Source organism: Marmota flaviventris, chromosome 5, assembly GCF_047511675.1.
Source record: "Marmota flaviventris isolate mMarFla1 chromosome 5, mMarFla1.hap1, whole genome shotgun sequence".
Taxonomy (NCBI): domain Eukaryota; kingdom Metazoa; phylum Chordata; class Mammalia; order Rodentia; family Sciuridae; genus Marmota; species Marmota flaviventris.
Genome location: NC_092502.1, coordinates 124,059,336 through 124,131,424, shown reverse-complemented (window position 1 = coordinate 124,131,424; position 72,089 = coordinate 124,059,336). Strand labels below are relative to the sequence as shown.

The 72,089-nt window shown below is 40.0% G+C and overlaps 1 protein-coding gene and 1 non-coding gene across 2 annotated transcripts; both read left to right on the top strand.

The window, feature by feature from the left end:
• The first annotated feature begins 39,562 nt into the window (after positions 1-39,562).
• Positions 39,563-68,549, top strand: Snx18 (sorting nexin 18). Its single transcript, XM_027938135.2, has 2 exons — positions 39,563-41,373; positions 65,529-68,549. The coding sequence occupies exons 1-2, from the start codon at positions 39,753-39,755 to the stop codon at positions 65,780-65,782; spliced, it is 1,875 nt and encodes a 624-aa protein (XP_027793936.1). The 5' UTR covers positions 39,563-39,752; the 3' UTR covers positions 65,783-68,549.
• Trnav-uac (transfer RNA valine (anticodon UAC)) lies at positions 60,254-60,326 on the top strand. Its single transcript has one exon. It is a non-coding gene; the product is annotated as a tRNA-Val (tRNA).
• Positions 68,550-72,089: the final 3,540 nt, after the last annotated feature.

The following is a 72,089-nucleotide window of genomic DNA, read 5'->3' as shown; positions in this document are numbered from 1 at the left end:
AATGAAAAACAAAACTAAACAGAGCCATAAATATCCAGTGTTCTGGTAATACCCGATTCTCCCATCCCTGATCTGTGCCCTCCTCCGCCCTGTTCTGTAACCCCCCCTTCCCCGGGGGGGGGGGGGGGGACTGCCCTCTGGTTTCATGAAGATTGAAAGTATCCACTGAAGACACCAGAAGAAGAGCAGAGGGTAGAGAGAAAGGGAGGTTGGGTGTTTCTTTTTTCAGCTCTCACTGTTTCAGGCCCAAGTGGCCGCAGGGGCTGCCTGCAGCCCTGACAAGGCTGTCCTCTCCCCAGGTTCCAGGCACACTGCACCCAAAGTTCCATTTCCTTTCTCTTGTTCCTTCAGGCTTTAGGGCAATGGCTTCCTACTATTACTAGTCTCTGGGTGCCTTGTCATTTCTTTTTTTTTTTTAAATATTTTATTTAGTTGTTGATGAACATTTATTTTATTTATATGTGGTATTGAGAATCAAACCCAGGGCCTATTTATATTTCTTCTTTCCCACTTTTTAAATTGGTGCATTATAGTAGTCCATATTGGTGAGATTTGTTGAAACATATTGGTACATGCACACAATGTAACAAGATAATTTGTCCAAGATCCCAGCACTTCCCTCGCTCCTCAACTTCCACCCCCTCGCCCCTTTCCTCTCCTCTATTCTACTGATCTCCCTTTGCTTTTCATGAGATCCCCATACCCTTGCTTTTCCTTTTTCCTCTCTAGATTCCACATATGAGAAAACATATGACCCTTGGCCTTCTGAGCTAGACTTACTTTGTTTAACATTATGCTCTCAAATTCCATCCATTTTCCTGCAAATGACATAATTTCATTTTTCTTTATGGCTGAATAAAACTTCATTGTGTATATATACCACATTTTCTTTGAATTCAAAGCTAAATATGCCTTTTGTTTTTCTCTGGAACTTAGAGTGATTTATCTAGCTATATATTCTGCTTTGGGCATGGGAAAGCCAACAAACCAACAAAAAGAACAACAAAAAAAGTGAATATAGCAAAGCAAATGTAAATTTTTATAAATTAAGGACTATTTTCAATTTTTGTCTACTCTGTATTTGAAATTCAAAAACATGATATTCAGTGTTACTAAGTATAGTGAAATAATGACAATATTACAATAAAAATCACACCAAAATTTGGAGGCATTCCTTTAGAGTATTCAAAATAGAAGAAATATTATAAATTCATTAAAGTGAAGCCTAAAGCCCTATACTGCCAATAAAAACCATCTTCTAGAAAAATGTTGGAGTGGAAAAATTCTCACTAAAATTAAGGAGGGAAAGCAAGTTATAAAATGTGCAAAATTCCACACTTAATTTCAGTAGGCTTATTTCCACATTGTAGCTGCAATCTGGAACATTCCCTACAGGCTCGTATGTTGAAGGCTTGCTTCCCAGTGCAGCAGTGTTTGGAAGTGGGACTTTGGGGAAATGATTAGATCATGAGGACTCTGAATCTCATCAATGGATTACTCCATTGATGAGTTCATAATTGAGTGGAGGTGGTAGAAAGGAGGTAAAGTCGAGTTAGATTAAGTAGATCACTGGGGCATGCCCTGGAAGGTTGTATCTTGTCCTGGGCCCCTTCCTTCCTCTCCTCCCTTGGCTTCCTGCCCACCTGCAAGTAAGCAGTTCTATTCCACCTCATTCTCCCTACTATGATGTTCTGCCTCGCGGAAATCCCAAAGAGATGGGGTCAAGTGAAATCTCTGAACCCATGAGCCAAAATAAATTTTTCCTCCTTTAAGTTGATTTTTCTCAAGTATTTTGTCATCGCACCAGAAAGCTGACTAACACACATACAATAAATTTTTGTTTATGACATGATTTTAATAGCAGTGTAGTGCTCCATAATTATGGAATGCCATAAATTACTATATTCAGAGAAGAAAGAATCAAAGAATATTTTTAAAAATATTTGTTTTTTAGTTTTAGGTGGACACAATATCTTTATTTTTTAAATTTTTATGTGGTGCTAAGAATCGAACCCAGTGCCTCACGCATGCTAGGCGAGCATGCTACCACTTGAGCCACATTCCCAGTCCCTCAAAGAATACTTTTTAAAATGTGAAAAGTGATTATATGATTAGGACATTAGGATCTTTCCCTTTATGTTTCATTGTATAAATACAAAAAGCAAATTATTTTGTATCAGGAAAGAAACTAAATACAAATTTAAGGTATTCTATAGAAGTAGCATTTAATAAATGATAATCATAGTGCCTTGAGTCAAAGTTCTGGTTGTATCTATAGAGGAAGACACAATTTCACTGGAAAGGAAATGGCTTTTTTGATGGACATATCCCATCTCTATTAAGTTACTCCGAAGTAACTTGGAATTTTCAGGACTAATAGTCCCAAGAGTCTGTAATTCTATAAGATGCACTAAGCACAATTTTTATTTTCCCTCTGAAAATCTAGCTAGTTTTCAGTGCATTGCAAATGATTTTCTAATTTGAACTCTAGAAGTTGCTCAGGATTCAACTTAAGCTCAGAGTTTATTTCTGAAGAAACTTAAAGAAGCTCTGTGGCTAAATGGCAGGTCAGAAAAACATATCTCTTTTCCTCCCCTCCACCGTGGGTTCCAGTAGAGAGGGCAGCCACCACCTCTATGTTCTGTGAAGGGCTTCATCCGTTCACTGTGATCTTCAAAGCAGCTGTAGGCATAAACCAGACCCCTGAAACGCTCTACCCTTAAACAGGGTGGAACTTGTCTATGCTCTTGTTTTATCTCTCCAAGCTCCATATCTTCCTTGTCTTCAAGTAATATTTCAAAGCCCTGGAAAACTCATTGTGGCTTTAATTTTTTGTTGTTATTGAATAAGACATAATTAATTTTTTTGTGTGAAATTGATTTGTAAAGTTTCCATCAAATTCTAAATTATTTTGGTGTCAAGTTTATAAATAAGCTTTATCCCTAGGATAAAGGAAAAATAGTAAACCTCCAAAGACATAGCTTCATGGCAAAGAACAGAATAATTGAGAATGTAGACCTCAGAAGTAAACAAATGTAGACAACAGGGCTTCGAGTTCCCACACTGACAATTTCTAATCTGGAAATTGTGATCAGTTTGGTTAAGCCCTCTGGGCCTCAGTTTCCTCATCTGTAGAATGGCAATAATCATAGTACCTATTACATATACCTGTCATACTTATCACATACAATTTTCCTCTATCTTTTCATTATCATTGTTCAAATCTGTGGGGTGGAGTGTGATAATTTAATACATGGACACAGTGTGTAATGATCATATCAGGGTAGCTAATATTTCATCCAAAACATTTTAAGTGTTTTGATTAATGTAATAACTACATATTTATGAGATACAGGTCAATATTTTAATGTATGTATACAATATTCATACATTTGTTTTGAATGCTAAATGAGAGGAACAGGGAGAGTAACCAAGAATCTTGGTGTGTGTGGGCCTGAGAGATTTTTCAGGACACAAGGCTTTTAGTGCTAAAATTGGGACATCCCAGGCAAAGTAGGATGTTGGTCACCCAATAAGATATCAAGGACTTAGCCTTGTACATAGTATGAGTTCAATAAATATTAGCCATCATTTCGTGTATTTCAAATATCTTTGAGAATATTTTCATAGCTGTTTCCTACATGGATAAATAAGACACATCTGTACTTTATTCAAAGACCAAAATACAATTAAAAAGAAAATGCTTCCTTTGTGGATCAGTATTGTTATTCTTTTTTAAGGTCTAAAATTCTTTGATTCTGTTGTTTTTTTTTTAAAGCAAAGTCTTAAATATCTACATAGTGTTCAGTATTTTGCAGTATATTTTTCTTCAAAAGTACTCCTGTGGCAAGATGAAAAGCTTTCTCATGACAAGTAACGAATTATAAAATATTCTTTTTAGTACAAAGGCTAAAAAGTCATGTAAGACCTGTTAAGTTTTGGAGATAATATTCCCATCTAAGAACATTTTCTAGTTCCAAATCACAGACTGCGCAAATTTGTTCGTCTCCCCTACTTGTCAATCCCATTGAGTGACATGAATTTCTCTTTTGTGCTTTTTGACTGGCACTGCAGAGCCTAAGAGGGGCTTATCATGTGACCTCAGACTATGGCACACTTTAGGCTAACAATAAGCAATTGACAAATTGGGGAAGAGGAAGAGAGGGCCTAGTTATTGCTTTCCAAATTTGTCTGGTTGAAACAATCATCTTGGGCTCTTATGAAATACAGGACGAGCACCCCAATTCTGAAAATCCAAAATCGGAAAATGCTTTAATATCTGAAGCTTTTTGAGGGCTGACATGATGCCACGTAAGGGAAATTCTACACCTGACCTGATGTGATGGGTCGTAGTCAAAAGGTAGGCAGATTGAAGATCCTGTACCAAATTACAGTAGGGGTGCAGGGTGTATAGGAAACGTAAGTGATTTTCATGTTTGGACTTGGGGCCCATTCCCAACATGTCTCATTATGTATATACAAGATCTAAGAACTGCCCCAAATCTGAAACACTTCTGGTCCCTAGCAGTTTGGGTAAGGAATACACACTGTATAAAGATTTTCAGGTTTCTTCAGTGGAGATTCTGGTTCAGGTTGGGGTGGGAGGCCTTTGGGTCTATATGTGACTAGCATCCTCTGTGATATTTGTGATAGGGAAAGTTTGGGACTAGATCTCACTCAGGGACTGTGATTTTCCTGGCACCTCCCAGCACTTAGCACCTGGTGACCAGTGATGCTAACATCCCACAGGGCTTGAACCAATGCGATAAAAAAATGTCCTTTCAAACATGCTACTGTCCCATTGAGAAAGGGAACTGTAGGGTGAAGAGGAGGCTGCAGTGAATGGAAAGGAGTGGTGGAAAGGAGAGCAACATCCTGGGGACAGTCAGTGAAGGGAGGTCCCGGGTCAGGAGCAGAGGCTTGTTCACTCCCCATCCTGAGTGGAGTGCCCAGGGCTCCTGCTGAGGGTTTTGGTCCCAGATACATAACCCTTGTCAGTTGTCATTTGAGGGAAACCCCTGTACCCAAGGCTATGTTTGCCACGCCTCACCCCTGCAGTCAGTGTACCCCATCAGGGAAGAAGCCAGGGGTGGGCGGGGAGGGGTGCTGCCCTGTGCTTCTATGGAAACTAGGCCTTCATAAACCTAAACAGAAAACCCTAGAATCAAGGAGAAGAAGAAAGTGCACCAAAGAATTAGGAGAAACAATAAAAGAAGTAGGAGGAAACAATAAAAACCATCATTCAAGCAATAATGAGGAATTCATGTGAGAATTTTAAAAAAGTCCTACCTTCTGTTTTAGAGAGAACCAAGAACATATATTAACTTATAAAATAAAAACAGTTTGCTTTAAAAGAGGGCAGACTAGAAACATAAAAGAGTTACTGGAAATTAAATGATTGCTAAGATACAATTTTTGTTGTTCTGTGGAAGGAAGCTATTTCACAAAGATGGATGAGAAACCTCCTAGATTGAGTCTCTTTGTCGCTTTATTTTCCCCAAATATTGTCCATTTTATAGGAATTACAGAACCACAGAGCTTAATAAAGAGTGGAGTGGGTGGTAACTCAAGATATATTAGAATTTTCCTCAGTATCCAGGTGACACATAACTGGCTTCAGAGAGCAAAGAGATCCCAGATGTTGGCTGCAGCATGTCAAAAAGAACATCGGTTCAAATTAAAACAGAAAGAGAAGGACTTGAGACAAATTCGCATTTTATCTTAAAGTCCTCCTTTATAACAAAGCATTTGGTGAGGAAACTGGATAAATTTTTGTAAACAAAAGGAGATGAAAGGTAAACAGAAGTTTCAGTAAATTCGATAAGGACCTATAAGTCATAGATTAAACTCAACTATGGTGCAATTAGGAACTCTTAGTGGAATTTGATTTGACCTTGCTGTCCTTCAAGAGGTACCGTTAGTCAGGCAGCCTTGGGTTCATGCAAGAGAGGGACTATTTTCTGTTGATTCTCTTCCATGGATGCTCAATCGAGGTGGCTTATCTGATGGGTTATCAGCACCATGCCCTGGTGACTGCAATACAGTTCAACAGACTGGAATTGGAAATTCATTTTTTTCTGGACTTTCTGTTTCTGTCCCTTCTCCTATTTGTCTCCTAGGGCTGCTGTAAAGTGATACAAACAGGGTGACTTCAAACAACAAAATGTATTCTCTCACAGGTCTGGAGGGGCTGGACCTGCAGAATTGAAGAGTTGGCAGCACAGATTCCTCCTGAGGCTTCAAGGGTGGGCCTGTCCTTGCCTATCGCAGTCCTTGGCACTCCTTGACTTGTAGATGCCATTGCTCTCTCGTTGCCTGTTTATTCCCACGGTGGTCTTCTCCCTCTGTGTCTTCTCTTTTTACAAAGACACAGAGTAGATTAGTGTCCAACTTAATTGGACACAACCTTGTTGATCACATCTGCAAAGATTCTATTTCCACATAGGTTCACATCCACAAAAGAACATAATTCAATCCATAATGCATAGTGAGAGACCAGTTCAGTTTCTTACTACTGGATTTGGGTTAGAATTCTTTACTTCTAAGGTCCCACTGAAGCCTAATCTTCTCTTTTTTTTTTTTTATTTTTTTTATTTTTTATTGTTGGCTGTTCAAAATATTACATAGTTCTTGATATATCATATTTCACAATTTGATTCAAGTGGGTTATGAGCTCCCATTTTTACCCCATATACAGATTGCAGAATCACATCAGTTACACATCCATTGATTTACATATTGCCATACTAGTGTCTGTTGTATTCTGCTGTCTTTCCTATCCTCTACTATCCCCCCTCCCCTCCCTCCCCTCTTCTCTCTCTGCCCCCTTTACTGACATTCGTTTGTCCCCCTTGTATTATTTTTCCCCTTCCCCTCACTTCCTCTTGTATGTACTTTTGTATACCTCTGAGGGTCTCCTTCCATTTCCATGCATTTTCCCTTCTCTCTCCCTTTCCCTCCCACCTCTCATCCCTGTTTAATGTTAATCTTCTTCTCATGCTCTTCGACCCTACTCTGTTCTTAGCTACTCTCCTTATATCAAAGAAGACATTTGACATTTGTTTTTTAGGGATTGGCTAGCTTCACTTAGCATAATCTGCTCTAATGCCATCCATTTCCCTGTAAATTCTATGATTTTGTCATTTTTTAATGCAGAGTAATACTCCATTGTGTATAAATGCCACATTTTTTTTATCCATTCATCCATTGAAGGGCATCTAGGTTGGTTCCACAGTCTAGCTATTGTGAATTGTGCTGCTATGAACATCGATGTAGCAGTGTCCCTGTAGCATGCTCTTTTTAGGTCTTTAGGGAATAGACCGAGAAGGGGAATAGCTGGGTCAAATGGTGGCTCCATTCCCAGCTTTCCAAGAAATCTCCATACTGCTTTCCAAATTGGCTGCACCAATTTGCAGTCCCACCAGCAATGTACAAGTGTACCCTTTTCCCCACATCCTCGCCAGCACTTGTTGTTGTTTGACTTCATAATGGCTGCCAATCTAACTGGAGTGAGATGGTATCTTAGGGTGGTTTTGATTTGCATTTCTCTGACTGCTAGAGATGTTGAGCATTTTTTCATGTACTTGTTGATTGACTGTATGTCCTCCTCTGAGAAGTGTCTGTTCAGGTCCTTGGCCCATTTGTTGATTGGGTTGTTTGTTCTCTTATTGTCTAATTTTTTGAGCTCTTTGTATACTCTGGATATTAGGGCTCTATCTGAAGTGTGAGGAGTAAAGATTTGTTCCCAGGATGTAGGCTCTCTATTTACCTCTCTTATTGTATCTTTTGCTGAGAAAAAACTTTTTAGTTTGAGTAAGTCCCATTTGTTGATTCTAGTTATTAACTTTTGTGCTATGGGTGTCCTATTGAGGAATTTGGAGCCCGACCCCACCGACTGTAGATCGTAGCCAACTTTTTCTTCTATCAGACGGCGCGTCTCTGATTTGATATCAAGCTCCTTGATCCATTTTGAATTAACTTTTGTGCATGGCGAGAGAAAGGGATTCAGTTTCATTTTGTTGCATATGGATTTCCAGTTTTCCCAGCACCATTTGTTGAAGATGCTATCCTTCCTCCATTGCATGCTTTTAGACCCTTTATCAAATATAAGATAGTTGTAGTTTTGTGGATTGGTTTCTGTGTCCTCTATTCTGTACCATTGGTCCACCCACCTGTTTTGGTACCAGTACCATGCTGTTTTTGTTACTATTGCTCTGTAATATAGTTTGAAGTCTGGTATCGCTATACCGCCTGATTCACACTTCCTGCTTAGCATTGTTTTTGCTATTCTGGGTCTTTTATTTTTCCATATGAATTTCATGATTGCTTTTTCTATTTCTACAAGAAATGCCGTTGGGATTTTGATTGGCATTGCATTAAACCTATAGAGAACTTTTGGTAATATCGCCATTTTGATGATGTTAGTTCTGCCTATCCATGAACAGGGTATATTTTTCCATCTTCTAAGATCTTCTTCTATTTCTCTCTTTAGGGTCCTAATCTTCTCTAGTAGCCTGATCGTATGCTTACATATTTCTAAGGATTTCTTCCTGAAGGACAGGAAGGCGGTGGGCTTCCAGGTCAGGTTCTTATTTGTTTTCAATAAGAGTTTTATTGAATTGAGATATTTACATATTGTAATTTACCCATTTAAAGTATATGCTTTTTAGTATATCTACAGGGTTGTTGGGTATCACCACAATTTTAGGACATTTTCTTTACCTCAAAAAGAAACCCTGTATCCATTGTCTATCACTCTCTATATCTCTTCAATTCCACCTCCCCATCCCACCCTCGGCAAAGTAGGTTGAGTCTACAAAGTTCATTGAGTCTACTTTCTATCGCAATGAATTTACTTATTCTGGTCATTTTACATAAGTAGATGCATATCATATGTGGCCTTTTGAGGTTCATCTTAGGTCAAGTTATTCTTAAATTTTCACTGAGTGAAAGTCTGTTTTGCCATTCAAATTATCAATTCACCAAATGAGGATGACTACAGTTCTCATAATCATTTCACCTCTGTACATTCCTGCACTGCCAAACACAAGCTTTGGTAGGACATGAAGTTCCAAACCATAACAACATCAAAAGGACTCATCATAAGGTTCCTGCATCGTATGGATTTTTGCTATGTTTTAAACATGGTTTCACACCTCCAAAACTCATGGTGAAATTTGGTTGCCATTGTGGTGTGTTGGAAGGTGAGACCTTTAAGAAGTCATTGAGAGGGCTGGGGCTGTAGCTCAGTGGTAAAGTACTTGCCTTGCATGTGTGAGGCACTGGGTTTGATCTTTAGCACCACATAAAAATAAATAAGAATACTATGTGTACATCTACAACTAAGAAAATATTTTTTTAAAAAGAAGTCATTAAGAGAGATTGATGCCTTTCTTGTGTGATTGGATTTATTCTTAAAAGACTGGATTAGTTACAAGACTGGGTTTTTATAAGGAAAATGGGTCCTCATATTTTGCCTCTTCTGTATGTACTCACTGCCCTCTGCTTTTCAGCATAAGTTGAAGCAGAAGCTCAAGGCCTTCATGAGCACTATGCTCTTGGACTTACCAGGCTCCAGAAAGATGAGACAAAATAAACTTCTTCCTTTATAAATTTCCTAGTGTCAGCTATTCTATTATAGCAACAGAAAACGGACTAAGACATCTTTTGTAAGTGATAATGATTGTGTTTCTCATTTGTATACCAGTTGCTATAATTACACCCAGTGTTGTTCTAGAACATTGATGCTTCATACTTCAGGAACTGGCTGGTCCATTCCAGTATTTTATCATGGTCCCTGCCTGACCACCCCAGATGTTTAAGGGATGATATGTCCATTTCCTGAGTCCCAGCTTGGCCAAGGGTGCTCTGAGATGTAGATTCCCATTCTCAGTTCTTTCCAATGCCACCCAAGGGTTACATTACTTCTGCAAATAGGCTCACCTTTTCCCACCAATGAAGTAGTACCTTCTCTCATTTTAGTTTTTCTTCTTTCAAAAATTCTCACTTTTCTGATATGTGGATGCTGATCCATAATGTGTGTGGGTGGGAAGAATGGAGGGACTTTGGGTTGGGCAGAGGGGAGTGAGGGGAGGGGAGTGGTGTGGGGGTGGGAAGGATGGTGGAATGAGACAGACATTCCCCCGTGTACATGTATGATTGCACAAACTGTGTGACTCTGCATCGTGCACAGCCAGAGAAATGAGAGGTTGTGCTCCATTTGTGTACAATGAGTTGAAAATGCATTCTACTATCATGTAGAACTAATTAGAACAAATTTAAAAAATGCCCACTTACTTCACAGCTTCACTAACTAAAAAAAAGGCACTAAAGCAATCTTTTATAAGACAAAGATGATCAAATTTAGCCCTCCTTATGAAAAAAGAGATAAAGAGAGAAAACAAAACACTGGAAATAGGACAACTACTATGCAATAATTCAATGGAACTGTATATATTATTTATATACTTCATTAACCACAAGTTAAATCTAGGACTTAACAAAATTACAGCTATTCCAAGGAGTCAGAGTAAATATAGGCTTACTTGGTAATTTTCCAAAAATGATAACATCACTCTCTGAGAGAAAAGGGAAAACTACTTCCATACAAGTAATTGGTTTAAACTGACTTATTCCTTCTTTTATTCAAACATTCTACAGTGTTATCTTTATATGTATATAAAGATACATATGAAGATATATATATGTAGACATAAATAAATAAATAAATAAATATTTATTTATTTATGTATATATATCTACATATCTATCTATATATATATAGTGGGAGAGAGAGAGAGAGAGACATTACCAGGAAAGAGATGTGCTATTTCTTTCAGAAGTGACATTCTGAAAGAAAGAAAGCAAAAAAACAACTATGCGTAGAAGGATATGTTTGAACAGGTCTTTTTCTTCATTTCCTTCCCACTCAGTGTTCATCAGTACAACATGTATAGTTCTTTTCTGTCTATTTATATTTTTAGTCTCTCTAGGATCTATTATCAGATATTTTTAACTAAATCTCTAAGGTATCATTTGCTCAGGATTCTGTCTTCTCTTATTTTAATTTTCCTTTTTGCATTTTCCTCTTCTATAAATATTTTCCTTTCCTCCTATCTCACTTTTTGTCAATCTGTTTTGCTTTCATTAATTTTCTCTCTAGAATTTTCTCCTTTGTTTTGTTGTTGCTGCTGTTGTTATTCTGGAGTGTCAGTACCTTCACATTCTAGACACTGGGTATGGGGTGACCAGCCATCCTGGGTAGACTGTACTAAAGCCCCTCAGTCACAGGCCAGCTAGGACTAGAACAGCTGTCACTCTATTTAGCAAGTAATCAGGAGAAGTGATGTGTTGACACTGGAGTGGAGGAGTTGCTGGAATCGGTTGTGCCCTACTGTGTTGCTGATGCTTTTTTTTTTAAATTTATATATAACAGCGGAATGCATTACAATTCTTAATACATATATAGAGCACAATTTTTCATATCTCTGGTTGTATACATAGTATATTCACACTAATTCATGTCTTCATACCTGCTTTTTAATTAGTAATTGCTGGAAGAGAATGAAAACACAAACAACAACGACAACCAAAAAACAGGGCTTATAATCAATTAGTAGCAAGATTCCCATTACTGGAGGGAACAGAGAAACCAAATACGTGAGTGACTCTGAAGATCCCTGTGAGCCTTGGGCTGTGAGGCTGGCAGGCAGCTGCACCACTGTGAGCCCCACCTCGGGAGGAAGAAGGAAACCTTTTGCACCCAAGACTTTGAGTTGAGAAAAACGATTGTACAGATGATGCAGAGTACTGATGAAACTAGAGAACCTAAGGAGGTAGCAAGCTCACCCTGCTGCTGGGAAACAATGACAAAGCCGAGTAATCACACCAGCTTGAGTTGCAGGGTTGGCGAATTGCCATGGGGAGCTGAGCAGGAGATCCACCAGGGGCTCAGGCAAGCCACACAGGTGTTTCTGTGGCTCTCATTAGTGTTTTGCCCAGATCTAACTTGAGAAGTAAGGGACTGTTGATTACCCGTGCCCAAAAACACAAATTGCACTGCCCCTTTCAATCTACCATTAAAAGGGCCACTCTATTATCTCCAGATTGTCTTTGGACAGGCCAATGTCCATGGTAAAAGGTGATGCTATAAAACCATGTAACTAATCTCTGCTAAAATATTAACTGATGACTTAATATATTATTCCCAGACATCACACAGAGAATGCATCAGTTGACACTTCCCTTCCCCTATGAAAGGGTTGCTGCTTCCAGATAGACCCAATGACTATTTGACAGATTAGTTAGGACAACTCTGAATACCTGACAGATTCTTCCATAATTCATTCATTTTAGTGGTAATCACAGAACTGCAAAATTATGAGAAGATGAAGGGAGTAGAATTCATGACCCTCACAAGTAGTTCTTTCTAAAGTCAGACTAAGTCATTTTTTCTGGCTTTCATTTGGCAAACTTTTTAATGAGTATCTACTATGTACTAAGCAGTCTGCTTTATGTTGTAGATAAAGTAAAAAAAAAAAAAAAAAAACACTGCATTTTCTTTATTTTAAGGCACTTGTGCTATGGTTTTTAGCACAAGTGTTTATATACCTAAGAAGGTATAATAAGGGTTACAGGTGCGACTGCAAACTCATATTCAGGTAATAATATAGGTAAAAAGAAGAGTGTGGTCAGTTCTCCCTGGGCTTAGGAAGTATGGCTGTGGTCTCTTTGACATTCTAGTCTACTATCTCTGCAGTATGAGGTCTGGGACCATGATTGCTTTATTCATCATAGAATCCCTACTGCTTTGCACACAGTAGGTGCTCAGTCATTTTTCTGTAAGCAAAGCTGGTGTGTGAATGTGAAAGAATGCAATGGGAGTGGTTTAGCCTGAGTCAGGGTCATGCATGATCAGGCCCTGGTTCCCTCGCTAGACTCATCTCCCAAGTACTGCTCCCCTCTTTCAGAGTCTGGGTTTCATCCTGAAGGCATTGGGGACCCATGGAGAGTTGTAAGTAGAGCAGTGTGAAGGGTGGGCTAGAAGAGGGAGCCTCTGGAGTTGGAAAGACCACTTAGATCAATCGTGGGTCAGGTGGAAGAATGCAGATGAGAATCATCTGGTGAACGTCCAGGACTTACACCAGACCATTTAAATCAGCATATCTGAAAATGAATCCAGACACGAGCAGTTTCTAAACTTTTCCTGATGACTCCAATGTGAACCCAAAGTTGAGAATCACTGGTTGCAGAGTGGAAAAGAGGAAAGGATACATGGGCTGTAAGAGGCAGAGGAATAAGCCTCACTCAGAACAGGGGCAATGATGAAAGGGAAGGGATTGAATTACAGGTACTGGCTAGTCACTGGAATTAGGAAGAAGGGTGACTAACCTTCCTGATGAGGCAGGAAAGGTCCTTCATCCTAGGCTAGATGGTCAACCTGCAGGGAGGACAATGGTCCCCTTCATCAAGACAGCCAATACAGAATGAGAATGTGGTTGGGGGAATGGTGATTAATTTTAAACGTGCTAACAGCTGCTAATTCTTGGGGACTAATGCCATCCTAAAGTTCACAGTTGAGGATCAAATGATTTAAGTCCCCCACATTCTAAATCCTGAGAACCAGCAGCTGTGGGGGCCAGCTCCCTAGGATAGAACTTAAAAAATAAGCCAGGAAAAAGAAGCAGCCTCACCAATGGACATCCTATTATAAAATCAAGTTGAAAGGGAGAGTCAGATGCCTTTTGTGGAGGTAGGATACTCAGGCAGGGCAGTTCATTCCCTAGACCAAGGGCAGAGGCTGGGTCTGAGTGGCATCCTGTCAGTGCACAGGTTTGAGGGTATCTGATGTGCTATCCCTGTCTGGACAATGGTGAGAATCACCATTCCCCCAACCACATTCTTATTCTGTATTGGCTTGGTAAAGGATACCATTGTCCTCCCTGCAGGTTGACCACACAGTCCCTGCCCTATTGGAATAGAAGAAAGGTATACTGGGAAGAGATGGCTTGGTGGAGGATAGTTAGAACAGGGGGAAAGATTATCCCCATAAAAATTGTGGTTTTAAAGGGGTTTGGAAGACAGAGTCCACATGAGCCTGAAGTCCTGGGAGTTGGCTGTGGGATTGGACCTTTGGTCTTGTCTGGGAATGCTACAATATAGGGCAAAAATGGGCATACATATGAGGAATTGGATGTAAGGCTGCCCAGAGGCTGGGCTTGGACTTGAGAATGAATCTCTTCCAAGGAACTCACCAGAACCTGGAGTTTCTGCTGGGAGCAATTCCCAACACCAGATGATGATATCTTCCAACTGTCTGCACAAGACAAAGAGGGAAGTCTCACAAGAACATTTCTGCCTTCTTTTTCCTTCTTTCCTGACCAGTGTCATCAGGGGATGTGATGGAAGGACAGGTGTGTGGGAACCAGACTATACCCTGTTCTTCTGCATGGGTGAGAAGAGGAGAAGAGAGCCATACAGTGGATATGAAGCTAAAGCTTAAAAAAACAAAAACAAACAAACAAAAAACATTGAATCATAAGGATAGGAGGTCATTGTGTTTTAACAGCTAGCGGTAACTATTCAAGTGACCAAAAAGTATAGCATTGGGATGAAATCATTAAGGAATTCCACTTTCCCTGGAGAATGGGACCTGGAGCTGGTCACAGCAGTTATGGCCATATTGTGAGCCAACCTATGGAGAGGCCCAGGTAGGAATGAGGCTGAGCAGCAAATTAGGTCCCCTGGCTGCTTTGTCACTGACTCAGTGGGTTCTTGTGCTCTCTGTCAGAAGAATCAGATGAAAGCACAACTAGGACAGAAACAAGACTCTTCATTCTTCTGCTGGAATATGAGGAAGGTAGCACAGGGGACAGAAATCCCAGGCTGGCTCCAGGGGCAAAGGGGTACAGCTTTCATGGTGTCTATAGGGTAGGCAGGGACTTGTTCTCTTGATGTCATCACACGTAGAGGTGGAGTTTGGGATGCACCCCTGCTCTGCTTCATCACACCTAGTTAGTCTTTTGACTTTTGCCATCCAAGTCTCCACCCTGGGGTGTGTTTTTAATATGCTAATAAAGTAAAGGTAGCAGGTCACTTCAGTGACTATTCTACACATGTGTTTGTCCCTCACCCACCAGAAATCTGCCCCTTATCATCTCAGAGAATCCTATTATTTTCAGGACAGGGCCGACTAATGCCCTGTCTCTGAAGGTTTGATTTTAGTGAGCTTGTCTTCCTTGGCTCCGGCTTCTTGGCATCTCTGCTGACCCTGTAGCCTTTGAAGGCTGAACTGACTTCTCTACCTCCTGTCTCCAGATGTGTTATCTTCATTTCACAGCCTTGAGGGCCTGCTGCTTTTTAACTTCTCATGTTCTGATATGTCTGTCAACCCCATAGGATCTGAGAACTAGCTTGGCTAGCTCATTCCCCTCTGAAACGTATTACTCCCTCAGTCTTAAGGGTCCTGTTTTTCCCCGGGAGGGTCACTGCAGTGTCATGAGAAACTCTGAGACAGAACCTGGACTAAGACACCCCTGGATTCCTGACCCTTGGGCATTGGGAGGTAATAAGTGTTTATTGTCTTAAGTGGTTAGTTTTGGCGTCATTGGTTATGGGGCAATAGACAATGAATAAGAGCTGTCCCAAGTTGGGCTAAGGAGGCCTGGCCTTTCTGTCTGACTCATTGGTTAGTCACTGCTGCAGACTGCCCCTGAAAGGAAACATGACTTTAAGGCAGTTTCCTTCAACCAGGGCAGCCCCAAAGAGGGCAATCAGCTGGAGACTGCTTCCCAGCAACATTCTCAGCAGATGGGTGACTAAGTCCCTTATTCCTGAGGTGGGTCTGGGCAGCTCATTGCAGTTTTCTCTATAAAGCATTTGGTTTGAGGTACCCATGGGCCTCCAGAAAGAAGCTTCTGGGAGTTCACAAGGTAGATATCAGAGTTTGAGAAGCCCAAAGCCTCACACCAGGTCTTCTAGTTTCTCATCTTTACCATAGGTCTCCTTTTAAGTGGTGACATTGGCTGATGGTGTAGCCCAGTGGTAGAGCACAGGCCCAGCATGTCTAAGGCCCTGGGTTCTACTCCAGCATCACAGACACACAAAGTTGCTGTTTTTCCAGTTTCTTCCTTGATTGGCTCCTCCATCTATGAGAAGAAAAACAGTGTCCATAAATTCCAGGGGGAAGAGGGTGTATAAGGAGAAAGGTAGTGGTCAGTTGGTATTCACTGAACCTATTTGTTGGGATCTTGGGACAAAATAGGTGACATGCTCAAGGGGAGGGACAGAAACCAGCTTGACAAAGGGACCCTATAGAATTGTGGGCAGGGGTAATGGACACCAACAGGGACTGTGCAGTACTTCTCACCCCTTGGCCTGAAAGGGTGAGGACAGAGAGTGAGAGGCAGCACTTGGAGACATCAGTCTTCATGGGAAGAGCTGCTGGTCAGGAGCTTGGGCCTCAGAGAAGTTGATGATACAAATCAGCCCCTGGGCACAAAGCAAGGTGGAGGAGGGTGGGAAGTGAAACCGCGAAGGGCAAAAATGAAAGGAGTTCAGCAGATAAGAATTAGGCAAGCTTATGAGTGATGTCTTTCTCAGCAATTTAAAATGTATCATAAGTGGACATAGTACTGAATTTTAAGGATGGTATCAGAGAAACTACTGCTCTCTTCTCCCCTAAGTGTTCCTGGTGCTACTGACACTTTCTAGCTGAAGAACCACTGGTCTGATTCAGTAGAGTATCACTTTCTTAGGAAGTTCTATTCATTGATTGTATTGATTTCAATATCCTACTTATGATACTGTATCTTAGCTTGGAAAGATGTTATCATTAGGGGGAGGTGGGTGAAGGTTCTAGGAGATCACTTTGTATTGTTTCTTACAATTATAGATGAATCTAAAATCACCTCAAGATAAATAATTAAAAGTTATATTCACTCATTCATATTTTACTTGTTGCATTTGAAGGTATCACAATATGCTACTCTAGAATATGCTACTTTGACATTGGCTATTTTGAGTTAAAGGCACTTAAAAAACAGTAGGTGCAAGATCACTCTGATAGTCTGTTTCTATTATTTTTAAATTTGTTCTAATTAGTTATACATGACAGCAGAATGCATTTTGGTTCATTGTACACAAATGGATAACAGCTTTTCATTTCTCTGGTAGTATACAATGTAGAGTTGCATCATACGTGCAGTCATACATGTATCAGGGTAATGATATCCATCTCATTCCACCATCTTTCCTACACCTATGCCCCCCACCTTTTCCCAATCAAAGTTCCTCCATTCTTTCCATGTCCTTGATATTCTGTTTCTTAATAGCAGGAGATGATATTCCCATGTGAAAGATGGCCTCCGTGTAACAGAAGGAATGTGTCATTCTTATCAAGGATGGGAAGTTGAGATCAAGAACAATCTATTCAAACACACTCTTTTAAGGGACCCTTATGTCCCTGGTCATTTCTTTACCCAATTCCCTATCCTAGCCCAAGCCTCTTTGCCTTATCACATTTTCATAATTTACTACTCTCTACTCAATTCAGTATTTAAGCACTCAACTCTAACTGCTTCTTTGGGTCTTTATTTCTGTAGGAGGACTCCCATGCCATGTAAAACTCATTATATTTGTATGCTTTTCTCCTGTTGATCTTCCTCAGGTCAATTTTCAGGCCCAGTTGAGAAACCCTAAGAGGGTAGAGGTGAAATATCTTCTCCCCTACATATTTAACAATAATTGAATTTAAGCCTTTAAAAAATGGATGTGGAGTTTCCCAGAATAACTGGGTCAGTTTGTATTGTAATAGAATCAGAACAAAAGCTTTGAGTCACCTGGCTGTCCTGACTTGGATCTTTTTTCAAACACAGCTGTTGTTACCTTGAATAAAGAAGAACAAATCAAAAGTCCAGGAGAGTAGTGTAAGGACCTGGAAAGCCAGTAAACCAAACCATAATTTGATCTGCTACATGTGCCTTCAGGAGTTTATCTCTTGCACTAATACTGTGAAGAAATTTCTCTGATAATGAATGTTCTCTTACTGACAGATTCTAAAATCCTAGTATGCTGTTGCTCTCTTAGAGGCTTTTAAGTTAATGAAATTAACTAGCTTACTTGTCTTTACAATAAAGTAGTAATTAAAAAAGATAAAGCCACATTAATAGGCTCTTTTGGGGAACTGCAGCTGCTCCAATATACCAGAGGAGAAGGAGGAATTAAAATACCCAATGCCAGTCAAAGATATTTCTAGATTCAAAGCGCCTCATGTCTAATTCATTTGAAATGAGTGATGGGATGTACGTGGAATACATAAAGTTCCCATGTCCTTTTTCTCCCCCATATTTTATATATATATAAATTTTTATATATAGGTATATATATATAAATTTTTATATATAGGTATATATATAAATTTTTATATATAGGTATATATATATAAATTTTTATATATAGGTGTATATATAAAATTTTTTCTTCTTTTTTTTTAGCTAAAGAAATGACTTGCTAGACTAAAGCTAAATAATCCATAATCCTTGGTCCAGTGTACAAAATTGAGAGGCAATGTGTTCTTTATTTGTATCCTTGAAGATTAATATTTAATTGGTTTTTTAAAATATTCTTTTTAGTTGTAAATGGACACAATACTTTTATTTATTTGTTTATTTATTTTTATGTGGTGCTGAGGATGGAACCCAGTGCCTCACATGTGCCAGGCAAGTGCTCTACCACTGAGCTACAACTGCAGCCCTTAAGTGGTTTTTGTTTTGGGGTAGAATGTGTTTCATGCCAGATGAATTAGGATGCCTTTTTCTAGATATTATTGTTACAATTGGGATTGAAATTTATCATCCATTTTCTCATGTAAAAATATTGACTTATTAAATGGCCCTCTACCAATAAATACAGGAATTTTAGTGAATAATCCTAAATTCATGGTGATCACAGTGAACAGGCTCAGATTCAGAACAGTGCTATAACTGATATTTACTAACACTGATGCCATACGGTACATACCTGATCAATTTCAATGAAGTTAGTATTTAATGTGTGGGATAAATGTAATGCACATCACTGCCACATACAGCCATGTCTGTGAAAAGATAAAAAGTCATTATGGCATAATTTCATACCAGAATCATACTACCAAGACCCCTAGACCTCATGTAAAAAATAGCATCTTCCCTAGGCATAGTCACTTATATCTTGATCATATAAGAAAGGCTGTTTAATAAACGTCTCAGGCAGAAACAAATCCTCAATTTAAAAAATTGTTTTGTTATAGCTGACCCTTTAAATAACCCACTAATTACGTTCAAATAAAAAGGGTAGGACAAATGAGATATAATGGGATTTGCATGTGTGTGTGTGTGTGTGTGTGTCCCCGAACACCCAGGATTGGACCCAAGGCCTTGTGCAGGAAAATTAGTGGAATTTAAAACAAGGATTTTCATACATTTGCATAGCTGTTTTGCTAGAATATATTTGGCTATAAGTTACATTTAGAATTGTTGCTGTTATTCATCTTCAGTTTCTTTTAACCTGCCATCATCAAGGTGAACTGCTAGAGGTCCTACACAGGGAAATAAACTCCCCTAGCCTCTCTGGTAACATCCTTGGAAATTTTTCTTTTCTATTCACCTGTCCTGATCTAGGTTCACAGCCTGGATTAATTCTTGTATGCAACTGTGTGATGTTAAGAAACTTAAATATGACTCTCCTGAATTTCAATTTCCTCATCTGCAAAAGGAGAACAGTGCTATAGAATTCAGAAGTAATGTACAAGGCACTCAGCAGGGGACTCATCCAACAATAGACCCTGAATCAATAATAGTTATCTGGAAGAGCATATCAATGGGATTGATATGGAATTTCTTTCTGCTTAAGATATTTCATGATAATGAGCCAGAGTAACAGCCTTTCCTGTCTGGTCTCTCCCTGATAAACCTTAGGAAACAGAACACATAAGGTTTGATTTTTTAAAAGACTAGATAGTGTCCTCTAGTGGTAAACAGAAAAAACAACTAAAAGACAAGGACCATTTTTTTTTTTAACTTTTTACATAGGTTTCATGCTGAAATTAATCACAGAAATATGATAAAGCTATGTGATCAAATATAATTAATATTTGGACAGGATTTTAACCTTAATGCTATCCTGTGAAACAATATAATAAACACCCTTATCCTTCTAGTATATAAAAATCGTAGTTTAATTACATGAGCAACAAAAGAATCAGAGCCAGAAACATTTTTTGTGAGTTAAATGTGAGTACCTTGGATTCATTTTTGTACAAAAAACTATTACATTAAAATGATTTCAGTAGTACCTTAAGTCGAATGAACAGACTTCTTTTCATGTGCATATTGTAATAATTATTTCAGGATTTCTGATAGTCTTTGATAGTTTTGTTAAAAAGGGTCTGAGTACAGTGGTACACTCCTGTAATCCCAGATACTCAGAAGGCTGAGGCAGGAGAATAACAAGAATAACAAGGCAGCAATTCAGTGAGACTGTCTCAAAATTTTAAAAAAGGGCTGTGGAGGTAGCTCAGTGGCAGAGTGCTTGCCCATCATGCGTGAGGGCCTGGGTACAATCCATAGTACTGCAAAGAAAAATAAAAGTCAGGAAAAAGAAGGGAACTTGATGTAGCAACTTGTGTAATGACTGGGTCTGAATACTAGCTGTGAACCTGTAGAACTTCCCTTCATGGCACATTAGAGGCTAGTTCTCATAGAGTTGTTGAATTCTCACAATCTTCTTTTCACTAACCTGCTGTCTTTGAAATTCAACAGAGCAGCACAAATGGTGGCTGAAAGTAAGAACTCTGAAGCCAGACTGGGTTTAAACCCCAGCTCTACCATTCAGTGACTGAGTGAGCTCTATTCCTCAATTTCCTGTGTACAACAGCAGTGTTAATATAGCTGGCTTTCTCGGGACATTCTAAGGATTAAGCTAATATATGCACAGTAGTTAGAACAGGTCCTGAATCACGATTGAGCAGCTAGTATATGCTTACACCCTTTTAGGTGTTAGAGGGATTGAATCAGAGTCTTCAGATCTGGACCCTGCCTGCAAAGGGTATTATATGTGAAAATCTCGCTAAAGAAGCGGGCCTTTAGCCCACATCATGGTTTATAAGAGGAGGCATTTTCCTTAAACATTCCTTTGGCTTTTCAGCTCCCATTCTTGTTCTTCCAGTAAAGGTGGGTGACTCAATTGGAATGGCATGACTTTGGATACAATCCCACAAGGAGAAGGTGATGTATTTTCCAATCCAGGTAGGGAGTGTGTTCAGCCTTCACAACCTACAATGTAGCTCCATCAATAATAAAGGTGACGACTTGAGCTCACCTGCCAGCTATGTGCTATAGTTCTCCACTTGTCCCGAACTCAGTCTGAGAAGTAGAGAACTATTTGTTAAGGTCACTCTTGGTGACCCTGACCGAACACACTGACTCACAAAAGCAATTCAGTGCTAAGTTCAATGGCATGGTGTGGTGAACCTACCATGCACTCATTTCCAGAAATGAGAGTCTGGGATAGGCTGAAGCAGTGTAGCAGAGTGTCACAGAAGTCAGATTTAAACCGGCTCTTGAAGAAAAGGTTAGAATTTGTTGGGGGAGAGGGAGGAAGAAAGAGCCCTCCCTAAATCAAAGCATGTATTTCTATACAATTACAATAAAATATAAAATATTGTTCAGAATGTGTAAGTCATATTCTTGCTTGATGTCATGTGGTGACATAGCCTATCTATGCCAGAGATATGGATGACATAGTTCCTCCCTGCCTTTCTAATTACTAAGAATGGCCTGAGTATTTTGCATATATTAAGTCACTTACTTTTTTATTTGTTCATTTTTACTATACATCTATCTACTTGAGATGTATTTCAACATATCATACATGCGTGGAGAATAACTTCCCATTCTTGTGGTTGTACATGATGTTGAGTTACACTGATCGTGTCTTCTTATATGAACATAGGAAAGTTATGTCCAATTCATTCTACTGTCTTTCCCATTCCCCTCCCCCTCCATTCCTCATTTTCCAATTCAGTGAACCTCCATTCCCAGAAACCACATATCAGATATAACATTCAGCCTTTAGTTTGGGGGGATTGGCTTATTTCATGACAGTCTCCAGTTCTATCCATTTACCAGCAAATGCCATAATTTCATTCTTCTTTTGGCTGAGTAATATTCCATTAAGTCACTCACTTAAAAACAACCCTATGACGTAGATATTATTTACCCCATTTTAAAGCTGAAGATAAACCAATAAGGTGTAGAACTAGAATTTGAACCCAGGTTCTCTCACATTCTTCTTTGTGACTTTTTAGTGCAAGGGAAGGGGTTGGGTGGTTCTCCCTTGCAAAAGGGGTCAGTAAAGAGAAAAATCTGACCAAAGCAAAGGCTTGGACATTGGAGGATGCCATGGGAGGATGGGAGGGAGGTAAAGCTGGTTGGTGGTGGCTTTGAAAAGTCCAGCACAGGAGTTTGGATGTGGGAATATAAAGAAAAGGGGAGCTAGGTTGGTTTCATAGCTTAGTTATTGTGAATTGAGCAGCTATAAACATTGATATGGCTACAATCACTGTAGTGTGCTGATTTTTAAGTCCTTTGGGTATAGACTGAGGAGCAGAATGACTTTATGGCATTTGCTAGTAAATGGATGGATCTGGAGGCTATTATGCTAAGTGAAATAAGCCAATCCCCACAAAAACCAAAGGTCACATGTTCTCTCTGATGTGTGGATGCTATCACACAAAGAGGTGGGGAGGGGAAGAATAGAAGTCAGATTAGACAAAGGGAATGAAGGAAAAGGAGGGGGACAGGCATAGCAAAGACTGTGGAATGAATCTGACTTAACTCCTATGTGCATATATGAATACAATGTGAGTGAAACTCCGCACATATTCAACCACAATACTGGGATCCTAACTAGAATAAGATGTACTCCATGTTTGTACAATATGTCAAAACATATTCTACTGTCATGAATAACTAAAAACAAATAAAAAATAAATAAAAGGGTGATTCATCCTATCATGCTCCTGTTCAAGAATAATTCCATGTTGCTTATTATATTATTTCCAAAAGAAGATTCCAAGGGTTTGGTTTCTTAGATTAGACATTCTATAAACTTGTGGAGAAGGTAGATGAAATCAAAACTTGATCCATTGGCTGGGTCACCCATGGTATTCTCTCCTCCTTTTTTTCAAGCATCTGTCTAGAAGACAAGCAAGGCTGGAGACATGAACTTGAGATTTCATTAATACTTGAAAGCTGAAACTCCAAAATGTGAAACTCCCTGACAAAAAGATGTTAAAAGAGGCAGAAGAGAGGCTGACTGAGTGGGAGTAAGGGCAGCCCAGGGCTGTGGAACTGTACTGACCTGCACAATTTAAGGAGTTCCTAGTCACTACTTCAAAGAGCTGTAGAAATAACTTGGGTGAAGCCAGGAAACTTAACAATGGGCTTAGGAGGACTGAAAAGAGGAAAGTTGGCTTCTGCCCTTAGCACACGACTGCATAGACAAAGAAAACAAAGCCTGGTTACTGTCTGGCTCCTCACTCTTTCCCACCCTCCCAGGTCTCTGAAGTTGGCTAGGCAGGTGGAGAGGTGAGGGGAGTGAGGAACTGAGCCCTTGAATTACAAAACTGGAGTACTTTTTTTTTTTTTTTTTTGTACATTCAGCTTGTCTCCTCAGCATCACACCTAGTTCTCTCTGAAGTCTGCCCCTCTTACTCTCCTGGTCCTTTGATAGCTTCTCTGCAACCAACTGGACTTGCTCACATCAGAGGCCATTCAGGTTGTGGCTCCTGCTCCTGCCAACTGTACCTTCAAGGGGCTGCCCCAAGCCTGCCCCATGTCTCAGTCAGCCCCTGCTCTAACCCACCCTGGTTCTTTCTACTTCCTGCCATGAGGATTAATTAGCTATCATTTTTGTCTTTCTGGTTCCCCGGAGCTACTCTCTGCAACCTTCAATTACCTTGAAAGAGCCATAGGTGCCTGGAGACTTATTGCTTTGTGCATCAACCTGCTGTCTGCTTACCCCACGAGTGGTGTGATGGACACCCAGTAGGACCACTCTAATGAGTCATGCCCTTGTATAATCCCCTCCCCTTGAGCATTGATAGAACCTGTGACTTGCTTCTGAGTATGGCAAAGGTGATGGAATGTTGGGATGTTGATCATGTTTTGTTACACAAGACTCTTGGAGTGAAAAACTCACTGACTTTGAAGATGGAAACTGCCATGTTGTGAGACAGCCATGTGGCAAGGAACTGTGGTTGACTTCTAAGAGCTGACAGAAGCCTCAACCAACAGCCAGCCAGAAAACAGGGACCTGGTTCCTACAATCTCAGAGGAACAAATTCTGCCAGCAACTTGAAAGAATCTAGGCACAAGAGTGATTTCCCTCCAGCTAAGCTTCCAGAAGAGCACCAGCCCCATGCACATCTTGTCTGTGGCCTGTGAGACCCTGTGCAGAGGAGGCACTCAAGCCAGGCCTGGACTCCACCCACTGAGGAACTTGGAGGTCATAGATGTGTGCGTTTTTGGAGCTGCTAAGTTTGAAGAAAAATGCTTCACAGCAGTAGATAACTAAGAAAGGCAGAAGAACAAATACACTTTTGAGAGGCTTGGAAATAAAAAAGAAATCGGGAAAGGGGCAGCAGAGTCTTCAAAGCTATTTTAAGATAGGAGAACTTATCAGAATGCCCAGCCCATGTTGCCACATATCTATAATCCCCCTTATGTAAATGCAGTGATTATGTTTTTGAGGAGATATTTGAACTGATTAGATTCCCACCAGGAAAGCAGAGATCATCATGCCCCTTGAAGTTAGTACTACACATAATTCGTTATCTAGATGATGAAAAGCCAGAGGACAAGGAAGCAACCCAGAGGTCAGCAGCAGCAGGAAGCTGCTCCAAATCTGAAGGGTCATAGGGAAGAGGCAGTGCTGCCAGACTCAGAGGCCTGTTTCACCCAGCAGAAACTGACAGCCAGGGGCCTCTCGGGAAGTGGGACAATGAAGAGGCACCCCAGCACTGCCTTTCTCCCGCTCCAACAGCTCCCTCCAGAGCCTTCCCGAGGCCAAGCCCAGCTGAACATATGCTGACAGGAGAGCCTTGGAAACGCAGCCAACAAGGGTCAGCCCTGTTATGGGCTTACTCCTGTCGCCCCCAAATTTACATGTTGAAGCCCTAACCCTGAGTCACTCAGCATGTGACTTGTATTTGGAGAGAAAGTATTCTGGCCCTGAATGTCAGGGTCCCTCTCACATTCATACATGAAAGTATAATCTCCATTGGGAGGTGGAACATTTAGGAGATGATGCAAAGGTGTCATTCACATTCCCTTGCAAGGTTGCAAGGGTGTCATTCTGATTCAAAGGATTAGAGCCTTACAAAAGAGGACGCAACAAGGCACCATCATTTATGAAGGAAGGAGACCCTCACCACACAACAAACCTGCTGACCACCTTGACCTTGGACTTACCAGCTTCCAGAGTTGTGAGAAATTAATATCTGTCATTTATAAGTCACCTAGTTTATGGTATTTTATTATAGCAACCTGAATATCCCAAGACTTAAGGCCATTTAAGAGGTGATTAAGTTAAAATTAGGCTGTTAGGGTAGGGCCTAATCCAATCCGAGTGGTGTCCTTATAAGAAGAGGAAATTTGGACACACAGAGAGACAACCAGGACAGACATACACAGACGAAAGACCACATGAGGACACAACAAGGCGGCAACCAACTGCAAGCCAAGGAGAGAGGCCCCAGAAGAAATGCACTTCGATGATGCAGGTTTGGGGGAAGGAAGAGGAGTTTGACTTTCAGCAAGACAACCTTGAGGCACATGTCTTCACTACTATATCCCAAGAGATGAAAAAGAAAGAAACTGTTATTCCAACATTACCACCTGAAATTATTTTTCAAATACACCACCAACACCAAGTGGTAATGTTGGGGCTCAGAAACTATACCCAGAATATGTCACTTTGGACTTCAAACATAGAACCACTGGTGTACAGTAAATGCATGGAAAAGCTTTCTCTGAAGTTTCCTTGTCCTCATAAACATCAGAGCCACAGAGAGAAACATCATTGCTTTCAAATATCATCCAAGGCAGAATAACCAAGTCAGATTAAACTCTTATCACAGAAGAAGAGACTGAAAATTAAACACCACACCCAAGAAGCTGGGGGTGTGGCTCAGTGGTAGAGGACTTACCTAATATGCATGAGACCCTGGTTCAATCGTGTGCATACACAAACACACACACACACACACACATCAAACACCACATGCAGAACCCAGAAAAACTTTGTCTCAGGCTATTGTGTATTCTCTGGGCTTATTCTCTTTCCTAAAAATAATTTACTACAAGTCTAGTATTGCCTATGGCCTCCCTACTTCCTTCTCCACTGTGAAGAGGACATGTAAACCTCAACCATCTGGCTCCTTGTGTTTCTCATTTTGTATGGCTCCCACGCACATGTGCGTGTTTTGTTTTTTGAGATGAGGTCTTACCACATAGCCCAGGCTGACTCTTGAACTTGCAATTCTCCTACCTCAGCCTCCCTAGGAACTGGGATTACAGGGGTACACAATGAACACTACTTTTTTGTTAATCACTGTGTATATCTTGTCTCCTGTTGATTTGCCTATTGTTAGTTTGTTTCAGTACATTTAATTGCTGAAACTTCAGAGGTAAAAGTTTACCTTCCCTTCAGGAGCCAGATACATGAGGAAATAAAACAACAGACAACAGAAACATATCTACAAAGAATCCAGATACTGTAATTATTAGAGACAAAGTGTAAAACAGCAATGTTCCAGAAAAAAAAATACAGAGATCTTATCCACATCAATTTATTACAATATATTTTCATAATTGTTCTATTTTACCATTAGTTATAGTTAATCTTTTAATATGCCTAACTTATAAATATAGTTTTATCCTAGGTATGTATAGGAAAAACCTAGTGTGTGTGTGTGTATGTGTGTGTGTGTGTGTATTGTGTGTGTGTATATATATATATATATATATATATATATAGTTTGGTACTATCTGTAGTCTTCAGGAATCCCCTGGGGAGTTTTAGAATGTCTCCCCATGGATAAGGGGAGACTATGGAACTGTCTTTACCATCCTTCTCTCACCCTCCCACAGACATTGCTTATCTCTATCATGTTTCATCCAGAATCATTCAGTTATTTCCTGAAGGCATTTCTAACCTCTGATTTACCACCCTCAGATAGGTCTGTCTTACTCCTGCCTGAGCTTTTTATTTCTTTCATTCCAAAAACCCTCATCACATTCATCCACATAACATCCAACTTTCTTACAGGGCAATTCCTTCAACCTCACACCTTTGTCACTGTGATATTATTTATGTCTCCTATTTCCCAGTATCTACCATGCTGCTTTACAACTTTGCATCCTTTCCTATGAGGAACACCAATCTTCTCTTTGACTAAGTCCGGCTCCTCTAAAACCTCCAGTCAAGGAATGACAAATGAAATTATACAAGAAAGGGGAATGAGAAATATAAAATTGGAAATGATAGTAAAATCCAGGAGAACCCAAAAGTCAACAGAAAAAAATCTTTCTACAGAGAATTCACTAAGGTATCAGGTTCAGAATAATGCCCAGAAATGTTCATTAAATGGAAGTACAATATTTAAATAAATTTAGGTACGTCCACAGAATGTGATATATTATTATAAAAGAGATGAGCTCAGCAATGGTGAGGCACTAAACAACTCAGTGAGATCCTGTCTCTAAATAAAATTTTTTTAAAAATGGGGCTGGGGATGTGGCTCAGTGGTTGAGTGCCCCTGAGTTCAATCCCTGGTACCATAAAAAAAAAAAAAGAGGATACTCTATAGTCCAGGACATGCCATCTCAAAAAATGTCCCTATCTTTAACATAGGGATTATTCTGAGAAATTTAGGCACAGGGGAGGCTCTGAGAAGTTACCCTTTTGTAAGAGAAATCTATATCTCTAAAAGGCAATTTCTCTCTACCCACGCAGCAGGAAGAGAAGGGGAATTCAATCCCTACAGATTCTTCATCAGTGGTACTTTTCCTGGCCATTCTATTGCAGTAGGCCTGTCTGGGCACCATTCCTTTTTTGTTTCTGCAGATCATGATATTTAAGCCTGAAGTCTAAGACAACTTTTTTAAGTCTATTCTAGAGATTTACTCATTTCTCTGGTTCATCTCCCATGAATACTTGAGGTACATGTGTCACAGAACTTTGATTATTTTCCTATTGTTAATTTTTCACGACAGGGTTTCCTCTCAACTAAGATACCGACGTTAGAGAGAAAATGATCTTCTCCCTCCTACACCATAAACTGACGTGGAAATATTCTTAAGATATATCACTAAATTTAAAAAGCAAATTACAGGATGTATTATTATACTACTTCTAGTGTAAAGGAGGGGAATGGATAAATATATTTGTGTAAAGAAACTGTTGAATGATAACAAGAAAGTACAAAGTTGTCTGCTTTGGTACAGAGACAGAAGAGAGGGTTGTTAAGTAGAGGCTGGACAGAACTGGGGCAAGACTTTCCACAGCCTGCTTTATGTTATCGAATTTTGAATCCCATCAGCATCATGCCTATTCAAAAGACTTTAAAAACACAGCCCATAGGCAGCACCTGTGTTGACTTCTCCAAAAGAGAAGAAGAACAATGGTAGCTAGGAACAAAGGCTTAGCATCTGGCAGACCTGGGTTTAATCCCATGCCTCCTCCTACCATCTCCTAACCTTAGGAAAGTTCCTTTTCCTCTAAGTCTCAACCTCTCCTCTTTTATTTGGGATTGATCATCCTCAAAGCAATATTTTTGGTGAATATGAAGTGTGATGATGTGTTTAACATAATGCTTTATATAAAATTACCAGTTGGTATTTTATATATTCATATGATATACATGCATATACATATTCATCTATATGTATATTCTACATGAAAAAAGAAAATATTATTAACATGCACACATGCCTATGTATCTATGTGTGCATATGCTTAATACACTGTGTCAAAATGATAAAATGATCTGTTACTGCCTATGTTACTGTGCCTGTTCAAGTACTCAACTCTCCTCCCATCCCCAGACATCAAGTTCCTATGACTTATTCATATATTTATCTCCAATACTGGCACATTGTAGATGCAAGAAATATTTGTTAAATCATTAATGATCTAATTATGGCCAGTTCTTTTTTTTATTGATTTTTTTAAAAAAATAATTGACAGCAGAATGCATTACAATTCTTATTACACATATACAGCACAATTTTTCTGGTTGTATATAAAGTATGTTGTATATAAAGTATGTTGACACCAATTCGTGGCTTTATGCATGTACTTTGGATAATAATGTCTATCATATTCCACCATCCTTGCTAATCCCCTGCCCATTCCCTTTCCCTCCCACCCCACCGTCTATTCCTCCCATGTTCCCCCCACCCACCCCACTATGAATCAGCTTCCTTATATCAGAGAAAACATTTGGCATTTGTTTTTTTGGGATTGGCTAACTTCACTTAGCATTATCTCCTCCAACTCCATCCATTTACCTGCAAATGCCATGATTTTATTCTCTTTTATTACTGAGTAAAATTCCATTATGTATATATGTGACATTTTTTTTTTTATCCTGCCCATCTACTGAAGGGCATCTAGGTTGGTTCCACAGTTTAGCTATTGTGAATTGTGCTGCTATAAACATTGATGTGGCTGTGTCCCTGTAGAATGCTGGTTTAAAGTCCTTTGGGTATAGACCGAGGAGAGGGATAGCTGGGTCATTCCATTCCCAGATTTCCAGAGAATCTCCAAAGTATGGCCAGTTCTTATGAGCACCTGAAGGTGAGTGGAGGTGGAAGGGACAAAATAAACCCAAACCAGGAACATTCTGAAAACTCTCAGCCAAATCATTTGAACTTCTAAGGTTGATATTGTAAGCACCTTCTCTTCCTTCTTCTTGCTTTTCCTGAAGACCAGAAAAAACATTCATGGACCCATCCGAGCTGAAGTTGGAGAATCTTTTTCTTTCCTACACGAAGTTCTTCTGAAATAAGTTGAAGGTCGTCTAAAGGACAAATTCTGTGCCCGATTGCCCTCCTCAGTGCTCTTCCCAGAAAGCGGTTCCTCCAAGTATTTGTGCTTAGGAAGCCTGAGATCATCCTAAGCCTGAGAATTTTTCTGTGCACACTTGGCTTATAAGTTATGGGAGCCCAGATGTTGGTAAATAGCACAAGTAAACAGGTTTCTTTGGATTCACTTTAAATAAAGATTCCACTATCGCTATCTCACTCTTACACTTCACCTCCCTCTAGCAGCAGTTTGGTTTAACATTGAAGCTGAATCTACTGAGAGTCCTTTGGTGGACTGCCAAGGAGTTTTTAAAAATACATTAAAATTAAAGCTGGGCATGTTGATACATGTCTGTAACCTCAGCAACTTGGAAGGCTGAGGCAGGAGAATCACAAATTAGGTCAGCATCTTAATGAGATCCTCTGCAACTTAGTGAGATCCTGTCTCAAAATAAAAATTAAAAAGGACTGGGGAGATAGTTCTAGTAAAGTACCTCTGGAGTCAACCCCAGTGCCAAATAAAATAAAGTAAAACATAAAAACAGCAAGAAGAGAACCTTCAGGTCTATCACTACAATGTTTCTGGATACTTGATGATTTAGCCACCAGACTGATCTCCAGATACTGGGATGTTATTTCATAGAGAAACATGAATTTGTTTTATACATAGATATGAATTTATAAAGACCCTTTACACATATGTTTCATATGCTAAGAGAATTCTTTACTAAAGAAAATATTCATGATAGGATTTCCTCAAAAGCAAGTCACTTATCCTTGTTTAAAATGTTTTGCTTACCTGAATGTGAATCTCTTTACCTGATATTCAGCATGGTGTGTGTGTGTGTGTGTGTGTGTGTGTGTGAGAGAGAGAGAGAGAGAGAGAGAGAAAGAGAGAGAGAGAGAGAGAAGAGACCCTGCATATTCTTCTCTAGGTATAATTTTGAGTTTCTTTGAAAAGCGGTGACAATGACAATTATGGACATATAGATCTTCATGTGAAATTGACGGCAGTGCTGTCTATGCCATTGAAAAGTCATCAGATCCATTTCCCCACTGCTCCTCTGATTTTTATAAACATGTCCTCTGAGTTTGGCCAATATGTGTAGAATGAGATGGGGAAAATGTTCCACCACAAGCAGCCTGCCTTTTCCTGTTATGACAGGGCATTTAAAGAGAGCAGAGGTCTTCTCTAAAAGAAGGGCTTGTCCAGAGCTGCTCTGGGGAAAATCCATGACCTCACCTTGATTGGAAATGGGCATTCCTCCTGCTGATCTCAGCCACTCCTACTGTCTGAATGCCTGAAATATCTTCAAACACTTCCAGAAATATAGTGTGTGCCACACAGCATTGTCTGGCGGGTCTCAGATATTTTTTTTTTTTTTAGTTATAGATGGATACAATACCTTTATTTTATTCATTTATTTTTATGTGGTGCTGAGGATTGAACCCAGTGCCTCACATATGCTAGGCAAGTGCTCTACCACTGAGCCACACCCCAGCCCTCTCAGATATTCTTTTACCAGTCAGGATTAAGACAGGTAAAAAATAATTTAAACTTTCAAAACAGGTATTGCCCTACTAGGGGTTGGTAGGGTAAATCCTGGTATTAGATACATGTTGTTTGGCCTACATGATGTTTTCAAAATCAGGAGTTCTTACGTACAAATCACGATTTCTGGATTCTCAGAAAAATCAAGGCATATGGAATAGAGGGCCCATATTCCTGCATGTCACCAAAAAGCCTCCCTTTAGCTGGGGTAAGCTCTCAGTTTATCAACAGCCCTCATCTCCCTATCACTCCCTACCCCTCCACCAGACCCACTGGTTTTGCCTATCCCATGTGGCAATTTAATTAATAACTTCTTTAAAATGCTACTACCTGTCATATTTAAATAATAACCATCTTGTGTAAGGTAAGATTGTTGTATTTGCATGCAGTTTTACCTTTACAAAATCTGTTTTATAAATGGCAATACTCTCCTGGAAAGCTATGTTATGTTCTTCGGGTAATAGTCTATTATGTACATATTCATTTCTTTTCCAAACTATTTCCTTGTCTTACAGACATCAGTTTCTTGAAACTTGATAGGTATCTTAGAGGAGGAGTCAATGTATCATGAAATCAATTCTTAGTAAATTTCCAGTTAGATTTTGTTTGGTTCTTTGTTGTTTCAGTTTTGCTTGTTGATTTACTTCACTGAATTTTAGATTCCCCTGCAGTTTCTAACCCTGTAGGCAAAGATGCAAGAATAGAGTTCTCATATGTTAATGAGATAAAGGGTTCATTTGAATTTATAATAGAAGCATGGACACGGCCCCACACAGAGAGCCAGCATGGTTAGCAGCGAAGAACAGTGAGGACTTGGTGTACCTGGAGCAACCAGGTGTGTGTGCCTGCCTGCCTACCTTCTTTTCTTCCTTCCCTCTTTCCTTCCTTCCTTCACAACTTTTCCATGTGTCTTCTCACATTCTAACTTTTTACAAATGAGTTTTTCTTTTCTGAACTAAAGAATGATAACTGAAGAATCTTAAGTTATCTATTTCTATGTCTGGAAACTTAAACTCACATTTATCCCTAAATATCTCCTTCCATTTTCTCAAATTTGGTTAATGCCCACATTTATAATATATCTGTTTCCTATAGCTACTGTACACTTGACCACTGCCACATAAAATATTACAATACCTCTCTGCCCAAAGGAAACCACAAAGACTTCAGGTTATAAATTAGGGATCTTATTGATCTTTAAAAACCACTACTTTTCTAGACCTTTCACACCTGAAATTCATGTAAATGGGAACAGCCCTATAGACTGGTAATAAATCCTTATATCACAGTGGGATAGATGCCATAAGACCTGTATGAATGAACGGCAGTGAGAACACAGGGAAGGAATAAAGCATTCTGCAGGGTTGCCAAGAGAAGCTTCTAGGGAGAAGAGGAGCAGGGTGTCAAAGGATGATAAACAGTTCTGCCAAGTAGAACTGGGCATACTCCAGCCAGAGGAAAGCATGTGTAAAAGTCCCAAGTTTTGACAGGTTGTTGAGCAACCCCAGTGGGAAGGCTAGTATAGTGAAAGTGAAAAGTAAACAACTGCAGGGCATTTGCAATAGCCCATTGTAGTAAGAAGGCAACCTAAACTCAGGTAGTGACTGAGGGGATGACAAAGGGACTAGATTTGGGGTTTGGGTGAGAGTTGAAGGATCCACAGAGTTAAGATGACTCTGAGATTCCCATGGAAGAGTGCTGTGCATGAACACCAGTGTCAGAGAAGGAAAACCCAGGAGGCAGCAGATCTGGGGTCAGCTGGCAGGGTTTGGACACCTTTAATCTGTTGAATGAACTCTTCAGCTAAATTCGAATGAATACTTCCTTTTCTGATGGGACTGCTTTCTTCTCTTCCTTGAAATTCTCTTTTAGTTTCCAAGTATGATCTTGTGAAATATATATTTGGCCTTCTAGTTTTCTGGCATACAACTCCTAAAATCCTTAGAAAGTCTAAACTGTCCTTTACTCTGCTCCTGAGTGGACTGATGGCTAGCAGCCCTAGGAAGCCTCAGGGTGGGGACTGGTCATTGGAAAGAACACTTGATCTATTTGAGCAAATGACCCCTCCATCCACCAGACTCTTCTGCACTCTAAGTTCCATGAGTATAGGGACCATTCCAATTACAGCCTCCAGCAATTGAGTGGAGACATGTGAATATGGTACAATAAGTGAAAGAAGCAGGCTGGGCGCTTAGGTTTCTGGTAATCATCAGGAAATAAAAGTCATCTTCTACCTCTTTCTCATCCCACTGTAACCTAATTAATCAAATTAGGCACATTTACTTCAGAAAGCCTTCCCTGATCATGTTAATTTTACTCGCTAACTCCTCAAGGGATGGAGCAGGTATAGTGTATATTCTGGTGTCTACTTGTTTAGTGGAAGAAGGGCAGATATTCCAGCAAATATCCTGTGGGTGGTATCCAGAAGTGAGTGTTGAGCTCAGAAAGAGATGCCCAAGGTGATACCACAGGGGTAATTATTCTTCCCCTGGAACATGTGAGAGGTACAAACCCTCCTATGTCTATAGGGGCAGGAATGGAAGATAGTCTTGAGTTTAAGACACCAAAGATGTAGCATTTATACACAATGGAGTATTACTCTGCATTAAAAAATGACAAAATCATAGAATTTGCAGGGAAATGGATGGCACTAGAGCAGATTATGCTAAGTGAAGCTAGCCAATCCCTAAAAAACAAATGCCAAATGTCTTCTTTGATATAAGGAGAGTAACTAAGAACAGAGTAGGGACGAAGAGCATGAGAAGAAGATTAACATTAAACAGAGATGAGAGGAGGGAGGGAAAGGGAGAGAAAAGGGAAATTGCATGGAAATGGAAGGAGACCCTCAGGGTTATACAAAAGAACATACAAGAGGAAATGAGGGGAAAGGGAAAAATAATACAAGGGGGAGAAATGAAGGTCAGTAGAGGGGGTAGAGAGAGAAGAGGGGAGGGGAGGGGAGGGGGGATAGTAGAGGATAGGAAAGGTAGCAGAACACGACAGTCACTAGTATGGCAATATGTAAATCAATGGATGTGTAATTGATGTGATTCTGCAATCTGTATATGGGCTAAAAATGGGAGTTCATAACCCACTTGAAGCAAAGTGTGAAAGATGATATATCAAGAACTATGTAATGTTTTGAACAACCAACAATAAAAAAAAAAAAGACACCGAAGAGTAGTGGGAACCATAGTGTACTTGAGCTGAACATGCCCTGCCTAATGGGGACAAGTTAATAATTGCTAAGTAGAAATGCTGGCTCAGTGTGGCCAGACATTCTGATTTTTCCTTTTCTAAAAAGAAGCGAGAATCCATATTTTTGGATGAGAAATCTCCAACACAGTTGCTCCTCAATTTATGATGGAGTCAAGACCTGATAAACTCATCACAAACTGAAAATATTGTAAGTTGAAAACTAATTTAATATACCTTAACTACAGAACACCATAACTTAGTCACAGAGTGCACTGCAGAATAAAGTACTGCTTGTATCCCCTTGTGATCACGTGACTGACTCACAGCTTTGCTTCCCTGCTGCTGTTCCAGAGCATCATGCCACAAATAAGAAAAGATCAACATTCAAAATTCATGGTATGGTTTCTACTGCATGCATTTTGGTTTTGTGCCATTGAAAAGTCATAAGTTAAACTGTTGTATTCAGGGAACCTCTGTATTTTACATGCCCATCCAACCAAATGATAGGCCAGATTCAGGTCTTGGTTTGATAGTTTGTGACTTTGGTTCTATACATAGAGGAATATTGCCTGATAAACTATAAAAATGTGAACATATTGAAAAGTGGAAGAAAACAGACCACAATTCAAAATAGGGCAGTTACAAACAGGGCAATGTAGCTACAAGAACACACTCATCAGTCAATAGCTGAGTTAATTAAATGAAACACATGTTTGAAGAAAGAGGATAATTTATAAAGGGAACTGTCAGACGAATGTTGAATCATGTTCTTTATTTGATTTTGGAGCAGAAATGAGCTGTGTATGAAAAATGTGCAGTAAGGAAAAATGAGGGATTTCTTCAATAGCAGTAGATATCTTTTTAGGTAATTGTACATTTATAACTATAAACAGCATTGCAGAGGAAGCTAACATTATAGACTATAAATATGAGAATTCATCCAAATCAACACCTTAAAAATTTATCTCAAGAATGAAGCACATAATTTTGGAAACTGATTTTAAGAACTGTACTGCTTTTAATTATATGAAAACTACTTTTCCACCTGAGCATTGTAAAACATTGTATGACCTAATTATTTCATTAAATCCTGATACGATGTTATGAAGTAGGTTTTTATTCCCATTTTGCAGTCTAAGGTTTGGAAAATTTCATTCATTTTACTCATTCATTTGACAAAGGGACATAGCACCCTTCCTTTCGAAGGCAACACTATTTCTGAATCCAGGCCTCTGGTAAGTGGCCAGTGCTCTTGAATAATAATAGTAATTTTGAGGAACCAGCAGAGTGCAGACCAGTGATTCAGTGGATGGAAGTTATCAGGACAGCTGAATAGTTATTAGGTCACATGACAGCAATGTGACCTCAGCAGACAGTCTTCTCCGTGGTTGGGTGCCCTGATGTGTGATAAAGGAGGTGACAATGTCTGCTCTGTGTGTGGAGGAGCTGCTGTGAACACAGCAAGGAATAACAATAAAGAGGGAAGTGCTTATAAAATCGTATGTGTACATTTGAGAAATGCTCCACACAAAGGAATGGTTTTCAAGTACCATTTAGTGTTATTTTAAAAACAATGTCTCACTTGGCAGTGATAAAATTTCCAACAATCTCAGAAAGTTCACAGTTGTGTTCTGAGTAATTGAGTTAGTTTTAAGGTTGTTAAAGAAAAGTGGCAGCAGAGGGGCCCAGGCCTATAGACCCAGACAGTTCGAGGTACTTCTAGGAGCTAACATCATCTAGGAAATAATAGACATTTTCTCATTCATTCAATTGAACACATACTTTGTTCATTGGTAGATCCTTAGTGCCCAGAACAAACCTGCTGCCTGGAAGAGGTTTATATTCTAGCAGATAACTAATGTGTACATAAGGTTAGGCAGTAAGTACTGAAAAGAAAAATAAAACTGGCTGATGGATGGGATGGGAGGGAGGGAAACTGTACTAGTCAGGATAATTAATGCCATCTGTCTCAGCAAATAGACCCTGCAATTTCAGGGGCTTAGCCCAATGTAGAATTTTTCTTCCACAAAGTGTGATTGGGATCCATGACTCAGGGACCCAAGCTCCTTCCATTTTATTCTTGGTTCTCCAAGGGAGGAGGAGAAAGGAGGTTTGGAGGAGCCAGGTCAATTCTGAATGAAGAGAAAGTAGAGCATGGTGGATCTCTGGGGGAATAAATTTCCAGGCAGAGAAAACAGCAAAGGCAACACCTGAAGCAGAAATGTGCTTTATTGTTTCAGGAATAGCAAAGGAACTATTATGGCCTCTCTCAGTGGAAGAAACAGCCAACCAACTGGCAGACCTCGGTGTCTCCAGCAAAGGGGAAAAATGAGAAAATCCTGTTGTTTGGGGCCATTTAGAGTCACCTAAAGATTTTTTATAAAGGCATAATGAAATGGAAATTATTGATAGTTTTAATGACCGTGTGAACTAAATTATGAACAATATTCTCATTTTTCTTGAGAAATCTTTTAGAAATGCATTACTGAGTCTACTTCCCTGAGTGAATAGTTACAAGTTGTTAATACTAGAGCACATTTTCTACATGTTCAAGACCCTTTAGGGGTAGGCTGTTTCCTGCCACTCAGTGCATAAGGGCAAACACCAGGATAGCCTGACTCCATCTTTTTGGAAGCTAGGTACCTGGCAAGCATAAAATCCTTGAACTTGACTTTCACAAGCTGAGCACCTGAAAATGCGTATGCACCTGTGCTGCAACCAACCTCAGACCTCAGATGCTCAATAATTCCTCAACTATTGCTTCCACAGCAGCTCTGCCTTCTGTAAAAACCATCACCTTGAACTGGATTTGTCACACTTGAAATAAGTCTGAAGTTACTGTAATTAACTCTAGAATCTAAAGAGTAACCACCAAATGAATAGTGAAATTAAGTATGTTTATCTTAAATATTCCAGGTTAGCTTCTCATAAGTTAATAAAATAATCTGTATTGGAGATGTTTAATGTTAACTTCATATTTCTGGCCACATAAAGTATTGTCATTAAAATTCAATGATCCTAGATCAGTAGAGGAAAAGACCAGGAGGAGGGAAAAGGAAAAAAAGGAGAAATACTGGGGAATGATATTGGCCAAGTTGTACTGTTATATCTTGGACATGTTTGAATACGTAACAACGAATCCCATTATTATGAACAACCATAGTGCACCAATTAAAAATATGGAAAAAAGAAAGAAATTCCTTGGTCCCTGGTACTCACTGTGAGAATAGTCATACCAGAGTTTTCAGCTAAAAAATGTTGTAATTTAGAATTGATTTGCTGAACTGAATTAAAGTTTTGCATTATGGCATTCTCTTTGGGAGTAGTTCTGTTAAACTATGTTTGTGATTTTTTTCAGGATTCTTAGAGTAACACAGCCCTTACAAAAATGGTACACTCCTCTGGCTTGTTTGCCGGAAAAGGGACAGAGAACAGGCTGAAATTAATGACATATGAATGCTGAACCCCAATTAAAGTTGCCTTCAAAGGAATAATTAGGCTAGACTTAATAAGAGGAGATTATGTGAAGAAAAAGCTTTGGGCAAATTATACACTGAAGGAAAAGAAGATACAAAACAAGGCAACTGTAGGAGACTGGAGTTGATTAATATTTCAGGAAGTGATTTATGATCAAATTATCTTTAAAATAACATAAGTTTAGTGAAACATAGAGATGATCTGGAGAGGGATAGTCACTGACCTCAGACCAGGAGAAGAGGTGTGAACACTGAGACTTTTCTTAGTGTGTACACCCTACAATTGCAATTATGGGACCTTTATTCTCTTTATGAAAGAGGCCAGGAATTTGGCTTTCCATAACAATAATAGCAGCAGCAAACACTAAAACTGTGCTTACCATGTATAGTGTATGCCACATATTAATGTTTCATTGGTATGAACCCCCACCACAAGCCTAGGGGGTAGATACAATATAAGTGACTTGCTCGACGTCATAGAGCTAGTTTGTATAGGAACACTGATTGGAACTCAGCAGCCTGGTTCTGAAGTCTAGAATTGCACCCATCTGTCTCAGGGAGGAGAGGGGTCACATGCAAAATCTTAGCCTTCTGAGCACAACTTATTTTACTGGCAACTCTCTAGCTCCTTTCTCACTACAACACTCTTTGCTTCTGCTTTTGTCAAACATAACACCTTCCCTAGCTCTTACTTTGCTCTGTCAATCTCCTCCTCTCCACACCAAAAAGCTTCAGAGAATACGAGAGGGAAGAGAAGCTCCATCAGTGAATAACTCCTTGACATAGGCATCCTGTCGTGCAATCACTAACCTTCCTTGCAAAATCCTTCCTTACATGCAAGGGTTAACTCATCTAGGAACCTTCACTGAACCTTCAGAGTGTGAAAGTTTATCAGGCATGCAAATACTAACTTACTTCTAGGAAGAATTTTTAAACTTTTAACTTAAAAAAAATTATGGTTTTTAACCCTTAAAAGTCCTTAAATATTTACTTCTGAATAGAAAGCACCTCCTCCACCCACTGTGCTCTCATTCCCCTGCTTCACGCCGCAGCTGCAGCCACAAGGGGGCAGCGGCGCCACGAGGTCGGGTCGGGCGGCAAGCGCGACAGTTCGGCCATCGCTTGCTCTCGCCTGGCACGTGGCTCTCGGCTGTGGATTAGCGCAGCTGGGGACGTGGGAGGCCGCGGGCCCCGCCCCCGGCCGGCGGCGGCCCTGCGCGGCAGTCGGGGCTGCAAGCGGAGCTGCGCGGAGGGCGCTACCGGCGGGCCAGGGAGGCGGGCTGCGCTCTGCCTTCAGGGCTCTAGTCCGTGTACCAGGGTGCGGGTAGCACCGCGAGCACCTTGGGCGGGACCCGGGCACGGGGCCCCGGTATCGGGACCTCCCGCCAAGGCGCCAGGACCATGGCGCTGCGCGCCCGGGCGCTGTACGACTTCAGGTCGGAGAACCCGGGAGAGATATCGCTGCGGGAGCACGAGGTGCTGAGCCTATGCAGCGAGCAGGACATTGAGGGCTGGCTCGAGGGAGTCAACAGCCGCGGCGACCGCGGTCTCTTCCCGGCCTCGTACGTGCAGGTGATCCGAGCCCCCGAGCCCGGCCCGGCTGGCGACGGCGGTCCGGGCGCCCCTGCTCGCTATGCTAATGTGCCGCCCGGCGGCTTCGAGCCCCTGCCGGCCGCGCCGCCCGCCTCCTTCAAGCCGCCGCCCGACGCCTTCCAGCCGCTGTTGCAGCCGCAGCAGGCGCCGCCGCCAAGCACCTTCCAGCCGCCCGGCGCGGGCTTTCCGTATGCCGGGGGTGTACTGCAGCCGTCGCCTCAGCAACTCTACGGCGGCTATCAGGCCAGCCAGGGCAGCGACGATGACTGGGACGACGAGTGGGACGACAGCTCCACGGTGGCCGACGAGCCTGGCGTGCTGGGCAGCGGCACCTACCCGGACCTCGACGGCTCATCGTCCGCGGGCGGCGGCGCTGCTAGCCGCTACCGCTTGTCCACCCGCTCTGACTTGTCGCTGGGCTCCCGCGGTGGATCAGCTCCTCCGCAGCACCACCCTTCGGGGGCCAAGAGCTCGGCCACGGTGAGCCGCAACCTCAACCGCTTCTCCACTTTTGTCAAGTCAGGTGGGGAGGCCTTCGTGTTGGGCGAGGCTTCGGGCTTCGTGAAGGATGGGGACAAGCTATGCGTGGTGCTAGGGCCCTACGGCCCCGAGTGGCAGGAGAACCCCTACCCCTTCCAGTGCACCATCGACGACCCCACCAAGCAGACCAAGTTCAAGGGTATGAAGAGCTACATCTCCTACAAGCTGGTCCCCACGCACACACAGGTCCCGGTGCACAGGCGCTACAAGCACTTCGACTGGTTGTATGCGCGCCTGGCTGAGAAGTTCCCTGTCATCTCTGTGCCCCACCTGCCCGAGAAGCAGGCTACTGGCCGCTTCGAAGAGGACTTCATCTCCAAGCGCAGGAAAGGCCTGATTTGGTGGATGAACCACATGGCCAGCCACCCAGTGCTGGCACAGTGTGATGTCTTCCAGCACTTCCTGACCTGCCCCATTAGCACAGATGAGAAGGCCTGGAAACAGGGCAAGAGGAAGGCCGAGAAGGACGAGATGGTGGGTGCCAACTTCTTTTTGACCCTGAGCACACCGCCCGCAGCAGCTCTTGACCTGCAGGAGGTGGAGAGCAAGATAGATGGCTTTAAGTGCTTCACCAAGAAGATGGATGACAGCACGCTGCAGCTCAACCACACTGCCAATGAGTTCGCGCGCAAGCAGGTGACGGGCTTCAAGAAGGAGTATCAGAAGGTGGGCCAATCTTTCCGTGGGCTCAGCCAGGCCTTTGAGCTGGACCAGCAGGCTTTCTCAGCAGGCCTGAATCAGGCCATTGCCTTCACCGGAGATGCCTATGATGCCATCGGCGAACTCTTTGCCGAGCAGCCCAGGCAGGACCTGGACCCAGTAATGGACCTGTTAGCGCTGTATCAAGGGCACCTGGCCAACTTCCCGGATATCATCCACGTTCAGAAAGGTAAAGCCTGGCGGATAGAACAAGTGGTATGGAATATATCCTTCAGGCTGAAAGCTATTCTTTGACAGCTGTAGGTTTCAGACATTTATTCTGTAGGTCTGGGAGTCAGGCAGGGATATGGATCCCTAGACCTTTTTCTAGAGCATTTGGTATATTGTGGGACATGTACCTTCCAGTCAGGGAGTAAGTACTTTGTAGAGAAGCTGCTGAAAGTACTTTTTATGACAATGCTATCATTTAGAATTTGAATAGTTGGGTAATGAGCTGCTCAGATCTGTAATCTTGTGACTAGGGTAGAATTAGCAGGGGACCCAAACCATGTTATGCATCCATTTGAACACTACAGTATCAACTTAGTATAGGAGGAAATAATGGGGCAGAATTGGATGTCTGCAGATAAAAGTAAGTCCTGCTTTCACTCTCCACATCTCAATCTGTGTGTTGTTAGGGGACTTAGGATCTTTTCTCTTGAATTGGGGCTGTATAAAAACTTTTTTTGCATAGGCTTCTTGCTTGCAACCTTTTAAAATAAGGTAAGAGGCTCACTGTAATTTCAGGAAACCAACTTGGTCTTTTTGAGTTTGGAATCTGTTAACTTGCTGATATTAAGAATGTTTAGGAAAATGGCTTAGGGAAGCTACATAGAATTCATAGAATATGAATACTGTATCTGGGAGAATTGCTTATGGTATCCCACTGAGTTGGCTATCTCACTGTCAGTATGTTTTAGTAGTAGTTGACAGTGTTCCTAGCATTCCCAACTTTTGTTATAACACTGGGATTTCCATTACTTTTTTTTTTTTTTTTTGTAAATTGTAGTTGTATTGCCTATCCTAACGTTTGATACTAATTTGCATTCTGATCTAGTATCTAGATTGACAGAGAGAATGGATAAGTGTTGGAGTTAGGGAGGCCATCCCTACTGTGAAAGCCCTGTGCAGGAGAAGGGTGGGAAGAATCATCTACTCTTGTATCTCTGGCTGGTGGAAACCTCCTTGGGTAACCAGGTCTGGCCTTCAGTGATGAGATGCTTACTACTTTTCCAGGTGGGCCAGTCCATTTATGAACAACTGATCCTTGAAATGTTCTTGGGTATTTTGAACTGAAGTTAATGTTTCTTTTTGATTGTCTTTCTGTACCCTGGAACCACACTTGATAAATCTAAATCCTTGACATGTCAGGCCTTTATACATTTGGAGACGCAGACTCCTGTCCACTTCCTTCCTCTCTGGATCGGTCCTTCCTCTTCCAAGTGTGACTAGGCAGACTTCTGACTCTTAACATGGCGGGAGGAGGAAGTACAAAGGTTCTAGAGTTGGTCTTGAAACTGCTGTTGCTGCTGTCAAGATGCAGTACCCTGAACATCTGCAGTACTAATTTTAGTAGGGAATAGTAACTTTCTTGGAAATTTTTAAATGGCAGTCTAAGGTAGAATTAGCTTTTTGAGTTATAATGTTGCTGTTGAAGTATTCTGCATTCTCTTTTTGCATCAGTTTTGGCTGGTGCTAGTGGACGGACTTTTTAACTCTTTAATGTGGCACCTTAACATTTAAATTCCATTATCTGCATCATTCTGGATTCATGCTGCCTGCTTATTTACACATTTATGTGAGTTTATGCAAATTGTTAGTAAATAGTTGAAAAGTGGGTAGAATCAAGTACAGACATCTGCGGCCCCATGCAGATAACTGCCTACCCCAGATTGGCATCAGTTCATTTACTCATTTTACTGTCATTCAGACTTCAAAGTCAGCCTGTGTCAGGTGTCCTGTTGTCAAAATAATGTATTAGAAAACATATGGTGTTTGTCTGTTTTAAATTTATAATAGTAGTCCACTTAGCCTATTAAACTACCAAGCTTACTTATATTTTATGCATTTTAATTATACAGAAGAATGGGTTTCATTGTGGATATATTCATAATGCTACAATCAGAATTTTCTCCTGTTGCTTGGGATTTGAAAAACTTCCTTCATCAAAATTGGTGTCATTTTATGTGATTTAAGTAGGTTCAAGGTCACTAAACATAATCTTTAGGAACTTCCGGAAGAATACCAGTTGATATTCAGTATAGTTTGTTTCTGCTGTTGCCTTGGTGTGTAATGCACAGGGAGCTTGTGTCCCTAGATGACATGTCTTTAGAATGTACTGCCATTTAAAGCTATAGAGTGCAATACATAAAGCTAGAAGCTTACAACCAGTGTTTATTAAAGATGCTAGGGTTGGTGATTTTTAGGAGTACAAATGAGATGCAGATAACAAGCCAGGGAAGAGCTTTTTAAGCATGTTTGGGACTTGTGGCTGGAAGAGCAGCTGGACTCCTCTCCCCACCCCTTAACTATGCAATTGCTATTGGAACTGCCATTGGAATGACTCTTTTTCAGTCTGAGCACTTAGGGAGTTTGTTTACTGGTTGATCCCCCCACACACACACTAAGGTCTCAAAACACAATCACATCAAAGGTCTTAATTGTGACTTTTGAGAACAGCAATGACAAAAATCTTTAAGCAGTTTAACCAGTATTTTGTTGTATTTGGTACAAAGTTTATATTTCATTTTAAGAGAAATTTAAAAATTCAAATATGTTTCAAAATAATTGTTTTGCCTCCCTATTTCTCATCATTTAAAGTAATAGAAAAGCAGTTTTTCATTGCTTGGACATTTTACATTCTAATCATAATAAGGAGGTCTATACTTCAGTGAGCTAGAACATGATTCTAAAGTGCTTTGTAATTACTAAAGCAGTTAAGGGAGAACTGATTATTTTTTTTCCCCTTAATTGTTGGGGTTTGAAAGGTAAGCGACATTAGGTTCCTCTGAGCCTCTTGCGTATGTAGGAGGATGCTCTGGTCAGTCAGCTTTTAAAGTATTCTAGATTCGTGCTAGTCAATGCTGCACCCAGAAGCCACATGTGTTAAGTTAAAACTAAATGGGATGAAAAATTCAGTTACTTTCTCACTCTGGCCAGGTATCAACTGCTTAAATAGCTTGTGATGAGTGCATTGGATAAAGGGAACGTGTTCATTGTTGCTTCAAGTTCTGTTGGACAGCACTGTTCCACTTGGCTGGCAGCCCTGTGCAGGTGACGGTCTACTCCAGGTTGGCATCAATCCGTTCATTTATTTTACTGTCTGGAGTGGTCACCTCTGTGGGTCTGACATTTACTTGCATCCCTGTCCTGAGTTTCTTCAGCAAATTGATTTTCTTTTAATGTGTCTTCCTGATAGTTTCTTTTTGTTGGGTCATCTCATGGCATCTTCTTCTTTCCTGTAATTAATAAAAACTGGGAGGGGAAGCAGGTTCTGCTGGATCCCTTGTGACAGTTTCCCAGACACTCCCCCTGTGAGCAGTGTTCAGTGGTGTGAGCATGTCCATCTGCTTGCAGCTGGCCTTCTTGGCTTACTCAGAACACACACTGGTCTTCGGTTTAGTGTCCAGGACCATCCTGGTGAAGACACAGCTACAGAATGAGGACGGGAAAACTCAAATACTTCTAAATGTGGTGGGCTGGCTTTTTCCTGACTTCACTCAAAACTGAAACCATTGCTTCAACTCATCAGGATTTTAGTGCAGTACTTTTCAGCAAAGTGAAGAAAGCCATATTCGGTTCCTTCAGCTAAAAAAGAATTCTGAATGGTTTTTTAATGGTCCTATTTCAATTAATGGAGTGAAGAAAGAAGGTAGTTTGCTGTAGTCTGCAGTACATTGGATGTGAATTCAGAATTTGTTTGGATCTTACTTGAATTTTGTTCGACCTAACCCTAGTCCCTTACTTTCTTTGTACATACGCAGTCCTCAGTCACCAGTGTGCACAGATCTGTTACTAACCTGTAAACCCCGTGGTTTTGATTTTATTTTCTTGAAATGATAGCATTCTATCTTCTCCCTCTCTTTATTGTCACTGTCTGCAGTATGCCTTATAATGCTGATGCTGGTGAGTTTGGGGTAGTTCATAAAATACATGTCATTATCATGCATTTCATAATAGATTCAGCTTTGTTTCCAAAGAAATGATTAGGCTCTGAAGTTTAATAAAGATAAATCTGGATGGCAAAAAGTTGTTGTGGTTTGGAAGTTTTATATCTTGGGGGATATTGCAAAAGGGAAAAGATTATGAAAGTTAAATTATAAGAAATGTTTTTATGTGTGTTTTAAAATATGGACTAGATGGCTAGAGGGAGTCACTTAGAGTAAAATTTCTTTATTCCAAAGACAAAGTATAAAATCATGTTAAATTTATTTGTTGGTAAAACCTAGTTTGAGCTCTGTGAAACAGGGAGGCAGTGTAGACAAACAGACAGTGCTGTTCTCTGTATACTTAAATATGCAGAATCTACTTCTTTGCTCTCAAAATGTTCCAGATGGAGCCCCTTTTTCAACAAAAAATAGCTCCAGGCCCTCAGGAATGGTATACCAGTAGCTATCAGTCCTGCCTTCTAGAATTTCACCATTGTGCTTCCTTTTACCCCCAGGAGGGTTGGTCTCCAGTCCCTCAGACATTAATTAAAGATAGCCTGAGTCCCTGAAAGGCCCGCAAGGTAAGACTGGGCTGCACTGAGGCTTTGCAGTGCTCCCCATTCTCCTGTTGCTAAAAATAGCCCTGAAAGAGGGTAGTGGGGGGGGGGGAAGGGCTAAGAATTCAGCTGTTAGCAAACTCATCCTTATTTGCGGACTCATCCTTATTTTGAAACCTCTGGGCTAGAAACTGAGGCCAGTCATCCCTTTTGTTTTAGGTCATCTTTATCTAACCCATTTGTCCCCTCCCCAGTCTCCACCCATTATTTTCTAGAGAGTCTTCACTTCTTGCCTTAACCTTTGGCCCATTTGTATTTTCTTAGTGGAACTCAGGCAATCTTTGGGGCTTTGGAAATAGATGACTCAGTTCCTTGGTTAAAGTATAAATGTGACTGGCCAGGGGGGGCCATGCCATCTTGGTCAGAGGCTAGGCGGGTGCTGCTCCTTTCAACCTGCCAGTGATTTCTAGACCACTTTTTGAGCTATGCAGTCCTCTTCCAAATCACACTTGGAAGTCCCATCTCTGTTACACCCATCACAGCAAAACTGAAAGGAGACAGGGGACCTGCAGTCCCATTCCCAGTCCTCCCAGGAACTTTTGGTGCCTGTGGGCTCCATTGGAGACTTTCCTCTTTATTCAGAATTGTCTTTTTTTTTTTTTTTCCTGGTTCTCTTTGGATTTTGAAACATGATGGCAATGGTAGAATCCAGACAACTAAGAAATTTTGTGCTTCACTTAAAAACATGACATTTACCTTAAGTGTTTTCTTTGGGCTAAATAAAAATTGATTTGTTATCGCTACATATTTTTAACTCAAAGCTTAATAGTAAAATTAAGTTTAATGTGCCATCTATTTATGAAGCTACTTAATATCATTAAATGATTATCACCAATAAAATGGTATACTAATGTTTAGCTCGGTTTGATGAGATCATAGGCAGAAGACAGACTTATACCATCTGTCATCTCACATTTAAAGACAGCACAGACTTGATTCTAATTATTAGGAGGTAGGGATGGTTAGTACTGATCCTCAGAGAGTTTGTAGACTGGTAATAGAGGCTGGTCAACCAACCAAGGTGATGTGGTATGCCAGGTTGCCAAGAAGCCACGAGTTTAGAGGAGGGAGGCAGTCTCTGAAGAGATCCCAGGACAGACAGTGGAGACTGGATGGCTTGTGTCTAACAAGGGAACTGAATTAGCCAAGCCAAAAAGTCATGTGTGCAGAGTCTCAGTGCTGGAGGAGCAGGGCTGTGTTTGGACCTGTGTGGAGCATTGTGGTCAGGTGGATGCAGGCCGCGGGGAGCTTTGAACAAGTTATTCTAGCCTCTGTAAGCTTCAGTTCCCTCGTGGCCCAGTGGGAGCACTTCCTCACCAAGTCATTATGAGGATGGAATGTTACAGTTTGTAGTAGTACTCATTAAATGTTTGATTTTGAAAATGTAAAATGGTGCTAAATAATGCTAAAATTGTTTTTAAAAAATCCCAGTAATCTTATCCCTCCCAGCACCCTACATATTACTACCAGAATTGCAGGCAAAAGTGTAAAAACCCAAGGTGTCATTGATGTAGCAATGAGATGTTATATTTTAATCAGATTGTCCTGTACTGCGCATCACAAGTTTAATTGTAACAGAGGGATAAATGCAGATGTTATTTGGAGTGGCCAAATGTTGTTCATATTAGAGTTTATGTAAATTGTCTCTTTGCAGTCCTTCTCCCCTTCCAAACTCACTTTGCTCTGGAACAAATCATTTTTACATTTCTGAGCTTTATTTCCCACATTTGCAAGTGAGGTTCACGATTTCCTCGATACCATTTTGTTGGTTGCTTAAAAAATGGGGGAACATCATTTCTACATTGAAAATAAAATAACTCTTAAGTATGCAGTAAACATTTTAGAAATTGTTTCAGGCTGGTTTCCACAGTGTTTTGTCCCAGTATGTGACTGTAAGACATGAAAATCTTGCTGGGCATGGTAGCGCATGCCTGTAATCTCAGCAGCTCAGGAGGCTGAGGCGGGAGGATCACGAATTCAAAGCTAGCCTTAGCAATGGTGAGGTGCTAAGCAACTCAGTGAAACCCTGTTTCTAAATAAAATACCAAAAATAGGACTAGGGATGTGGCTCAGTGGTCCAGTGCTCCTGAGTTCAATCTGAGGTTCCCCCCCGCCCGCCGCCAAAAAAATCCTTTACCAACTGATGTGAAAGAATATTTATGCACATTTAGTTCAGATGTGAAAGAATATTTATGCACATTTAGTTCAGATCCAGCAAACAGGTATCACAACAGGCATCTTAGGCTTACCCCACCAGGTGTTTCCAGTGTGAAAGATTGATGTCTGACCTCAAAGTCGCTGGTGAGATCTCCCAGCATTTTGAAGCTGTGGTGAATGGTGGATAGCTGGAGAAACTTCTCTCTGACACTAATGAGAATGTAATTAGTGGGGTCACCAAAGAGAGAGATTATTATGGTGATTCCCTCCTGCAAAGTGAACTTTATTTTGAGTTCTAAATGCTGTCCCCTCTCCAAAAATAAAAATAATTGAAGTTGATTTTACATCTGTAGCTCAATTAAACTTTAGGGTAAATAAGATTTAGCCAATATGCATTTTTATCCTTTTTCTTGGTTTGGTTTGGTTTTTGCAGTACTGAGTTTGAACCCAGGGGTGCTCTACATTTTTATTTTTTACATTTTGGAACAGGGTTGCCCAGGAGGATTTCAAACTTGAGATCCTTCTGCCTTAGCTTCCTGAATAGCTGAGATTATAGGCATTTGCCACTGTGCCTGACTCTATCCCATTTCTTAGAATTTTTTTTTTTTAAATCTCTGACTTCCCTCTTCTGCTAAAGAAATTTTTATGTATTACTCAGTGAATAGAAAGGTAGTGATTAGGGAGAGAAGCTAAAATCATTAGATTTATTCATAGGACCCTCTAAAAGATAAAATATTTTATTGAATAAATATTTAAATATCCATCATAGTCCGGGCACTATTAAAGATGCTGGGGCTGTAGCAGTGGCTGAGACAAGATTGCCACCCTAGTGGGGTGGGGGCACACAATGAAAAATAAACACAATAAATAAATTATAATGTATGTTGGAATATGGTATGTGTTGAGGGCAGGGGATAAAAGTGGAGTGGGGAAAGAGGTGTTGGAGGGCAGGATGAGAAGTATTTAAAAGAATGGTCAAAGTAAATCTCATTGAGAAAGTGAGATTTAAGCAGAGACTCAAAGGAGGGAGGAATTTACCCAAGCAGGTATCTTGGTGGAAAGTTTTTCAGCAGAGGGTGCAACCACTAAAAAGTCTCCCCCCGCCCCGCCCACTCAGGGTGGGTGTGGTAGGGACAGGTTGAAGAACAGTAAGATGGTCACTGGGTTGAATTTAAGGGGATGCTAGTAGGAGAGGAGATCACAGAAGGTCAAATTTGTAAGGCTTTGTAGGTCATTGACAGGACTTGGAATAAAAATTCAAGTCAAAGAGAAGCCATTGCAGGGTTTTGAGCCAAGGGGTGATATCCATCTGGACATTTTAACAGATTACCCTCATTAGTTGTGTTGAGAGTAGAATGGGTAGGGATTAGAAGCAAATAGGAGCTGGGAACCAGTAGAGACTCTTTAATAATCCAAACAAAAGCTGATGTTGGCATGGACCAGGGTGGAGATGAAGTGATGAGAGGTGTCCCACCCGGAGTGGAATTTAAAGGTCATATCAAAAGGTTCTCCTGAGTGACTACATGTGGCATGTAGGATAGAGGAGGATTCATCAAGGATGACTCCACAGTTATTGGCCTAACCAACAATAATAAGTGTGGGAACAGTGGTGGCATGGGCAACCAGGACTTGCGTTTAAGACTATTAGATCGGGGATCGGGTTTTTGCATTCCGATCCATGTTGTCTCCCACCCAGCACAAGCACAAATAATCAAATCCTGATCCTAGTCCTCTTCATTGGAGCATCTGGAGTGTCCCCATTGGAACTGTGTTCAGTGCTTGGTTACTGGTTAGAGTGTGGAAGTCATGATTTTATGATCCTGTATTATGCAGCTGCACTGATTTATACATGCAGAGCGAGTACTTAGTGAAAGCTTATTGAATTAATGAAGTAGGCACTCAGTAACTTGTTTGTCTTTGTTTTACAGGATGTTTTTGTTTTTTCCATTTTTATGTTGATAGAAAACGGTTTAAAAGTGTATCAGAAATAAAGATGTAGGATATGATGCAGTTATTAGTTATTATATGAATGATTTAAAAGTCCTAGGCTTAAGTTTCTATGAAGTAACTTTCTGAAATTCATTGGAGAGAGAAGAAATTTGAAAATGCCTTATTTTATGTGCCAGAGAATCAATATTATATTTTGTGGTATCTCTTTATATTGACTTCTTGATGTTTAAATTTGCATATACAGCATACACATACACACTTTCCTCTTTGGTTAAAGCTTCATTTATAATACTTTTACTGAGATCCCTTTTGCTTAGTTCAGAGCACAAGATCCAGAGAGACTGCATTCACTTTATGGGTTTAATTGGGTACATGGAACAGTGTGCTTAGGTATAACAGGAGGTAAGGGCCCTCCTAGAAGTAGGATTCTCTGAAGTAGGATATGAATATAGAGAATTGAGATAAAAGGTAGATTTAACTTAGTGTTGAGAATAAAAGAGTATATAGAGGTCCAGAGGATGGAGAGTGGTTATTAGTTATGTTTGAGGCTCAGGTGGGTAGCATTTGGTTTCCCCTTTGGAAGATGGTCAAATTTGACTTTGGGTGGAATATAGATGAGAAGTACACACCTGGTTTGAACATGTTTTAGGATAGGTTTGGTAAGCACATACTAGTTGATATGCTGATTCCCACCCAGTACTAGCCCAACAAGGAAGACTAGGTGTTGCCATAGAGTGTGACACAGTTGTAGACATGTGCCATGATGTGAAATAGCACAGAGGTGGATGTAATCAACTATGGGAAGTGGATAGGTCGATTTAGGGACAATTTTACCAGTATAAGAAAATTTTGAAAATAAATGGAAGTTCATCAGGCAGGCAGAATAGGGGAAGGGCATTTCAGATCCAGGGAACCACATGTACATAAGTCAGGCTCAATCCTGGTTGCCTCAGAATCAACTGGTGAGTGGTTACAAGTATAAATTGGGCCCACCCTGGATCTTTTGAATCTGAATGTCAATGTCTTGCTGTCTGGGCAATGATGGTCTTCAAAAAGTGCCTCATGTACTTTTGATGTGCTTCTGACTTTATAACTGTTGTTGGAGGTGATGGAGGAACCATCCTGGAAGAACCGCGAGGTATTGATGTGGCTAGTTTTATATTTCTTGTGGATAGGTCCTGATAGCAAGTGTCAAAGGTGGCTTTGAGTGAAATGAAATGGGAACCTCTGCAATAATTCAGGCAAGATTTGATGAAATCCTAAATGAAGACAGGATGGTAGAGGTGGGAGGAGAAGAAGTTAGAGGGTTTACTTGCCTGCGGGAATGGAGAAAGGGTACAGGGAGGAGAATAAGATGACGTGTAGAGGAAGACTGTGGAGCCACCAATTGAAAGATGACTGGAGATGGTTTGGAGCAGAGGTCTACAAACTGTAGCCCACTGGCCACATTTACCAAGGCACATGTTTGTGGATGGCACTTGAGCTAAGGATGATTTTTATATTTTTAAATAATTTTGTTTTTAATAATTATGTAAGTATCTGCATAATAGCCTCAATTTTGCCTATTGACTTGCAAAGCCTTAAATAATTACTATTTGGCCCTTAAAGAAAATGGTTGTTTGACATGAGGACAGGCAGGTAAGTGAAATTACTATTTAGCCACTGTTTATTGAGAACTTATTCTGTGACTGTCAGTATTCTAGGCATGATGTATTTGTTGTTTTAATTCCATGGAGGAGAGGATGTGATACCAGAATGGTTGTGAGCACACACCAGAACCATAGGGTTTGTGTTCCTGCCCCCTTCACTCACCGACTCATCTTCTCTCAGCTTCTTCGTAATGTGGAACAGATATCTTTTATAGTATTGGTGCCTAACGTTTTTAAGCATTATTTATTAGCTATTGCTAATATTGCATTAATTTCCTAGCTGCTGTAACGAGTTAACACAAATTTAAAACAACAGAAATTTATTCTTTTTACAGTTCTAGAGACTGGCAGTCTGAGAAGAAGGTGTTGGCAGGCCCATGTTCCCTCTGGAGACTCTAGGGGACACCCCTTCCTTACCTCTTTGAGCTTCTGATTGTTACTGGCCATGCTTAGAGTTTCTTTTCTGCCTCCATCTCTCTCCATGGTCACATGGCATTCTGATGTCAATCTGACTCTCCCTTCTCCTTTTTCAGGGACACCAGTTAGATTGGATTTAGGGCCCATCTTAGATCTTGTATGACCTCACCTCAACTAATTACATATGCAAAGTCTGTTTCCAAATAAAGTTTCAGTCACAGTTTCTGGGGGGATGTGAATTTTGGGAAATGCATTCAAACCCAGTACAGTAACTAACTTCCCCAAAGGTGTATTATCCCCATTTGGTGACACTGAAAACTGTGAGGCTGAGGGAAGTTAAATTTCTAGGTTCACATGGCTGATAAGGAGTGTCAGGACTGGAGTTCATTTTTTGCCTTGAATTCTGTACACTGCATAACCAGAATACTTACTAGAAAATTTTGAGTTTTGATCTGCAGGCAGTCAGCAACCATTAAAGATTTTAAAGTAAAGAGTGATATCTTATTTAAAATAGCTAACATATTTTGAGGATTTTTCATGGAGCTTCATGTTTTATATTCATTATATCCATTTAAACTTCATGGGAGCCTTTGAGGTAAATACTCTCATTTTTCTTACTCTGCAGAAGGAGGTGAGCCACGGAAATTTAAACCTCATGGGTTTAAATTAGGCATTGTGGCTGTGTGGCCTGACTCTCTGAGACAGGCCTTTTGGAAGTTCTTCCTACTGAATGTGAATAGAGAGGAAGCTGTAGAGTAGTGCAAGTCAGGGTAGCTTCAGAAGGAAGCTGGTGAACTTGAGACCCCTGCTAGGTAGCATGACAGGACTTGGTGAGGTGCTGGCTGTTTGGAGGAGTCTAGGGTTACCTTTGAGTGATACAAAATAGTGAAGCTGGCAATAGAAATAGGCAGGGCAAAAAGAGCAGAAGAATTAGAAGGAAAGACAAGGAATGCAGTTGAAGGGAATCTTAGGAAATCCTATTTTCCCAGGTCTTTTATTGGAAGGTAAAAACATTAGTTTCTTTGTTCTAGGAAGATAGAGGCCTAGGCTAAAATATGAACAGAATCTGCTAAGTAGAGAAGCCCCTCCACATGGACCAGGAAGAGTGTGAAGTGGCATCAGCTCTTGACAAGATCTACCCTGTGGCACCCAGAATCCCTGAACCAGGGCCTTCCAGGAGCCTGGGTCCTGTGCCTTGTATTTATGTGTAACTAACTACATGTGCTGTGGTTACAGCATGACATTTTAACTACATACTGATAGATGACCAGCATGGGTCATCTCCAAGTTTTCTTGTTTTAAGACTTGTATTTTGAGTGTATTTTAAAACTTGATATATTTCTAGGTACTTTGTTTTGTCTTAAGTTAGTTATTTTTATGATCTCATTCAATAGGAAATTGAAAGACCCTGCCAGCCCAGGGAAGCAGGAAAACCACGGGTGAGGGGTCTTGAGTCTAAAACAACTGGTTCAGGAGTTATCCCCAAATCTCAGTGATCATCAGGCGATGTGAGGTGCCAGCCATTGGTGCACAGCAGGCAGCACTAAGGAAGATGAGAGTGCTTGAGATGCCCACCAGCTGTTACCACCATTGCTTATGGTCTGCTGCAAGGATTAGCATTTCAGTTATGAAGTAGACATTATTTAAGAAAAGCCCTCCTAAGAATTAATATATTCACTGGAAATATTCTAACTACGGTGGTAACCATAGAGGTCTCAGAAGCCATCATAAGACTCAGGCTCCTGAAAGGCCCTTGCTCTGGACCTTGGGTCAAGACTCCCCTGGTGGCCTTTGTCAAGAGCTGGTGCCACTTCACACACTTCCTGGCCCAACGTGGAGGAGCTTCTCTATTTAGCAGTTTCTATTTAATTTTATTTTAGTCTGGGCTTCCCTTTGTCTTCCTAGAACAAAAGAAAAAAGGTTTTACCTTTAATTAAAAGTAGTTTCCAAAGTTTATTCTTCTTTTTGATACAACTACATTGTTGAATGTGAAGGATCTACTAAACCCAAAGTACTAGCAGCTTGAATGCATATCTAATGCTGCTTTAGTAAAATTCCATGTGTATTATTTAAGAAAAGAAACTGTTCCTATTCTCAGATTTTAAAATCTTCATACGTGATCTTCATAAGCAAATCAACATTTTCACCATTTTATCCAAGTACTCTTTAATTTGAGGACGGTGCCGAGGAGAGGAGTAAACCTAGGACCTTCTGCATACAGGGCACAAGCTTTATCAGTGACCTACACCCCCAGCTACTTATTTAATATTTATTGTAAGTTGAAACACAGTAATCTTTTTATATATATAAAATAACAATTTCCAGCAATGCACAGCTTATTTTACCAAAAAAAGCTATAAGAGATCTAATCATGTGATTTCATTCTTCATTTTTGAAAAAAGATGAACTGTGTGAATATACATGCACAGTGAGTAACATGTTTTAAGACATTTACACTCAAGCTAATGTTTTCATTCATACTGAATGCCACTCTGCCCTTAGTTAGACATTAGGTGATAAATGAAGCTCAAAGAACTACTTATTTAGGATCTGGCAAGTCTTCCTCCCCTCTGTTTTTTTAAATACTTGTTTAGTTGTTGATAGACCTTTATTTTATTTATTTATATGTGGTGCTGAAAATAGAACTCAGTGCCTCACACGTGCCAGGCAAGTGTGCTACTATTGAGCCCCCAGCCCCAGCTGTCCCTGCTGTTTTTTCTGTTTGTTTGTTTGTTTTTTGTACTAGGAATTAAATCCAAGGGCTCCTAACCACTGAACCACATCCCCAGCCATTTTTATTTTTTATTTGGAGACAGGGTCTTTCTCAGTTGCTTAGGGCCTCACTAAGTTGCTGAGGTTGGCTTTGAACTTGTAATCCTCCAGTTTCAGCCTCCAGAGCTGCTGGTAGCAAGGCTTTTATATAGCACAGACTACTTAGATAAGCATCAAACCAAGTTTAAAGACCTGAATTCTTTAAATGATTAAAATTTTTTATTAATAGCAACCAGGTTAATTTTTCTAAAATTTAATACTCCTTGACCTACATATATATACCTTCTTCCCTCCATTTTAAAATGGCTCTTGGGTCTAGGGGTGTAGCTCAGTGGTAAAGTACTTGCCTAGCATACACAAGGCCCTGAGTTTGATCCCTAACACTGCCAAAAAAAAAAAAAAAAAAAAGTAAATAAAATGGCTCTAAAGTTATTTGTTGTTTATTACATTTGTAAGTTGAAGGTGAAGTTTAAATTAATTTATCTTTGAATTTTGATAGTTCTTGACATTAGTGCTCTATCCCTGAGCCCCAGGCCCAGCCTTTTTGAGGCTATTGTGAATTGCTTTCACTGGCTGGAACTCAGCATTAATATTTGCATCCTTCAGGGCTTATTAGCATGGTCCATACTTGGTATGATTTTATTCAGGAATTGAATTTCAAGGGCCTAGAGGTGGTTTGTGGGTCACCTGAGATGTAGGCTTCCAAGGGGATTTGGCATGCTCTGTGTGTTGAGGCTCCCTTGTGGGGTTTAAGATCACCATGGATGAGGTAGCCCCAGCAGGCCAGATTCACGGGAACTGCCTGAGCAGATCAGGGTCACATGCAGCCAGCCACCATTAGTAACATTATTTAGTTTCCCTAACTTTACTCTGTACCCCTGAAAATAGGGGTGATGAGTACATTCCTTTTGGGATTGAAGAATAGAAAATGAGAGTGCAGGACTGTCAGGTTTGCACAGAGCAGGTGCTCCTCTGTGACTACTACCTGGCACATCGCCACCCATCTCTGTGTGTTTGGTGGGCATTCCACACGGCCCCCCCACACACACACACTTCTTTTTGAGATGTTTTACTCAAAAGATTATCACAAAATAAATACTGGAATAGAGAGAGAAAAAGGTAATCAACAAATGAGTGGAACCAAAAGAGAGGAAGGAAGGAAAGAGGACAGGAAAAAGTTAAGTTAGCAGGGACCTCAGGTCAGTGTGGATACCAGTGAGGAGCCCTAAAAATAAAATAGGTCACATTGACCAAATAGCCTTTTCTTCAACATTTTACATGTTCACAGGAATGAAGAAAAACAGGCTGAGTCCAGTCTTCCACTCTGCTGTCCCCATGTCCTTCAGCCTATCTCTTGTTCTGTCCTTCACACCATGGCTTCAGTTTCCTGGGGGAAGGTCATAGGAAGACTGAAAATCTACTTAATGTTTTCGGTACATTCAAGATTTAAAAATTAAAGAAGGTGCTTTCTTTCTTTCTTTTTAAGGGGGAAAAAAGCAACAGCCTTTGGATCCCTGTTGCTTAGTGACTGGGCCTTTTGTTTAAGTGGTTTTAGGAGGGACAAAACATACTGAGAAGAAATTTGGGTGAGAAAAGGAACACAAAGTTGAGGTGCACAAGGGGACCATGGTGTTGAGTTCATGGAGCAGAGAAGCTTGCAGGGCACAAAGAGGGGGAAAATGCAAGGGACCAGGCAACTTCTTCAAGGGAGAGTGGGGCTTGCCTTGGTTAAAATTCCTGAGACAGAACAGGGTATGGGGATTTTCCCCCCCATTTTGCTAGGTCAGAAGTTTCCAGGAAAGTCGTTCCTTTCTGCAAACCAGAAGGAGAGGAACATGGAACAGTACAGTTCAGTGAAATGCAGAGGCATTTGCTAGTGTGCTTGTTTGTTTAGTTAAACTTGCAGTGGGTTTTTAATATATGTGAAGGGGCTAGATGACACCAGAGCTATCCTACTCTCATTTTAGAAAAAAGACCGCAACATTGCAGTGCTTCTTAAACATTAGCTTTTACTTATGAAAATAATGTAATGGCATGCTGTGCAAATATTGTAATGCTTTTGCAAATGATGCTGGGTTCCTTGATCATAATTAATTTCTAAAATGAGGATTGCTGTTGGTTTTAGTTTGCGACTTTTAAGGTAATGAACATTGTCACATGATTATTTTGTTCTACATTCATTGAAAACATGAGTAATATAACCTAAAATTCAGTACATATTGTATTAATACAGTTATTTCTTGCTTTGCTCTTTGACCCTGAACATATTTTAAAACTATGCAAGGTGGTTTACACTGCTAAGATATAAAAAAAAAAAAAAAGAGGTAGGAGATGAGTGGAAGTGTATTTAGGACTATAGATTTCTATGTAGCTGGATTTGGTGATAAAGAAGTGGGACAAAGTGCCTTTCTTTGAGCCTGGGCAATTGTGATAAGTATGAAAATGAACCCTGTTAGGAATTTTGCATGAACAGAGTCTGCATCAAAGTCTGGGAAGTTTTGTTAGTAACAGGTCCTATAGCAAGATAAAAACATTTGTTTTCCTTTTCACTCTCAAAATGTGAAAAGGAAAGGCCTTTTGCAGCAAGTAGCAGGGTTAATCTCCATCTCAAGTCTCATTCACACTTCCTCTCAGTCTGTGATCACAGGTTGGACAGATGATCTCTTAAAAGTGACACCCTGCAAGGAATGGACAGTGGGAAGGGCAGGGCTGGCAGGCGGGTAGGAATCCTGGCTTCTTTGCCAGGAATTGGCAGTGGGACTTTGGACAGGTGACTCTGCTTCCAGTTTGTTAGATTGAATTATACCCAAATTTTTTCCTGAGGCCCTTTTAGCTGAAATAAATCAATCTGGCACCAGCTTTGCCGGTCTCACCTATGCATCAGCTGTGGCTGGCCTTCCCTGGGCCTGGAGTGATCTGAAGGACCTTGGGGTTCCTTCTTATCCTTTAGGAATGAGGCTTCAGGGTTATTCCTGAGTGAACTTTCTGCCCCTTGAAGAAATCCTAATAATTTGCCAAACTAATTTAATAATTAAATTGAATGTTCAACTGAAATAGCACCTTCCACTGTATGAGGGGCATTTTCTTTGTCCGTTTTGCCTCCTTTGCTGAGCTCCCTGGGGAAGGGACAGTTGGAATGTGCTCAAGGCCAGCAGCCTACAGTACTTCTGCCTGGTCAGGATGTTGTGAAGTACATTGCCTCACTTCCATTACTTTCAGTAATACTTTCTCGTGTACTCTGTGTACATTTCAAGAATTTAATTCCAGTTGTGTATCTTGAGGAGACTGCACTACTCCGTGTGTTACCTCTGAACTAGTAGTTTCTTCTGAACCAGGAATGTCCCTATGTATTTTTTAAAAGTACATATTCACACTGCTCGGTGTTGTCAGTCCTTTCTGCTTCATAATAAAGTTTTTACATGCCTGTGTTCCAGATGTAGCCAAGGAAAGTCTGTTAGCCCAGGATATAGCATCACAACTATATACTATGTTCCATTATAAAATGTTTTTCCTCTGATCACCCCATTTAGTATTTTATTATTGGTTCCTTATATTTGTACATAATAGTGGGACTCATTATGCCATATTCCTACATGCACGTAACATAATTGGCTCAATCGCCTTCCCTTTCCCTCCTGTCCACCTTCCCCCTGATCCACCTGCTCCCCCTTCTATCATTATTACTGTTATTTTAATTAGTGCATTATCATGATGTCTAAGCAGGATTCATGTGGTGTATTTGTACATGGACATAGCATAATTTGGTAAATTTTGTTCTCCAGTACTTTTCCATTTCTTCCCCTTTTCCCTTTCTTGATTTTGTTTCCCTACTATTTTCATAAGATTACCCCCACCCCTTTTCTTATTCCTTTTACTCTCTAGCTTTTGCAGTGAGAGAAAACATTCAGCCCTTGACTGTCTTGAGTTTAGTTTATTTCACTTAGCATGATGTTCTCTAATTCCATCCATTTACCAGTAAATGACATAATTTCATTCTTCTTTGGGGCTGAGTAAAACTCCGTTGTGTATTTATATCACATTTTCTTATCCATTCATTTGTCTGTGGGCATCTGGACTGGTCCCATAACTTGGCTATCGTGAGTGGTATGCATATATCACTGTAGTATGCTGATTTTAGTTCTTTGGGATAAATACTGGGGAGTGGGACAGCTGGGTTATAGGGTGGCTCCATTTCTAGTCTTTTGAGGGATCTCTGTTCTGCTTTCCAAAGTGGTTGTACTCATTTATAGTATAACAAATAATATATGAGTATACCTTTTCCCCCACATCCTCACCAGCATTTATTATTTATATTCTTGATGATTGCCATTCTAACTGGAGATTAAATTGTTCATCTAACCATGAGATTTATTTGATTTTTTTTAAAAAAATATTTTCTTGTTGTAGATGGACACAATACTTTTATTTATTTTTAGTTGTAGTTGGAACAATACCTTTATTTTATTTGTTTATTTTTATGTGGTGCTGAGGATTGAACCTGGTGCCTTGAACGTGCTAGGCGAGCACTCTACCGCTGAGCCACAACCCCAGCCCACTTTTATTTATTTACTTATTTTTATGTGGTGCTGATGATTGAACCCAGTGCCTCACACATTTGAGGCAAGCACTCTACCACTGAGCCACAATTCCAGCCCTTTTTTTGATTTTTTAAAATTATTATTATTCATGATACAATGAAACCTAAGGTCAAGCATTTTAACAGTGACCTTAGGCTTCATTGTATCATTTCTTCCCCTATTTTTTCCTTTACCTTTTTGGTTTTTGAAAACAGTGCATAATGTTTGGTAGTGGGGCTGGCAGGGGCCAGTTTCTCTTAAATTAGCCACTTAAGAAATAGAGCTTTTGAAATCTTTGCCTGTTTTTTTTGTTATTGATTCCATAATTAAAAAAAAAAAATGTGTGGTTCCTTTCCTTAGGCAACATTTTTAGCATTTATTCTACCCTCCTCTTGGGTTTGGTAAAAAATATGGTACAGCTGAGAAAATGCTTCAAAGATGCTGTAATGTCTGTTACAGCCCTGCAGCTGGTTGGATTGTACCTCTGCAGTTGTTTCTTAAGCCACTACAAATTACTTGAATTTTAAAAGCTATCCTAGAAGTAGCAAGCCTATAATGATCTAACTCTGCCCCAATAGTTTTCTTCTCCTACCTCCCACTCCTTAAATGCTAGAGCTGACTGAAAACTTTGCAACCTCTGCCTTTCTTGTTATATTTGAAATGTTAAATATGAAAGATGTGAAGCATAGAAATACGTACGATAATTTCTAGCTTGAGAAATGTCAGATCAACTGTGAAAACACAGGTATATAAAACAAAATCCCAAATCCTCTAATAAGGGCTGGGGATATAGCTCAGTTGGTAGAGTGTTTGCCTTACATGCACAAGGCCCTGGGTTCAATCCCCAGCATACACACACACACACACACACACACACAAAAAAAAAAATCCTCTAATAATAGTATTTCACTTCTCACTGATGCTTGCACTATCACCTCTACTAGAAAAACGTTTCTGCTTTGCTCTGGTGTGAACTCCGAGCCTCTGAGCTCAGTGGGTAATAGAGGTGGAGCTAAAGGAAGCTTCCTGGGAATCCACAAAGCAGTTCTGTGTGTCATCCCCAGGTGTTTAAGTGCCCTTGCCATTTGTCCATATGTGGGGGTTGTTTGTTTAAAAGTTGCTACACTGATTTCTGTTAATTCTTAGTCAGTAAACTGGTAAATTAGCTTCCATAACAATTAGCTTGTTTTCTTCATAGAAAGGATAACCCTTACTATTTTGTTAGAATGTTTAGGAAAAATGAGTCAGGAGATTGTGGAATGAATTTTTTTAAATGACTCTCTTGTGAAAAAAAATATTTTTTAAAACTTTGCAGAGTATTTTGTAAAAGATGAACTTTATTTTGTTTAGAATGTTGAAGGCCTTTGGAGTTTTGATTCCATTTGAATGTTTGTAGCCAGTTGTTCTCTTCTTACAGAAGGAGCCAGGTTTCTGTCTCTTGGTCAAGATGTGTTCTAAAATGATTGTGGTTTTTATTTTAATTTATTTTTTTAGTACATTTCTGTCAGGTTGTTTTATAGATAATCATCTTTTGAGGTTGGATCTAGGAGAAGATAAGTCAGACTATACTTCAGTTAAGGGAGTTTATTTTTTATTCATTAAAAATTTGTTCTAAATCATGGGTACAGTTTTGTGGAGACATATTGTCCTTGATTATTTGCAGCTCCCCCTATTCTATGAGTTTGTACATTTATAGTGTGCTGTTTAATACCTTCATATACTATGTTATATAGTTGTTCATTCCTATTTGCCTGGTCACCTCAGAAAATAATTTGAGCCCTGTAAACAGAAATGATACCTATACTTTTACACACAGATCTCCTCCTCCTCGTCTCACTGCTCCTGCAGTCCGGACACATCAGGCTAGTGGATTTGAATTACATTAAATGGGTCCAACGGAAATTTGAAATGGAATTGACTTTTGAGCACTTACTCTTCCAAATGGTTTGATTGGCCTTCCAAATTTGCAAAATAATTTTTTACTGGATGTTCAACTGTACCAAAATAGAGACAAAGCCCAAATCCCTAAAAGAATTACATATAATAATTGTGGTGGTAGTTCAGAATTTTTGTCATCCTCCAATAGGATCTAAGTAGATAGAGGGGAGAGAGGGAGGAAAAGAGGGAAGAGAGAATGAAAGAGGAAAAAAAAGAAAAGGAAAAGAAAAGGAACTCCTCTCTCCAGTCTTAAGTTTGGGTTTAGACTTTCAAATTAAGTGTGCTTCTTGTTCAGTATTTTGTCTTGTGGCCCCCTGAGTTGTTACAAAGGTAGGAAAAACATGTGTCTTAGACATGTTAAGGAACTTTACAAGTGCAATTAGTGAATTGAATGAAGTAAGAATTCCAGAGGGAATTTTTCAAATTTAAACATTTTCTACACTCACAGTATTTTCTGAATTATGTTAAAACAAAAGCTGGGGCCATTTTAAGGAAGGTGAGAAAGGAGACAGCTGTGCCAGGGGGAGGCTGGGACCAGGAGGAGAGGAAGCTGCTGACTCCCAGGTACATTAGTTTTCACCATGCTCCCTCCTAGACTGACCTTGCTTTCTTGCCTCTTCAGTTGTGAGTTTCTTCTCTGCATATTTGTAGTGTTTGTTTTGAAGTCAGTTATGATTCAGATCCCATCTTGGCCTCTTACTGGGTTTCCTGGGTGACTTTCAGGCTCAAAATGCTGAGTAACTGCCTCAATTCCCTGGTACAAATAGGAGCACTGTCTGTTGCAAGCTGCAGTGAGAGTCGGAGACAGTCTGGAAAGTGGAAAGTGCCTAGCATATATTAAGATTATTTTGGTGAGCTGCCATTTACTGTCTGTACATTCTTATTCCCTGTGCCTCTTTGCCATCCTCAGCACAGGGCATGGTAGGTAGATGTGCCTCTGAGTGTTTTCTGTTGTGACACAGTTCACATGTTATCTTGGGGAAAGCCACATCCATCTCCCATGTGAAATTACATCACTGTTGTCCTGTTCTACTTTGTGTCCAGGTAGTAAGCTTTTGCTGAGTGCCTGGCTTCTTTGTGAGATTTGGAGGATGGGAACTAGTTATACATGTTTGATTCTCCCTGTCCTGTCAATGTGTGCTATTCATGTCAGGCCTTCCAAAAATATTCCTTAAATTAATTAAAACTCTTGCCTCAGAGCCCAACCTTTTGGGGGCTTTAAAAATAGCAGTATTGAGTTATTTACCAACTAATCTGTACTTGGAAGAAAAACCAGTCTTTTTCCTTGGCTTCTTTCATATGCACTCTTCAAAAGTTTAACATTTTTAAATACCAGAAGGTCCTTGGGCCTAACAGATACTCTAATACTTATATCCACGGGTTTTGAAAAGATATGCTGATATGATGTGTTGTTCGTCTCTAAATTGGTGGTTGTAGATGCATACCTGCAATTCAATATAATAGAAGTTGTTTCTAAAAATATGGTGATCTAATTTGGAGTTTGACAAGCTGCAGCTCTGTCACAATTCACACAACTCTGGCCAGGTTTCAGAGCTTCCCATGGCCAGACTCTGGTAAAAAGCCACAGTCAGATCACCTGAGACACTTCTCATTTAATTTTCTTCTCTCTCTCTTTTAAGCCATTTTAGAACACGTTTCATGATTTCATATTCTCAGCTGACTTTTTAAAAAAGATTTTCCCCTTGACTTTTTTTTAATTGTAACTTTCCTGGTCTTTTCAACTTCAATTTCTGTATATAAAAATATGAAACCTGTACAAACATATCAAAGATAATGTGTTAAAGACATTTTTTTCTTTTGTTGTGGAGAGGCCTTCCTCTGTTTTTATATATAACAGGCAAATTTTAGTGCTTTATTGATACTGTCAGCCGAAAAAGAAATGTTAAAAGCTCTGTACTTTTAGGGTGGTGGCTTCTTAATTTTTAGGGCAGGGGTCTTCCTGAGGCCATGTTGACTTGAATTGGTCCTCTCCGTTCAGCAGAGCTCACTCATTTCCACTGGGTGAGGTGGAAGTGGTGTGTGGAAGCAGCTGTGCCCTTGCCTTGCTGGCATGTTGGCATGTCATTCCTGCTCCAGGGCTTTGCTCATTTAGATCTTATTTAGAATTAATGAATGAAAATAAATGTGTGGGTATGCACGTACATATATTTGTTGTTGGTAGCTTTTCATTTCTCAGCTCTTTGAAGTGTGAAAAAGCACACTCTTTTACCTTTAAGAATTTTATTTAGTACCAGTTTATTCTGTATTATTTTGTAGGAGATTTGAGGAAATTTACAAATTAGGTAACTTTCCTTGTGGGTGTCTTCATGGTTAGAACTGAACACTGTCAGCTTCTGACCTCTTAAACTAAGGCTGTCTTTTTTTCCCCTTAGGAGTGCCAAGTTCTCAGACCACCAGGCTCGTAGTTTATCTCTTATCTTTCAGTGCTGCCTGCAGTTGGGAAATCTGAATTCATTTCCCTCCCCAACTTAAAAATTTTAAACTCTTTTTTTGACTAAGAGAGCTTTTACATATTCTTTTTCCCATTTTTTTTTTTGTTAGTGCATTATAGTTTTACATAATGGTGGCATTTGTTGTTAAATATTCTTACACAATGTATCAAGGTAATTTGGCCAGTATCATTCCCCAGTATTTTCCCTTTCTCTTCTCTCCTTCTTCCCCCTGGTCCCTTTCCTCTATTCTACTGATCTCCCTTTGATTTTTGTGAGATATTCCCCACCCTAAAGACATACACACATACATCTTTCTTTTCCTTTTTCCCTCTCTAACCTCCACTTATAAGAGAAAACATGTGACCTTTGACCTTCTGAGCTTGGCTTATTTTACTTAACATTGTGATCTCAAGTTCCATCCATTTTCCAGCAAATGACATAATCTCACTTTTATTTAACTGAATAAAATTCCATATATCTCTCATATTTTCTTCATCCATTCATCTGTTAATAGACACCTAGGCTGGGTATTAAAAATTGTGTTGCTGTAAACATGGGTATGCATGTATTGCTATAATATGATGATTTTAATTCTTTAGAATAAATACCAAGGAGTGGTATCACTGGGTCATATGTGGTTCCATTTCTAGTTTTTGGAGGATTGTTCATACTGATTTCCATAGGGAAATCTGAATTCTTAAACTGGCTGTATTCAGGTGCTTTGGACTTTTAACAATTTCTCATTCCCAAGAACCCATGAATATCCTGTATTTCCTACCACTAAATATCCCCAAGCTTTTGTGTCTTTGCATGGCTATGCTTCCAGGAGAGAATCCACTCTTACATGGCACCTATCAAAGTGATTGATTTCCTTGTCCTCACCCGAGCATACCCTTTCTTGACAAGAAGCTATGGTACCTCTAGGCATCATTCTTGCATCATCATTAGGGCAGACTGAAAACTCACTGATGCCTATGGTCCCTAAAGAAAAAGTAATGAATTCTAATTGTTCAAGTCCCTGATTCTCCAGTTATGGGTCTCCAGATAGAAGTAGTCAGGATGAGGCATTCATGACAATTCACCCCCTACATCAGGCACTTCAGCTACACATGTACTCTCTGTGAACAAGGCATGGCCTTGCCAGCTCCAGTGTGAGTGACCTTTAACTATACACTGGCAACATTGCCAAGCACCTCCATGACTGTAATATGAATTACAATTATAATATGAGACTTTCTGAGGAAGCTGGTTTGCATCCTCTGTGGGGTATCATTTTTATAACATAATTCTTGTGCAATGTATGGACATAATGGTGCCACACCATTTAAGTAAATGAAAACTGCAGAGTTTCTTGGTTTGTCTTTTTTAAGGGCAATTCCTTGTACTTTATTATTTGCCAAGTATAGTATCTCTCAAGAACTACTAAAGGTACCTGATTAATATGGCAAATGCTAGTTTTCGATGAAGTGAAACTATAGCAATGATAATGTTCAAAAGCATTATCAGATTCCTTTCTTTTTAAAATGATTAATTATAGTCACTACTTTTAAATTCTAAAGGACTTTAAGTATTTACAACACCTAAGATTCTGTGTAACATGTAGTTGTATCATTGGGATATGTGTACATATATTTTAATTAACCAATTATTGTTATTTTTAATCACAGGAGCTCTTACCAAAGTAAAGGAAAGTAGGCGACACGTGGAAGAAGGGAAGATGGAGGTCCAAAAGGCTGATGGCATTCAGGATCGCTGTAACACTATTTCTTTTGCCACTTTGGCTGAAATTCACCACTTCCATCAAATTCGAGTAAGAGACTTTAAATCACAGATGCAGCATTTCTTACAACAACAAATAATATTTTTCCAAAAAGTGACCCAGAAGTTGGAAGAAGCTCTTCACAAATATGATAGTGTTTAATGACTGGACATTGGATTGTAAACTTTTTTCAGTTCAAGAATAATTTCTACAGCAGAATAAAAACTGCTGTCAAAGAGCTATTGCCAACTATCAGTGGTGGTACAAGGATGGTTTTGTGTTCAACTGAAAGCCAGCTGAATATATAATTATGTAGGAGAGAAACCATTAATATGGCTATATCATAGAAACAGTACCACACATTGTAACTAAATTATACTATGTATGCCTACACTACCATTGTAACTTTTGGAATAATGATTATACTATTTGCCTTATTGCTTTTTGAAGTATGGGTATTTTAGTGCATACTTTGTAGACCTCAAAACCCATGAAGGGTCTCAAAGAAGCTGGCTGGATAAAGCCTGCTGTGGATGCCTTTTCACTCTCAGATTGGGATTACCTAAATTCAACCTGTTCTCTGTTTACAAATTCCAACTAGAGCAGCTATGCGACTTTGTGCCTTTAGACTCTTGGTTTTTCATTTTGCGTCCCGCCCCCCAAGGAAGCCACAACTTTTCTGATTGAAAGAGTAAAAAGCCAGTGTACATGACGATAAACTGGTTATAACCTCATATTGGCAGGGGTGGGGGTGGAGTGGGAGGATCAGCTGTCATCAGTCTGCACAGCAAGTATTATCTCTTGAAACATGCTGGTGAACGCAGCGGAGTGAGACTCGATGCTCATCTCTGGATATGAAGTCTATTAGGGAAGAGATGGTGCACTATATTCTCTTAGATGCTACGGTAGCATAGCCTCTTCACGCAAGTGTCCTGAAAACTGGGCGTGAGGATTTTAGCAAACACGTCTTATAATATGGAGAAAGGAGTCTGATCAATCAGGGGAGACAAGTACAGAATCAGTGACAACACACACTTGGTTTCAGTTCCTGGGAGGGTTTTCTTTTTTTTCCTTTTGTTTTTTTTTTTTAGCTTGAAGGTTTTCTTTTAATATTCAGTTTTTTTATTTGTTTGTTTATAAATGGATCTACACTGTTAACTGATTGAGACTCCACTGTGATTCACTCGTTTACTTAATCAAAAACTTTTCAGGGATGTCTGTAAATTTCAGTGTTATACGTGATAAAAGTGGTGTTGGTTGATCTAAGGAGGGACCAGAAATAATTTCTACTATTCCAATACTGGAGGAAAAAATTACAGATTTAAACTGTGCTGAAACAAAGAAAGTATTGATTAAAGCCCTACTCCCCGACATTTAACCTTAAAAACTATTTTAAATGTATTTTATTATAAGGGAAATACAAATGGCTGATAAATACCAAAAACATTCAAAAGCAGCTTAATTTAAAAAGCACAAAGAGATTCTGGCTTGAAATGCCAAAACCTCAAATGTTTTTATAGTTGCTGAGCTAAATAATGTGATTCTTGAGTTTACAGATTTAAACTGTCACTGAAAGGTTAAAGTGTCTACTGTTTTATGAAATTAAACTTAACGCTGCCTCAGAAATCCCGGTACTGAAATGGTAACATGGAAGTAAAGAGATCAGTATGAAATAGTGGTGAGTCACAATGATTAAAAAAAAAAAAAAGGTTGGTTTGCAGAAAGGCATAAGAAGAAAAGGTTATTGGAATAGTTACTCAACAGCACATTTACTCTCTCAAAAATAGTCTCATATGGTTTGGATTTTTAATATCAGATTATATAATTTTGGTCTCTGGTCAAAATTTTGTACCTTATAATACTTAGAGCCAGACTTAACGTTATGTGGCTTTGTCTATTACAGATACTTGGAAATGCCACCAAATATGTTGTTCTCTAAAGAGTAACTTTCTCTTATTGATTGAAAAATACAGTTCTTATAAACAAAACCCATATATAAATAGATATATATAAATTAATTTTATTGCAGAAGTTTGAAATTTATAGCATTTGAATCTGTATGGGACAAAAAAGCACTATGCTTTTCAAATGATTTGAAAGTCACATTTATTTGCCTCTTTATTTTGATGATGGTTTGATTTTTTTTTTTTTTTTTTTTAGTAAAAAAAAAAAAACTAAACTTGTGCAATGGTAGCATGGAAATTATCTGAGGTATCGTTGTATGATTGTGCTTTAGCCAGGGTGGACATAGCTTAATAAAAACTAAAGTACAAAAAAGTATAAGTCCATGCTGTCTACTTCTAAGAGAACTTTTGTTCTTCATAACTAGATAACATTATGTTGCTGATTCATAAGGGGTTTAAATTAATTCTGTGGGTTAGAGCACCAGAGTTATTAGTGTCCATTTTCATTTAAGATCTTTATTCTCTTAACGTTCTTGGTCCTTTGAAACATTTCAGTATACAAAAATACTGCAATGTTGATACCCAAGAGAAAAGCCATTATCATGTGTATGCTGGTCAACATGATCAGTGTGGTACAATTTTTTAAAATAAACTATCATGCCCTTCAAGCCATTATTTGTCTTTATTTCTAGAATCTGTAATTCTGACATATGATGTGTTCATAACATGAGAGTGTGTGTGCTTGAGCCTGTTTTACTATTTTAATTACAGAGTTGCTTACATGCTGTAGTTGTAATGCAGTGAGACTGGTTCAGCAGCCACACATTGTCACCCAGAAGCCTTCCTGGCCCTTGTATCTGAAGCGATGGTTCATATCGGGAATGGGGGAACACATTTGAAGGTGAAATGTAAACTAGTGCAAATTGGCTAGAAAAACATAGTCATTGGAATGTTCTCGGGCATCACCTACACTATTGTCTTGCATTTATTCATAAAAATATGAACAAAGGATTCTTAAATGTTGATTTTTTTTTGATTGTCTTAAATTTTGCTGCTGTTCTTAAGGACTTGAAAAAATGTTGTAGTCTGTCAAGTCAAGTATGGAAAGTTTATGCATAAACTTTTAAATGTTATTCTTTACTAAGTTCATTGCCATAGCTGTTTTTTCCATTTGTCTCAATTTTCTCAGAATCAAATACCATTTCTGATTCTGACATCTTTAAATTTATAAGCATTATACATTTTTTTCTCATTTTCAGTTTTATCTTTGGTTAAAAGAATAAGTAGAACAGGGTATTATTTATTTATAGATTAGAAATATTGAATATGTTTTATTTCCTTCAAAATGTTATAATTAGTGCAGATCAGCCATGTTTGTCTTTTAAAAAATAAACAAAAGTTGCTTTATTTCTCAGCTTCAGTGGAATGTTATAATTATTTTTTGTGCATCCATCACAGAGGCATTTATTAATGTGAGAATTTAACACAGAGAAATGGAAGGGCATGTTCTCTGTCGTAAGCTTTCATCTGTAGTTGCCATTTAAGTTGTCCATGAAACTCTAGCTAATTGGATTTATTTAAAACCATAGCTGGTAGTGATTGTACATGACTGTGGTCCTAGCTACTTGGGAGGCTGAGGAGAAGGATCCACAAGTTCAGTGCCAGCCTGGGCAAATTAGTGCTCTGTGTCAACAAATTTAAAAAAATGTGGGGTGATGTCTCAGTGGCAGAACATCCCTGGGTTCAATCCCACTTTACAAAAAAAAAAAAAAAGCTATTCAAGTGGTTCCGCAGAGAATTTGCTTATTAGTAATATCAGTAATTAGTATATAGCAGTAAATTGTGAGTAAGAGGTTTTTACGTAATAGCTGTTGTGGGCCAAATAACTGACACATAGCACTTAAGTAAGGCATTTCACATGCTATCTTGGTTGGTTGCCAGAAATAGGCCAACTCAAACCCATCTAAGCCAAAGGGGGGGGGGGGGCGGGAATGGATACAGGGACCTGGTAGATCCCACAAGGGACCAGAGTCTCATGTAGATAATCTTGCCGTCTTTGTGGGGTTTAGTAATCTGATATCTCCTTGTCTCTTGATCCATTTTCTTTTTTTTTTCCTCCATGGACTGAGTTTCTTAGCATCTTCTGATATGTCTGAAGCTCACAGGTCTACTTGGATCAGTGGTAGACATCTTTTCCAAGCTGGACAAATCACCCATGATCTGGGGAGACTGAGGAAAGACTTTCTCAGAGGCTGTGGAAGTAGGGAAAGGAAATGGTTGGTACCTCTCAATATGAACTTTTTCTGATGTTCCTCACAACAGACCTCTAAAGAAGATTCTATCTTCAGTTTATAGATGAGTTTAAAAAATCAGATATTGGGCTGGGGTTGTGGCTCAGTGGTAGAACACTTGCCTGGCATGTGTGAGGCACTGGGTTTGATTCTCAGAACCATGTAAGAATAAATAAATAAAATAAAGGTCCATTGATGACAACAAAAACAATAACAACAACAAAAAGATCAGAGGTCACACAAACTAAGTGATGGGGCTGAGATTCAAATTGGTCTGGGTCAACCTATTCTTCTTAAGTTGGATTTCATTAGATGCCATTTCTTTGCTTTTGAGATATCTTTAAACCTTCCCAAGTACCCACCACTCTATTGAGAGGAATCTTATCACTCTCTGGACACCGGGCATGATGATACAAAAGGAACCTCTCAAAATCTGCTCTTGTCACCCATTTTTGTTGGGAAAGAGGAGAGTCTGCTTTACTGCTGTCTCTTAGTAGGAAGGGCTGACCAGTCTGGCATAGATGGGAAGTGTGTCAGGTGGGGCCTTCTGACATGGTTCAGCTCCTACCTCCATGTGAACATAAACACACTTCATTTGCCATTAAGAGTGGTCTTAATCACCCACAGGTCAAATCTTTAATCCATTTGTCAGTTGCAGTTAGCCACAACAAGCCTCTTGGTCACAGATGGGGAGCAACAGTGTTTCCAAGTGGTAAGCTCTGATGAGTTATCAGTGGTCCTATGGTAAGGATACTGTTGTGCTAGGGCTTGGGGGCCAGAAATCTGAAATACCCAGTAGCAGAAGCCAGGCTTTCTGCCCCTGAGATGGTGGGCAGGGGGTAGTTAATCCAGGACACAGCGTTTCGGGGATCACAAATTCTTTCCATTGATTCTGGATCTCTGAATGTCCCAATCCCATCATTCTTGTGGCAGACATGGAGCTTCCAAAAATGCTACCTTGGATGCTTGTCCAACTTCTCTGGGTTAATTTGTTATAGTAGTGTGCCAAAGACAAGGCCAGTGGTCCATGTGAAGCTACCTTCAAGAGGACTTAGAAACCCTAAGCATGTGTGGTGTTCTGTCGCTGTGTGTTCTGCCAGCGTACACTGGAAATATCTCTTAAGTTTGAAGTGGTCAGAGGTATCAGACCTCGTTTTTCCTGTGGTTTAAATTTCCAGTCACCCCAGGAAATGGCTCTCAGGACTTAATTGCTGAGTTGTCAGGCTTCTCTGCAAGCTGACCCAGCACATCAGGGAGAAAGGCAGTGCTTTGGGCCCAGAGACCTGGGTCAGATCCTAGCCTGTCCACTCTGCATGACCTCAGGCAACTCACTAACCCATCTCTCAGTTGTGCAGTAGGCCTATTTAGATTGTGTTGAATTGTCAAGGGTATTAGATTAAATATCCTATAAAATCCTTGACCAGTTTTCAATACTCCTTTCTAAAAAACAAAAAACATGGAATGTAGTAAAAATTTCAGAATTAGGTACTGTGTTAGCTTTTCATCACTGTTACCAAAATACTTGACAAGAACAACTTAGAGGAGGAAATGTTTATTTGGGGCTCACAGTTTCAAGGGTTCCGTCTATGGCCTGTTCCATTCCTCTGGGCACAAGTGAGGCAAAATATCATTGCATAAGGGTGTGGTAGAGGAATGCTGCTCAGCTCATGGCAGCTGGGAAACATCTAGGAGCCAGGGACATGATATATAATCCCCAAGGGCATGCTCCCAGTGACTGACTTCTTGCTCTTCGCCACTTGCCTACAGTTGCATTCAAATTATTAATCTATCAAATGGATCAATCCACTAATTAGGTTATAGCATTCAGAATCATTTGACTTCTAAATATGCCTGCATTGTCTATCACATGAGCTTTTGGGGGGACACCTCATATCTAAACCATAACAGGTTCTTTACAAATGATGGTTCTGATCCTGAACATTTTGTAAATTTGGGATAATGACTTAACCTTTTGGAACCAAATTCCTCATTTGTAGTCCCCTTCAGAGACCTGCACATGGCCAATGATGAGCCCAAAACTTAGTGACACAATAAAGATCTCTGCGATTATGTGAGAAGGGATCAGACAAAGGATTTAAATAAGAATATTATGTATATTATGTCAGCTTTGGCATGGAAAATAAAGGAATCCACTTGGGTCCCTGTCAAGCAGAGGTTTCTGCTTCAGCCCAGACTCCCGCCTGCTTTCCAGGCCATGAGACCAAACCTCATTCCAGGCTCCTTTCTACTAGAATCCTAGCACAGACTCCTGCA

Excerpts from the sequence above, each read along its gene's own strand:
- Snx18 (XM_027938135.2), top strand. The coding sequence starts at position 39,753 with ATGGCGCTGCGCGCCCGGGCGCTGTACGACTTCAGGTCGGAGAACCCG. Across the intron at positions 41,374-65,528 it reads TATCATCCACGTTCAGAAAG|GAGCTCTTACCAAAGTAAAG; the intron begins GTAAAGCCTGGC and ends TTTTAATCACAG.